The sequence below is a fragment of the Beta vulgaris genome, chromosome 4, assembly GCF_026745355.1.
Source record: "Beta vulgaris subsp. vulgaris cultivar EL10 chromosome 4, EL10.2, whole genome shotgun sequence".
NCBI lineage: Eukaryota > Viridiplantae > Streptophyta > Magnoliopsida > Caryophyllales > Amaranthaceae > Beta > Beta vulgaris.
Window position 1 is genome coordinate 5,313,393 of NC_079205.1, and position 72,089 is coordinate 5,385,481.

General features: G+C 34.6%; 5 protein-coding genes, 2 long non-coding RNA genes and 2 pseudogenes across 10 annotated transcripts in view; 3 read left to right on the forward strand and 6 right to left on the reverse strand.

Annotated features, from left to right (window-relative positions):
- The window catches only part of LOC104907049 (hypothetical protein), a 7,319-nt gene extending 1,446 nt beyond the window's left edge, over nt 1-5,873 (reverse strand). The window contains exons 1-3 of one of the 2 annotated variants that reach the window (XM_057393902.1): nt 5,717-5,873; nt 2,548-3,005; nt 873-1,065 (exon numbers count right to left, since the gene is read on the reverse strand). In XM_057393902.1, the coding sequence (XP_057249885.1) occupies nt 873-1,065; nt 2,548-2,977 (623 nt within the window). In that variant the 5' untranslated portion in view covers nt 2,978-3,005; nt 5,717-5,873. Of the gene's footprint in view, nt 1-872; nt 1,066-2,547; nt 3,263-5,716 lie in introns of both variants that reach the window. The other variant, XM_048642670.2, reaches the window with a different exon arrangement.
- A 16,789-nt stretch (nt 5,874-22,662) lies between these two features.
- Nucleotides 22,663-26,764, reverse strand: LOC130591032 (uncharacterized protein At4g26485-like). The gene is made up of 4 exons (XM_057393903.1): nt 26,538-26,764; nt 25,136-25,897; nt 24,824-25,016; nt 22,663-23,150 (listed from the first exon to the last, which is right to left on the reverse strand). The coding sequence occupies exons 2-4, from the start codon at nt 25,722-25,724 to the stop codon at nt 22,877-22,879; spliced, it is 1,056 nt and encodes a 351-aa protein (XP_057249886.1). The 5' UTR covers nt 25,725-25,897; nt 26,538-26,764; the 3' UTR covers nt 22,663-22,876.
- Nucleotides 26,765-36,379: 9,615 nt separating this feature from the next.
- LOC104885196 (uncharacterized protein At4g26485-like) lies at nt 36,380-40,926 on the reverse strand. The gene is made up of 3 exons (XM_048641882.1): nt 40,635-40,926; nt 39,346-39,538; nt 36,380-36,653 (listed from the first exon to the last, which is right to left on the reverse strand). Exons 1-3 carry the CDS (start codon nt 40,924-40,926, stop codon nt 36,380-36,382), a joined length of 759 nt encoding a protein of 252 aa, XP_048497839.1.
- Nucleotides 40,927-42,117: 1,191 nt separating this feature from the next.
- On the forward strand, nt 42,118-45,786 carry LOC130591033 (uncharacterized). The gene is made up of 2 exons (XR_008968916.1): nt 42,118-42,671; nt 45,501-45,786. It is a non-coding gene; the product is annotated as an uncharacterized LOC130591033 (long non-coding RNA).
- Nucleotides 45,787-46,489: 703 nt separating this feature from the next.
- Nucleotides 46,490-47,089, forward strand: LOC125496844 (uncharacterized). Its single transcript, XM_057393924.1, has one exon. It carries the CDS (start codon nt 46,490-46,492, stop codon nt 47,087-47,089), a length of 600 nt encoding a protein of 199 aa, XP_057249907.1.
- Nucleotides 47,090-48,034: 945 nt separating this feature from the next.
- On the reverse strand, nt 48,035-49,633 carry LOC125496843 (photosystem II CP43 reaction center protein-like; annotated as a pseudogene).
- On the reverse strand, nt 49,555-50,179 carry LOC130591038 (DNA-directed RNA polymerase subunit alpha-like; annotated as a pseudogene).
- An 815-nt stretch (nt 50,180-50,994) lies between these two features.
- Nucleotides 50,995-54,142, forward strand: LOC104885195 (uncharacterized). Of its 3 annotated transcripts, none has more exons than XR_007273171.2 (5): nt 50,995-51,150; nt 52,635-52,730; nt 52,906-52,998; nt 53,224-53,297; nt 53,861-54,142. It is a non-coding gene; the product is annotated as an uncharacterized LOC104885195 (long non-coding RNA). The 3 variants fall into 3 exon arrangements; XR_788843.4 differs by having other exon boundaries at nt 53,224-53,283; XR_007273170.2 differs by having other exon boundaries at nt 53,224-54,142.
- A 16,285-nt stretch (nt 54,143-70,427) lies between these two features.
- Nucleotides 70,428-72,089, reverse strand: part of LOC104885304 (uncharacterized) — a 3,006-nt gene continuing 1,344 nt past the window's right edge. The window contains exons 2-3 of the mRNA XM_057393904.1: nt 71,896-72,089; nt 70,428-71,564 (exon numbers count right to left, since the gene is read on the reverse strand). The exon at nt 71,896-72,089 is cut by the window's right edge and continues 552 nt beyond it. Coding sequence (XP_057249887.1) covers nt 71,368-71,564; nt 71,896-72,089 — 391 coding nt within the window. The 3' untranslated portion in view covers nt 70,428-71,367. The remainder of the gene's footprint in view (nt 71,565-71,895) is intronic.

Below are 72,089 nucleotides of genomic sequence, written 5' to 3' on the forward strand. Positions count from 1 at the left end.
ACTATATCATACAGAAACTCAGTATATCATTCAAAAATACACTATATCATACAGAAACTCACTATATCATTCAAACACACACTATATCAAGCAGAAACTCACTATATCATTTAGACACTCACTATATCATGGAGAAACTAAATCATTTCATATGTTAGAACACGTGTCATGATATATACTAAGCAACTTAGATATTTCTGTATGTTAAAATATTTTAATTAATTCCTCTATTATATTGCATATAATTTCACATTATGTTTTCCGTTAATGAAATATACTACTTCCTCCGTTCCATAATAAGTGAAACATTTCTCTAAAAAAGCTCACATAAAAGAGAGAAGTGTTTCACTTATTATAAAACGGAGGAAATATATTGTATATAAGTTCACTATATCTCTGTAGAATTCACTATATGAAGTTAATATCTTACCTGGTCCATTTGAGTTTTTTAGTTTTATATTACCATAATCTTATAAGTGGACAATCCTGTAAAAAAAAATCTTATAAGTGGACAATGCTTTCCACATTATTTTAGATATCACTTACCTTATTTTCAGGAAGTAGTTGCTAATTTAAGCCTATTAATAACTATATTTTATCATTTGCTGTTAACACAAATAGTGTGTTTTGTTAATCTTGTCTCTCTATTATCCATTTTGACCATTTCTTTCTCTTGTTTTCCCAACACGATCAACATTGATAATTAGTTGAGTCCAACTCCACAAAGGTAATCATTTTTAGTAGGTATGGCTAGTCTATTTAGTAGGTAAATCAGTTAATACCCGCCTCCAAATTGAGTGATTACAGATTTTACTGACTTTTGTACGTTATATGGAATTTAGCTGTTGAATACGAAACAAAAGTAGGCTTACCGCAGTTCAGTATCAGTTCTATCAAATTTGCCAGCATGTGGAAAATTGAAGACGATACGATCGAATACCATACTGCCAATAATAGGATGTTTCGCCATTTTCCTGGCGTTAACGCCGTGAAGGACCATGCTGCCTCGAGTCTCGAGCTCTGCTTTGTTGGTCAAGAATTTCTCGTAGTTTTTGATCAGAAAGTCTGCCAAAATTAATAGTGACAAACTATTAGAAAGATGCAAAACTATATATGTCCATGTCTATGTACTTCATGTAGGAATTAACATATGTAAATTTAGAGATCCGATAGTTAATGTATTGTTTAAGAATGGCTTAAAACTTAAAGTGAGTTCACGAAATAGAATGAATTTTTTTTGATAAAAATCACCTTTTACAAGGCAACTTAGCGAGGAAGAATCTTTTATAAGAAAAGTGCTAAATTGGGACTTTAAGCAAATTGTTTTTTGTTAACTGGGACTCTTGGCGAAAAATAGCGTCGACCATCATTTTCCAGCGTTGATTTGTCCACGTGTTTGTCACATGACTTAAAATTACGAAAGTTTAGAGCACGAGTTTCGAGACGATCATAAACGAACAATTTGACCTTAAAAACGATTTTTGAACAAAAAAGGACGCTACCAAGAGCCTTTTATGGGCACGAATGTCAATAAGCTGGTCAAAATGACTACCTATATGGTAATTTTTTGAGCACGAGTTTAGAGACGAGCTTAAACAAGCAATTTTGACCTCAAAACGATTCCTAAAAATACAGATGCCATCGAGTGCCCTTTATGGGCACAAATTTTGACAAGCCGGTCAACCTCACTATTTATACGGTAATTATTTGAACACAAGTTTTGAGCCGATTTTAAACGGACAATTTTGACCTTCAAAACGACTTTTTTTATTTTTTTTAGAAATGACGTCACTAAGCACTCTTTACTTGGCACGAATTTCGACAAACTGGTCAAAATGACTACCAATATGATAATTTTCTGAACATACATGCGACAAACACGTGGGCAGATCAATGTTGGAAAATGGTGGTCAACACTATTTTCCGACCAAAGGTCCCAGTCAACAAAAAAATAGTTTCGTAAGGTCCGAATTTACCACTTTTCTTATGAAAAGGTCTTTTCTCACAAAGTCGACCTTGTAAAAGGTCTTTTCTCACAAAGTCGACCTTGTAAAAGGTCATTTTTAACAAATTTTCCTAGAATGAACCGAAAACATTTTCAATGAAAATTGATTTTCCATAGAAAGAAATTAATCTAAGGGAAAATTAGTTGCTTATAAGAAAACATGGAGTCAAAAGAAAAAAAAGGAATAAATGTTAGATGACGATGGTAAGAAGAGAAATTTAACTCAAGCTTATCGAAAAAAAATCGAGGATTAAATTTTTCCTCCCAATCCTACTCTCCAAAAAAACAGTGAAAGTGGATAAAGCTTAAAACATAGTAGTATAAATAAGATCAATAAACATGTAGAGCTCAATGAGACAAAAGGAATAATATAGTACTTATATTTTTTTTTAATACAACATTTGATTAGTTTTATCTACTCACCCGAAAAGCAAATGTTGCATATTTAAAGAAACAAAGGAAGTATAATATGCTTAAAATCATGTTCCTATAATATGAAACAAATCATATTTAGAATAATGGTAACGTTAAGAGTAGTGTACCTTCGGAGTTGAGAGAAGTGGCGGTTATATTATGCGAAGTACCAAAAGCAACAGCCAAACAAGAGGAGAAAGAGAAGTCACCCTCACCAACGAGTAGTATTCTCTGTGCGCTAGTGTACAGTCCTATCTTCCTTACTATTTCTTTTGGAACACTAGGCAAACGACTAATAACAGTATTAGTAACATTTTTTTCCAAGACAATTTCTGGTATTACTTGCTTATCACCATGATCTATGACTAACTTCTTTCCATTCTTGTTCTTTTTCTTTCTATTCTTGCTCCTCTTCGTCGTCGTAGCATCTTCTTCATCACCATTCTTCAGATCAACCACAATGTGAGGAGTAATTAGAACATCCAAGTTGTTGTAATGACTTTCACTGGTTTCGACGGTGCTCGAACCCGATATTGGCTCACCTGAATAGATGATCATATATGTCGATGTAGTGGCTTTCTAATTGCTTCTCATGAGTATTTATAAAAGGAATTGGTTAAGTCATTGGCTTGATGATCATCTCTTGGTGTTATTGTTATTGTTTTTGCTTTAGGACACAGAAATTTCCTCAAGTAGGAACATATTATTTGACCCATTTTTATTATAGCAAAGCTAAGCACACATGCTATTTCTACTAACAGGGCTGATATGCGAGAATTACGGGATGAAAGTACGGATGATGAAGAAGATGAAGACTTTTGTGATTTTATTTCCTTCGGCTTCCTTCAAAAAAAAAAAAAATACTCTAAACTTTTATTTTGAATCTTACTAATCTAGCAATTATAAAGTAAACACATTATTATAGATTAATCCCAAAGACTTTTATTTCAATTCACAATCTCTAATTTGGAATTCAATTAATTTCCATACACAACATTTAATTTCAATTTTATAATTTCTAATTTCAATTCAACTAACCTCAATTTACAATATCTAATTTCACATTTACAGTTTCTTATTTCAAAATTTTTAATTCAGCCGATCTCAATTCATATCATAAAACGTAATTTCTTTTCGTCTAATTTTAATTTCACTAACTTCTAAACATATTCCATTCAACTCATGTAAATTGAAAAGACATTCTTCTAGGCAATATCTTTAAGAGCATCCTTATTCATGATTGATAATAAAGATCAAGTTGATGATCAGGAAAAAAGTGCTCTTAATCACAATTAAAAAAAAGATTGTGAGGTGAGTGAGAGTGATTGGGAAAAAAAAATGCAAGGGGTGAGTGAAATGATGAATAAGATTGTAGGATGTGAGATGCCAAGTGTCACATTTTGACTGGATTTAAAAATATAGTAATTATTACTTAACAATTCCTTTTAAAAAAAAATTAAAAAAATACCAATAGCTCTATTTTAATTAATTTGCAACGATTTTATTTTGCTTATTTTATATGAAATATTTGCAACGATTTTATTTTAGAAAATACAAAGTGAAAAAAAAATAAAAAAAATACCAATAGCTCTATTTTAATGAGCTCTATAAATAGAGACTCATTTTGCTATATTTTGGATTAAAAAAAATTCCAGCTATTTATTAATATCCTCTAATTTTGCTTATTTTATATGAAATATCTTTCATTTTTACATTTCAAAAAAATAAAAAGTAAAGAATAAGAGAGAGAAAAGTAGTTGGATGGGTCAAAAAGTAAGAGAAAGAGGAAAATTTAGTTGGGATGATTATTTTTTTTGTTCATGGTTAAGAGGATATGTGGGAAAAGATTTTGAGATGTTATTTTTTAGAGAGAGAGTGAGATGATCTTTATTTAAGATCATGAATAATGGTGAGCACCATTATTGATGATTGAGAAATAAGATTATTTCACCCTCTTTCTAATTTTCTCTCTCTAAAAAATTACATCCCACAATCTTTTCTGACTTTCTTCTTAACAATGAACCAAAAAAAAATCATCCCAACTACTTTTTTACCTCACCCAAGTATTTTTTTTCTCTCATCACCCCACCACCATTATACAGTATTTTTATTATTTAATATTTTAAGAATATGAATCTTCATTATTAATTGATAAAGTTAATTAAATAATAATTAGTGTGTTTAGCATTAACTAAATTATATGTACAAAAATAATGTTTATTTTTTTAGAGTGTAAAAGTGGAAGATATTTCATATAAAATAAGCAAAAATTATAGAAAATTAGTAAATAGCTAGAAAAAAATTTGTCCAAAATATTACAAAAAATGAGTCTCTATTTGTAGATCTCAGAAAAATAGAGTGGATTTTTTTATTTTATTTTTTTGATTTTGTATTTTATAAGATATTATATTGTTAATATTTGTAATTGTTTCTCTCTCCTGTCAGAATCTGTCAAATTCTGACGCACGCAACAAAAATCTGACACGCAAAGTCAGAAATCTGGCGTATTTTTTTTGCTTTTCTTGTAGTCATGCTGGAGCTTATCTCACAGCTCCAGCCAAAACGCCGCGTTTTGCCAGAAATAAAACCAAAAAAAAAAATTCGTCACATTAGGTGGTGGGTCCCGCTCCAACGATCATAGTTTCACTTGTTCCATACCATTTTTTTTTCTAATCACCACATGATCTTTGTTTCAACCATCATTAAGAGCATCCTTTTAAGATCAAGTATTTGATCTTATATTTGCAATCATCATTAAGGATGCTTTAACTTTCAGTAAGTAAATATTTTTCTGTTCTCTTCTCATAATAAAATATTTCTCTCTCCTGTCAGAATCTGTCAAATTCTGACGCGCGCATCAGAAAATCTGACACGCATGTAAGAAATCTGGCTTGTTATTTTTTTTTTTGCTTTTCTTGCAGCCATGCTGGAGCTTATCTCACAGCTCCAGCAAAAACAACGGGAATATAAGCAAAAAAATTAATTTTCGTCAAATGAGGCAGTGGGTCCCACTCCAATTATTATAATTTCACTCGTTTCATACCATTTTTTTTTTCTAATCACCACATGATCTTTGTTTCAATCATCATTAAGATCAAGTATTTGATCTTATTTTTTTAATCATCATTAAAGATGTTCTAACTTTCAGAAAGTAAAAACTATTTTAAAAAATGAAAGAGAAAGCAAATTTAATAAGACCTTATAGTCACAATACTATATTTTTATTATGTAGATTTTGCAAAATACTATTAAAATGAAAGTGAATAGTATAAAAGTCGAAATGATTTAAAAACTTACCTCCAATAACTATCCAGCAACTGAATCGCCGCTGCCGTGCGCAACTTCCTGGCGGCTAGCAACGTGAAGAAAAAGGAGTGAAGTACTGCTCCCCTGTGCTCGGCAGTCGGCACTGGGCAGTTAGACTTGTGACTGACGAGTTTATTTAAATAGAAAAAAGGGATGAAAGAGAAAAAGAGAGGAAAAAAACAAAGTACCTTACTTGGAATTGGGACTTTAATTCATAGGAGAGAGGAAAAGAAAAAGCACTTGTTGAGAGTGACAGAGGAACGAGAAAAGAAAGGAAAGCATGGTGCTTTACTTAGAGCTATGGCGCACTTACTATACGGTATAGTCTATACCCCTGGCTAAATCTTCCCATGATTAGTGATAATGAATTAAGAGCAGTGATAAAGCGCTAATCATGAACAGTTATCAAGGTCCACTTATAAAGGTAAATGTGTAATTTAACAATTATAAAAAAAGGTAATTGCATTTCTATTTGTAATTGGACAATTATTAAGTTAACTCTTTGGAAGGAATTTGTGCACATACTTGGAGATCAACAACTTAATATTGAAGCTATTTTTTGTTCAATTCTTTTTGTATGTGGTCTATATGTAAAGAGCTTTCGTGGTACAATATTGAACTACATGAATTATCAGCATTTTTATTTTATTTCATGTTTGAAATTGTCATATTAATATGTGATAGTGGTTTTCTGTGTATCTTGAAAACATAGGCCAGAAATATCTTACAGTAGGATTTACATAGGATAACAAAGTAGATGACTTAACTACTACTTTATCTACATGGTATACGCAAGATAATTATATTAATGTGTATATTAAATTACACTATTTTTATTGAATAATTTTATCTTCTGAATTTATAATAATAAATTCGGTAAATTAGCGATAAAAAGGTTGTCTGGTTCCGCTCAATTTCTTTCTCCTTACAGTCATCCATTGATATTTCGAATGCTACTCGGATCCGATTAGATACCTTTCATGCCGTGAGAAATGTAATTAAACATTTACTCTTTATTTTTTAAACTAAAATAAAGCTATACATGAATAAATAACTTTGAATCATCTTGGAGGTACAATATTGTCGAGTTATCGCCAATGCGTGTCATCTTAGCATGTTGACGATATCATATATATAAAGCATGTCATTGTTGTCCAAAAAAAGACGGTTATTTTCCAAGGGGTTTCTGAATGTGAGTCTTGCAATCTTATGAATGATGTAACCATTCCAAGGTATTATAAGTCTCGATCTCATATGATCTCTATATCATCAAATACTCCCTCCGTTTCCTAAAGATCTTCCCTCTTTCCGTTTAAGGGTGTTTCCAAAAGATCTTCCCACTTTTGCTTTATTCCTTATTTGGCAAAACAAATTTCCCTATTTACCCTCTCATGTCACTATCATATGGTCCACCATTACATTATTAATTCAATTTTACTCTCTTTCTCTCTCATACTTTAACCCTTTTTATTTGTTTATTTATCTTACCCCCTTTCTCTCTCCTATTTTACTCACATCATGCCCCACACAACTTGATTTTCTTTGGTATCTGTAGGAACAGTAAGTGGGAAGATCTTTAGGAAACGGAGGGAGTAATCAATATTTATTTAATAGGATAAACTTATATCTTATTTTATTAACAGATTGTTAATTCGACTTACAATATGTGATAGAAGTGGTTCTTTAAAAATCAAAATGTTTCATGATCTTGCACAACTAATTTTGGGATGCCCAGCTACGGATATAAAATTAATTAATACTTCAACAGGTTATCATCTATACAAATTAGCTCGCATTACTTTTGAATACACTGCATAATTTATTTGCCTATAATTTCCTCTAGAAAATAATTGTATAATTGTTAAGTGTTCAATCCACATCATTCTTATACGGTTAACTACGTATTGCAAGTCGATTGGGCTGAAGAGTGCATGTGGTTAACCAAGCACAATTAAGACAAATTACGTAGTTGATAAACTAGATATTTCATTTACTATCTTTGTTATTATATTGTTAAAGTATGAATATGTTTTCCCTTATATAAACTTTGTAAATAATTTTTCTATAAACTAATACTAAATGTAATTACGCAACTAATTAAATTCCAACAATGATTTCGTACGCATCGTGTGTGCAGGTTGGTATTCAAAATCATAACGCATACAAAATTCAGTGAGATAGTATGTGTATAACTGGATTTAAAATTGAGAAAAGCAAAGGCCACGAACGAACGACAATTAGCTAAATCTATTAATATTGATTAAGTCATCATACATATACTTCAGAAAAGGTTCAGAAACCAAATCGAAGGACATATAGATAATTGATTCTGAAAAAGCAAGAAGCAAAACTTCACTCACTCCATCGTCTCCATGCCAAATAAGTTGTTACATTAGTCTTTTTTGTTTTATTCTAAGATATCAGAATTTTCATTGAAGTGAAAGACCAAACTTATAGGTTTTGCTGGGATCACAATCGAAGTTATTGTCTCCTCCAAACCCATACTTGGTATTATAGCCAGGATAGTCGCTACGTACAAATTTTACTTCTTGGCGTAAATTTAATCCTTGATCACTTCCAATCTTTGGTATATTCCACTCAAGAAAAAATCCATTTGATTTCGAGGTGATGTGTATCTCACCATCTTCTCCGATCATCTTCTTTGCGTTCCTCAAGAAATATCTCACTAGCTTTCGATGTAAACTGCCAAAATTAACAATGATGTTATGATGCCCATCAGACTCCAACGGGAAAACTGCCGACCCATTGTTCAAAAAAATTTGCTCCAAAATTAGAGTTGATTAGTCCTAATATTTAGGAGTTAATGGCTAGTAGATAGTTTAGGTGGTTGTTTGGTATATATGAAACTTGAATTTTTTTTTCGAAACAGAAACTCGATTTTCTTCGGCATAAGAGTCAAAATTTGAACATTTTAGAAAAAAAAATTATATATCATTAAAAATTTCAGAAAATTTCATTGCGCGAACATAATAATATTCTGGAAATGTGCGAATATTGTTAATCTAATCATGACCTATTAAGTTATTAGCGTTTTAAATTTATTTTAGTTTTTTCCCTTTTTCGTTTGGAGCTTCTCTTCTAAGTTATAAAAAATTTATTAGATCGTAGTATTGTGTAGTTATAAGCCCATAATCGAATCCGCGCAATCTGTATGATAAATGGCACAAAATATTTTTTTCTTGACTATGGCTGTGGGAATTGGATATGGTAACCTGACTAACATCTTTTTGAGGGGAAAAAAAGGAGGAATTTGCCAAATATAGGCAGCTCTTAAATTTAGCAAATCAAAAATACAAACACTATTTTGTAATTTAAGAAGAGAAGGGGGGCAAAATTGGCATTTCAAAAGAGGACACCATTGCTCCCCCTTATTCCCTTATATGATAGAGATTATGTCGAGTAGACCTGGTTATTTGGCGGGTCGGGTCAAGATCATTGCGGGTCATAAGCGGGTCGGGTCATAGGAGGGTCGCCTCATAAAGGGTCGGTAGCGGGCCGGGTCAAATGGGTAGAGGGCTTATAGCGGGCCGGTAATGGGAGGGTCGGTAAACGAGCAAGAAAAACAAGGAACAAAAAGAGCCAAAAGTAAGTATAAATAAATGCGAATCTGAATATGTAATTATTTTTACAAAACTTATTTTATATTTTAAAATTATTGGGTTTCTTTGTTGACTCTATAATGGTCATATCCAATAATGACCCTGTCCAATAAAAGTCCTGTAAAATTGACCTAACCCTTTAACCATTGGGCTACCCTGTCCAATAACCACGTCTAATGTCAAGTAATAGATATCCTCATTATTTTCTGATTGAATAGTTATTTGGTGGACAGGAAGTGAGAAAAATAGAGGCAATAATGAAGAAATTGATTTACCTACCCTTCCCTTGGTTAATCACGATTCCTACATAAATTCATATGAATTACAACTTCCCTTATGACTATCAAACAATATAAACTAATTTCTAAGTATTTCATAAGGAATTAAATTGGCATAAATTGTAAATTCCTATGGGAAAATAATTCCCATAGCAACCAAACAAGCACTAAATCTGAGTCTGGATCATCTAGAGTTTTAATAAAACTCTACAAGCTAGGCAAAGTTGTATTTGAACTTTACATTTTAAAATCAAGGAATCATATTAGTTGGAAGGGAAAAATAAGGGGTGGATTTGGATGAGAATAAATAAGGGAAGTTTTTGGAAAGATAATATATATATATATATATATATATATATATATATATATATATATATATATATATATATATATATATTATATATATATATATATATATATATAATGCGTCATTGATTTTTTATTAAATGGTTGATATTGCTCAAACTCTACCTTGTATAGTTATTTAAGAACTCTAGTTGATCCAAACACGTTTGACTCTACCGACTACCGTGATCTTGTAAGTGCATAATGCCCCCCACATTTTAGACAACACTTACCTCAGTTTTAGGAACATAGGCTCCTAGTTAACTTAGGCTATGTTCAGTTCACCTTATTTTTGCTTATTTCAAATCTAATCATATCAGATTAGATCAGATCAGAAACAATAAGTTCAGATCAAATCAGATCATGCTTATATTTAAAAACTCATTATTATTATTATTAAATATCTTTCATTACATATTAGTAAACATTATAATAATTGAATATTAATAAAATACTCATTGAGACGAATCCAACAAAACCCCACATGACTATATTTTTTCTTATATATTGACAAAACCCCACATGACTATATCTTTCATTACATATTAGTAAAAATTATTTCTCATTGATAATTTTTTCATCTGAACTTATCTGATCTGATCTTATTTTTTCTGATCTGAACTTATTTTTTCTGATCTGATCTGATCTGAATTGATCTGATTTACAAGATCTTATCTTTTATAAAATATATTATTACTTTGTAAATCATTATTAAGTATTACTATTATTATCATTTTATTTCTATTACAACTTTTACACAACTTTTATTATTAATAAATAATTATTATTATTATCATTATTATAAGAACAACAATAATAATTATAATCATAATTATTATTATTACTAAAAATAATTATATAACTCAAGTCATTTTATAAGAGCACTTATACAATGTTTCACATTTCCCTTAAAAAAAAGTTTCACACTTGAGAAGTCGGCAAATCAACTCTTTTTTTCCATATAAAATAAAATAAGATATACAAACAACTATGACTTGAGCAAAAATAAAATAAATATCGTGCAACTTCAAATAGCTAGAGAGATTTGGAATTCGGTAGGAAGAGGTATACCGAATCTAAATTTATAATTTGTATCTCACACTTAGCTTATTTTGAAATGTAATCCGAACTTAGTAGTTTCGTTGTCATGAATTTGAGATATCATATTTTATATATTTCTTATTTTTGCGTCAATCTTATGTTCTTAACACGTGGCTTTTAATTTTCTATTATTTAATAACAACAAATAACTTAATATAATAATAACAATGACATTTATAATGGTAACAACAAGATTAATAATAATTACCAATATTAATAATTAATAAGTACAACAACAACAATAATAATTCTTTTGAACAAATGTACTAGTAAATAATAATACTCCTTTGTATTTTTTTATCTTTCTCACTTAGAATCTTGACACTATTCACAATTAGAGATAATTTTTAGATTTTTCTCAATATATAAGAAAAAATATAGTCATGTGGGGTCTTGTTTGATTCGTCTCAATGAGTACTTTATTAATATTCAATTATTATAATTTTTATTAATATGTAGTGAAAGATATTTAATAATATAATGAGTTTTTAAATATAAGTATGATATAATCTGAACTGATCTGATCTGATCTGAACTTATTTTTTCTGATCTGATCTGAACTTATATTTTCTGATCTGATCTGATCTGATTAGATCTGAAATAAGCAAAAATAAGGTGAAGTGAACATAGCCTGAATTAATGAAAATTCAGTTCAATTTAGACAAATCAGTTCAGTTGAGTTGCGTTCAAACAAGTTGTTTAGTTATTTTCTTCTTACAATTTCAATTTAGATTAGTTTGTACGAATTAAGTTTAATTCAGTCCAAAAGAACAAAGCCTTACTCCCTGTGTCAAATTTTCCATTCTAAAAGATTTTCCAATGTATAAAAAAGACATAGTCATGTGTGGTCTTCTTTATTTCATTTGAATTAGTACATTACAAAAATTAAACGTTTATAATTTTTAATATAGTATAATTAAAGAAAAAATGTAAAATATAGTTTGGAATTAATATTTTGTCACATGCACGTGTCATAGTCTAATGGTAAGATCACATATATTCTCCCCGATATCCAAATTGTTTGGGCAGACCTATTCAAGATTCAAACTCGTTCTCACAAAATCACCGATCATATTATCACATCGGAAGAGGAAAAAGAAAGGTCCTGACGAACGATGATAAGAAATTATTTCTTGATGCAACAGTCTTCCAATGGATTTATGCAACTGTCTATCTACGGTAACTTTCAGATTAGGTTAGGGTTGATGATATTAACCCAAAAATTAAAACAGACCAGGTTCATATAGGGGTTCTCAACCCGATTTTACTTGACCCGAACACGAACCGGACCTGATTGACAGGCCTACTCCTACTACATACTATTCTGGAACCTGATTCCACGACCATGGAGACGTGGAATTATTTGTGGTTCATTCCAAGACAGTAAAAACTCCAGGGTTATGACTCATGAGTAAGAGTTTTCAAACACCATTATCGAGGGTTTCTCGAATGTCTTCGTATATTGTCATCGACTCAAGGTTTTGGCAGATCAACTAAAGAATGTAGGAATGCTGGTTTCCAACAATTATCTTGTTCTTCAATTAGTTTGAGGTACATATATTCTAACAAGCTAGGGAGATACAAATCTAATATCTTTAAGCAAGAGTACATAAACTAGGATATGGAAGCAAAAAAATAATTAGCAAGTTTAATTTATCAAATACTATTTCGTTTAACCTAAAATTAGAAATATGGCTAAAATAAAATCGTAGAATTAAGATATTGCACTCAATCTTCATTGACTGTGCTAAAATTATAAGTTAAAAAACCTAAAACTTGGAAAAAATAGTTGTTCACCCACCATATTGGCAATAACTAACAATATCTATCTTTGCTTTGTCCGCATTATTTAGATTTGCGAGGTTTTCGCTAGTTAAAAGAAATGTACAGAATCGTGAATTGAATTGCCTACTATATATGAATCTTAAGATTTTAATATTTGAATCGCGTTTTTAATAACTTTGGTTCAACATAATTTCCTTCAAATGTGGATGACTAAGCTAACAGTCAGCTCAACCTGCCCCTCCCCCTTTTTGGATGTCTTTGCTTTCTTCATGAGGGTAGGATCATATATACATTATGTGAAAACTATGGAAGGAAGGAAAAGGAAGGAAAAGGAAGTGATAGAGCATAAAACTATTCCCCGAATTCCAACCATCAACTTAACCTTTTGGTTGAGTTGGTCCTTTGACTTTGCATCAGAGCCAGCTTGACATAAAGGTCGTGGGTTCAAATCTCAACCACTCCTATTACATAAGTGGAATATTTAGCGCCAAGTATAAGGAAAACCATGTGTTCCATCCACACTTCAACTCCAATGGGCTCTTGCTTAAGGGGTCGTGATAGAGCATAAAACTATTCTTGGGACTCCAACCGTCAGCTTAAACTTTTGGTTGAGTTGGTCCTTTGACATGGAGGTTGACCCTACGACCACACACGCTAGAAGAGAGAGACGCGGACAGTGATGTCGCAGGGGAAGCTAGGGAAATCTGGGGTTTTAGATAACTTTAATTTGTCCCTTAGTGATAACTTTTATCTATAAAGATGTGACTCATTTAAAGTTAGAAGTTTTGGCTTTTGTTAAAAATGACCAATTTTGATTCAAAAGTGACTCATCTTGGCAAAACAAGGTCAAACAAGAAGCCAATAATTGATGAACTCAGTGCATTGCTATAAGATAAGTAGGGGTGTAAGTGGACTACGAAAAGTCCAGAGTCCAATCCAGTCCAGTCAAAACTTGTCGGATTGGACTGGATTGAAAAATTTTCAGACTGGACTCGGACTCAAATTTTCGAGTCCAAATATTTTTGGACTAGATTTGGAGTCATCCTTTTGGAGTCCAATAAGTCCAGTCCAGTCCAAAAATATTTTTATATATAATATATATTTAATACATATATAATGTATATATTAAAAAAAATTATTGATACTATTTTTAAAATTTTGGAGTTTTCAACCTTCCCACTCTAAATATTTCAACTAGCGCCATACAATTTTACTTGGCACCAGACTATTGCACTTAGCTCCATTTGTTGAATAAGTAAATTATACTAGTAGTACTGCAGTAGCCAGTAGTAGCCGATTGGACTGGAAAAAAGATATAATAATTGAAGTTGTGGGTATTCATAAAATGTTATCACTAAGGGACAAATTAAATGAGTAGTAGCCACATTTAAAATTAAAGTTAGAAAGCTTTCAATCTAATTTGTGGGTATTCATAATTGAATAAGATGTCAAATGCTCAAGCATCTCAAAAAATGTTGTGAATCATTGAATCTAAATCGGGAAAAAAGATATAATAATCGGACTGGACTGGATTCGGACTCAAGAAAACATTATCGGACTGGATTGGACTGGACTCAAAAAATATTTGGATCGGACTTGGACTCAATTTCTCGAGTGCAAAAAACTTTGGACTGGATTGATGTATTTCCTTTGCACCAAGGATTTAGTTTCCTAAACTACTTATACTATATATATTGATCATCAAGGAATGAGAAAGACAAGAAAACTTTAAACTAACAACTTTAATTTTGACATGGTATCAGGCTAGTGTGCCGCATATCCTCACACGTATAATCATCATGGCTAGTGATGATGAAACTGCCGCAAAACAGCCACAATTGATGCCACCATTACCTATCCCTACTACCTCACCTTTTTTTCTTGGTCCTCAAGACAGACCGGGTGATTTTATCACCCTTACACGCCTCACGGCAGATAACTACGATCAATGGGCGTCTGATGTGCACATGGCGCTCGAGGCTCGCCGTAAATTTGTATTTCTTGATGGCATTATTTCTTCCCCCTCGCCACCGTGCACGTCGTCCAACTGGAGCACTATTCAGGCCATGCTCATCTCTTGGCTTATGAACACCATCTCTCCGGAGATCAAAGGTACGCTCTCAAAATACCGTGACGCCAAGTGTTTATGGGACTCTCTTCAATCTCATTTTGCTATGCTAATGGACTACGAATTCAACAACTCAGTTCATCCCTTGCTCATTGCCAACAATTAAAATCCATGAGTGTGGCATCTTATTATGGTAAACTCAATGTTTTATGGGAAGAATTGCATCAACATGAACCAATTATTGCTTGTACTTGTTGTTCTTCATGTTCGGCCGGTAGCTTGCATGAACATCGTCGTGCCACACGTAAATTGCATCAATTCTTAATGGGACTTGATGCTGATTTTTATGGTTCGGTTCGCACCAATATCCTCTCCCAAGATCCATTGCCTTCTCTTGATCGAACTTATCAATTAGTTGTTCAAGTGGAGCGTGTTCGATTGGCTCAAACCACGCCTGACACCTCCCCGGATGTCGTGAGCTTTGCTCTGCGTGTAGCCCCTCGTGGCAGCACTACTTCTTCTCACTCTCGGCCTAAGGCAAGGGAGGACAAATCTCATCTTCATTGCACTCATTGCAAGAAGATGGGGCATGAGATTGGCTCGTGTTTTGAGCTCGTGGGTTACCCTGCTTGGTGGGAAGAAAGGCAGTAAGCATCTGCTGGCCGTGGAGGCTCACGCTCCACCATACCTGTTGCCTCCTCTACCCCGCGTGGTCATGGGTCCCTTCGTGCTAATGCTGCCAGCACTGTAGCTTCCGTGAGCAATCCCGCGGTGGTCGGAGCTGCTGCTCTTCCCTCCACCTTATTTACAGCCGACCAATGGAAAGCTATTGCAGGTCTCTTGGGTAATTCCAAAATTTCTGATGATCGTCTCCATGGTATGTTTACTTCTACTAAATGGATTGTGGATATTGGTGCTTCTAATCATGTGACTGGTGATGTTTCTCAGTTATTTGATGTTGTGTGTATTGATGATTGTTCTGTGGGTCTTCCTAATGGTGTTGTTGTTATGGCCCAAAAAGAGGGTTCTGTTCGTCTTTCCGATCTTATTACTCTCACTCATGTTCTTTTTGTCCCGCATTTACATTGCAATTTGCTTTCTTTTTCACAATTAACTGCGACAAGGAATTGTGTTGTTCAATTCAATTCTAATGTTTGTGTTATACAGGACCCGTCGAGGAATCTGATTGGAGCGGCTGTTAGAAGGGATGGACTGTACTACTTTGGTGGTGGGACTTATATACATCATGTTTCTGTTGGCGAAGCTTCTCCTTCCTTGACTATGTGGCATCATCGCATGGGTCACCCTTCCAAGAAAATTTTAAAATTACTTCCTCCTGTTCTTCCTTTGCATGGTAGTTTGAATAAGGGTTGTGAGGTGTGTTTTCGTGTTAAACATCCTCGAACTAAATTTCTCATTAGTGATCATAAAGCAAGTCGTATGTTTGAAAAGATTCATTGTGATTTGTGGGGGTCCATATAGACATGTGTCATCCTGTGGTGCTTGTTATTTCCTAACTTTGGTTGATGATTATTCCCGCGCTGTTTGGGTTTATTTATTAGTTGACAAAACTGAGGTTTTTCTATGTTTATGGCCTTTATTACTATGATTGACCGTCAGTTTTCTCATTCTATTAAAATTGTGCAAAGTGATAATGGCACTGAATTCAATTGTCTCCATGATTATTTTACTGCTAATGGCATTCTCTTTCAAACTTCCTGTGTTGCTACTCCACAACAAAAGGGACGGGTAGAGCGTAAACATCAACATATTTTGAATGTGGGTCGGGCTCTACGTTTTCATGCCAACCTTCCCATTTATTTTTGGGGTGAGAGTATTCTCACTGCTGCTCATCTCATTAACCGTACCCCTACTCCATTACTCAACAACAAAACTCCCTATAAACTTTTGTTTGGTCATCCCCCATGCATCCTATGATGCTATCAAAGTCTTTGGCTCCTTATGTTTTGCTCACAATCATAAATCTAAAGGAGATAAATTTGCTAGTCGCAGTCGAAAATGCATGTTTGTGGGGTATCCTCTGGGTAAAAAAGGTTGGAAGCTCTTTGATCTTGACTCGAAGAAATCTTTTGTTTATAGAGATGTCAAATTTTTTGAGGAAACGTTCCCTTTTGTGATCTTGAAGATGCCAATATTGACCCCTCTACTCTTGTTCCTCATCATGACACTATTCATTTTGACTTTGCTGATTATGACCCTCCTCCATCATCTCCAAATGAGCCCACACCACCTTCACCTCCTCAAAATACCCCTTTTGACACTTCACCCCCCTCAAATTAGGCCCAAACACACCCGCGCCCTCCTTCTCCTTCTACGCCCATCTCTGGACCTCACGTCCATAATAAACCGGCCCAAACACCCACCTCTCCTGCATCCTCTTCTTCTCCCACTAAGGCCCATCCGGCTTCTCCTTCTTCGGCCCACACGGACCGCGCACCCCTTGGACCTCACGTCCACAGCAGCCCACATCCTTTCTCTCTCTCGTCTGAGCAGCCTGTTTCCTCTACCGGCCCACCTGACGTCCCTACTGACTTAGGGTGTGGCCAACGCACTAAAACTCCCTCTATTCTCTTACGTGATTATGTGACGAACACTATCCAAACTGACAGTCCTTCCTCTTCTCCACCTGCTCCTCGACATTCCTCAGGTAACTCCTATCCTATTGCACATTACATTAATTGTCAAAGTTTTTCCGTGCAATATAGAAATTTTATTGCTTCTCTCACATCTATCTCGGAGCCCAAATCCTTTAAGGAGGCTATGCAGGATGCAGACTGGAGGAAATTTATGCTTGATGAGATTCAGGCCTTAGAGGAGAATGGCACGTAGACTATGGAACCTTTGCCTCCTGGCAAGCGTGCTCTTGGTAGTTAATGGGTATACAGAAACAAATTTGATTCGGCTGGTAATCTTGATCGTCAGAAGTCTTGTTTGGTGGTCCTTGGCAACCACCAAAAGGAGTGTATCGATTACACTGAGACATTTGCTCCTGTTGCCAAAATGGTCACTATACGCGCTTTTCTAGCTATTGCCGCCGCTAAAAATTGGGAACTTCATCAAATGGATGTTCACAATGCTTTCCTTCATGGTGACTTAGATGAGGAGGTGTACATGAAACTTCCTCTTGGTTTTGAATCTTCTCATCCTAACATGGTTTGTCGTCTTCGCAAATCTCTTTATGGCCTCAAACAGACTCCTCGTTGTTGGTTCGCCAAACTTGTATATGCACTTCGTGGGTATGGCTTCCTTCAGTCTTACTCTGATTATTCTTTGTTTACTCTCACTCATGGCTCTATTCAAATTAATGTGTCGGTGTATGTGGACGATCTCATTGTTGTTGGGAATGATTCCGCTGCTTTGTTGGCTTTCAAGGCCTATCTCTCTGATTGTTTCAAAATGAAGGACTTGGGTCCTTTAAAGTATTTTCTTGGCATTGAGGTGGCTCGTAGTGCTTCTGGTATCTTTCTTTGTCAACGAAAGTACACCTTGGATATTATTTCTGAGGCTGGTCTATTGGGTTCTAAACCCGCTACTTTTCCTATCAAGCAAAATCATAAACTTGCTTTTGATCCTGGTTCGCTCCTTGATGATCCCGAGTCCTACAGGCGTCTGGTTGGCCGTCTCATATATCTTTCTGTAACTCGTCCGAATTTCGCATATTCAGTGCATATTTTATCACAGTTCATGCAGGCCCCCCATGTTGAGCATTGGGAGGCTGCCCTGCGAGTTGTTCGCTACTTAAAGGGTACCCCCGGACAGGGTATCCTTCTTCGTGCTGATTGTGATTTGACGTTAGCAGGTTGGTGTGATTCTGATTGGGCTGCTTGTCCTCTCACTCGTCGTTCTCTTAGTGGCTGGCTTGTCTTTCTTGGTGCTTCTCCCATTGCTTGGAAGACCAAAAAGCAAGCGACTGTATCTCGTTCTGCTGAGGCCGAATATCGCTCTATGGCAGCTGTTACATGTGAGCTGAAACGGTTGAAAGGTCTCGATCTTATTGAGTTTGGGTATTCATCATCCTACTGCTATTCGTCTCTTTTGTGATAGTCAATCCACCCTCCACATTGCTAAAAATCCGGTGTTTCATGAGCGCACTAAACATATTGAAGTCGACTATTATTTTGTTCGGGATGCTATTACCGATGGTCTTATCGCTCCCTCCTATGTGCATACTACGGAGCAGGTTGCGAATATCTTCACCAAAGCTCTCGGGAAGCTTTAGTTTGACACACTTCTTGGCAAGTTGGGCATCTATAATCCCCATGCTCCAACTTGTGGGGGGATATCGAGATATATAGTTTAGGAAATATATATGTGATTGATACTTGATTGATGTATTGCCTTTGCATCAAGGATTTAGTTTCCTAAACTACTTGTACTATATATATTGATCATCAAGGAATGAGAAAGACAAGAAAACTTTAACCTAACAACTCTTGACAAATCCACTTACATCCCTAAAGATAAGTGTCTGATGAAGGCTTTCTTCTGCCATATTTGTAACTTGAGCTTGAGGTCTTCTAGGTGGTAATTTTTTGACAAGTTTTGCTGCAGTAAATGTTTTTGGGAATAGTTATTGTATGGAACAAGTAATTTCAGATTGTAATAGTTTTAATATTATTAGTTAATAAATGATTTGCTATGTTTACCAAAAAAAAATGTTTTGTTTTTTGATGCAAAAAAAAAAAAAATGTTTTGTGAAGGTCTAGTGGATGTATTTTGGGTTGGGCCTTTTATGTCTTGAACTAGGTTGTGTATTCCTACCTTCGGGTACTTTTAATGTATGAACCCAAAATTATCTAAAAAAAGGTGATTAATTTTGGCTAAAGCCTAAAAGTGAACAGGGCCTGAAGCCTGATAACAAATCTCGACAAGTTGTACTGTGTTGGAATTGCATATATATAGAAGAGCAACTTTCAACCTTGAATATGTTTTATCCTAAAATGAAAATAACAAATTTACTTCATTTGAAGATTGGGGCTTTTGTTATTAATTGAGTGATTTTGAACCTTTTGAAGTTAATGTTACAGTTTTTTATCTCAACGGTTGGTTTTCTCCGACTACGGAGAGGCGTTGAAAACTCATGTTTTCGGCTGCGAATTTATTCCAGTAGAATTTATCTCTAATTTCTCGTTTCTTTTTTTCATTTTATTTTATTTTTTTTTCTCATTTTTCTTTTATGATATTATGGTCATAAGTTGAGTTTTTCAAACCTATTTATTCAATAGGTTAGTTTTAGGTTGAGGAATATTTTACCAATTCATTATTGATCCAAACAGGAGCCCGACCCAACAAGACGTGATTGTCATCTCCAAGATTTTCCATTCAAAATTGCATGTTCAAACGTGATATGATTGGCTCTCTTATGCTCAATTTTTCCACTTTTCTTAGAAAATTAATATAGTTAGACCCCTTATGGATCGTGTGAAGTGTCTGGTAACATATGCAAGACATTCCAATAGAATTTCATTCTAATATAGATGACTATGAATGAGCAATAAGCATCCACCTCCCGTAGAGCAGGACACCAAGAAGCTGAATTCATTATCCGCCCATTATTGTTATAGGGAAGTTAATCAGGCGGCATACTTGCTAGCGAATCGAGGCAAAAACCTTGAACAACGACAACTCTCTTCCTCGGCTCTATCCCCAGGTCTCCCTCTTATCACTCACAAAGATGAGTTAGGTTATTCTATTATTAGAGTGTAGCCTAGTTTTCTTTCCTTTTTTTTTAAAAAAAAAAACTAGTTTTTTTGCTCGGGTGATGCCTCGGGTCAATTACAATAAACAAATATGTTACTATTTTTTTATTTCATGATTTATTTTTCTACTTTTCGTATTTTTTGTCCATTAAGAAATTGAAAAATTCACGTCACGGCGTGATAAGTAAAGTTTTCAAAAAGCTTTGAGTTTGATAACAATACCTTCAAAGGAATTGTGGTAAGAGAATATGACATCATCAATATTCTCTTGTAAGTTACGTAATAAGAGTGATAAAGATGTACTCCGTCCTTTTTTTTTAATTGCTACATTTTCCTTAAATAGTTGCTTCTTTTTAATTACTGGGGTGTTTGGCAATTAGAGTTTTGGAGCAAAAAGAGAGGTTTGAACCACTTTTAGAGTTTTAACTAGTCAAAAACTCTAAAAGGGGTGTTTGATAAAAGAGAGTTTTAGAGAGATTTTTGGAAGGAAAACTCTCAAAATGAAAAAGTTCATATCTAGAGCTTTTTCTTTAGAGGATTAGGTAGAAATATGTTTAATGACTTTTTTGTCTCTAATAATAACACTACATATATGTATTGAAATGTCTCTAAGTGTCATTTTACACAAACAAATGGCAATAAGCTTTTAGTAATCAGTTAATTTTTACCAAACACATTTATAAAAAAAGTTGTCAAATCAGCAGTTAAAATCTGCTGAACAAAAAGTTAAAACTCAAAACTCTAACAGCTAAACTCTAAACTATATTTGCCAAACAGGGCCATATTTTCCTTATTTGGGGTACTTGGCCCACTATAAAGTAATACTTTTATATTTGTTCTTCACTTTTCCACCCAAAAATACTACTTTCTCACTTTTTTTTTTCATTATTTAACATTATGGATGAAAAAGTACACTCCAAAAAGCTTGAAAGTGACATTGTATAATTTGTTGTGCATACAACAATGTAGCAATAAAAAAACGGAGGGAGTATATACTTGTTAAGTCTTTTTAGTTAAGTACGATTATTACAAGACTTTATCATATTTTATTTGAAACATTAAACAACAAAGTCATACTGTATTGATGGTTAACCTCTTATTTTTCAATCCAAAGGTCACGTGTTCGATACCTTGCACTTACACATTTTTTTAAAAGTGAAAAGTAGACATGAACATTTACATTAGAAATTTGAGGAGAGTGTCACGTGGCACATAAACTTTTTTCGCACGCCTTTTAATATATTTGTATAGAAAATTTAAGCACCCACCTCCCCTCTTGTCTGTCTTTGCTTTCTTCACGAGGGTAGGGTCATATATATAGATTTTTTAGGTTTTTTGAAATAATAATGCATACAAAACTTTTATAAAGATTTTGTCTCAGTTCAATTATGTGCATATGCAAAATAGCATCACAAACAAAGTTTAGTGAGATAATGTGTATAATTGGATGTAAAAATATACTATTTCCGTTTCATATTAGTTGTTATATTTTTCAAAATACGAATTTATAGACAATTTTGAAGAGGGCGGAGATAGAGAGAAAAATGGGGACCCATGTGATTGGAGAGAGATAGAAAAGATCTATTTTCCAAAAAAAAAAAAAGTATAGCATCTAACATGAAACACCCAATTGTAGAAAGTGTAGCCGCTAGAAATATAAAATGTCATGAACTGCAATTGGCTAGCTAGATACACTTTGAACAATGTCATTATACTTTAAAAAAAAGGTTCAACAACCAAAGTAAAATACATATTACCCCTATTACATATAAGGGAGTGTTTGGCAATTAGAATTTTAGAGTAAAAAGAGAGTTTTGGACCACTTTTAGAGTTGATTAGTGAAAAACTCTAAAAAGGGTGTTAAAAGAGAGTTTTAGGGAGAGTTTTGGAATAAAAACTCTCAAGATGAAAAAGAGAATTAGGTAAAATTATATTCAATGACTTTCATGCCTCTAATAATAATACTATAGTACTACCATGTGTATTAAAATGTCTAAAAATGTCATTTCACACAAACAAATGACAATAAGCTTTTAGCAATTAGTTAATTATTACCAAACACAATGATAAAAAGTCAAAACTCTAACATCAAACTCGAAACTCTAATAGCTAAACTCTATTTGCCAAAAAGGACCTTAGTTGATGCTGAAAGAACAACAAAAACTTCACCCACTCCATACTCAATAAGTTGCTAGAGTACATTAGCCTTCTTTTCATATAAGATGCCAGAATTTTCATTTAAGTGAAAGACCAAACTTGTAGGTTTTGCTGTTACTACAATCGAAGTCCTTGTCCCCTCCAAACCCATACTTGGTATTATAGCCAGGATACTTGCTACGTTTAAACTTTACTTCTTGGAGTAAATTTAATCCGTGATCACTTCCAATTTTTGGGATATCCCACTCAAGAAAAAATCCATTCGATTTCGAGGTGATGTGTATCTCACCATCTTCTCCGATCATCTTCTTTGCGTTCTTCAAGAAACCCCTCACCAGCTTTTGATGTAAACTGCCAAAATTAACAATGATGTTATAATGTCACTTAGACTCCAACGGAAAAACCGCACAATCTATGTTCAACGTGCTGCAAAATTAGTGTATTTATCATTTGCACTCCATACAAAAGTGTGTATTTTCTGCCTTATTTCTGCATTCTACATTTACTTAATTGGCTTGTTTTCGAACACTTATTAATGAGTAATCTATCCACTAGAGATAAACATCATTAATTGGTAAAATCCAAATGAATAATGTTAATTACTTCATCCGTTTCTTTTTAAGTGACACATCTGCATAGTGTTTACTATTCACAGTTTAAAGTTTAATTAGCTTTGGTGATTTGCATAGTGTTTACTATTCATAATTTAAACTTTAATTAGCTTTGGTGACACATTTGCATACAGGTCTGGTCCTGAGGGGTGTTTGAAAGGGCAAAGGCCAAGGGCCCATGGTTAAAAGGGGCACAATCCTCTAGCTTTTAAAATAGAATTAAGAAAAAAAAAAGGCCTGCTCACAATCACACACGTCGTTCTTCTGTCTTCAATCAACTGAGAAAGAAAATCCCAATTCTCAAAATTTCGACTCCTCGTCTTTTACTCCTCTTTGTATGTTCTTCAAATCTTCATTCAATCACTCATTTTCTCTCACTTTCCAAGATCCACATTAAAATCTCTTTTAATATCTAAAAATTTCTCAAACCTCCATTAAACTCTTTGAGATTTTCCATATTTCCCAAAAAGTTAGCTGTTAAATTTCCTTTAAATATGACAACGGGATTTTTTTTCTACAATTTAAATAGGGAAGAATTTTATTTCTGTAATGCAATACTCTTTAGATTTAGTCTCAATCAAGTGAAACTATTTAGATATTATGAAATTAAGAATTTGAGTAAGGTTTTTGGGAATTTTTTGGTTTCTGATTTACCGAAATTTCGAGTGCTTTGTTGGGGTAACGTAATCGCCGGATTGCTCAGTCGTCGATGGTCGTCGCTGCGCCTGCCGGAGCCCATCGCTTCATCGCAATTCCTGCTGTCGTGCTGCTGCATTCGCGCTGCCGTGCCTGCCGCCTGCCACTGCCGCCGCCTGCCGTGCTGCCGAATTGTCTTAGCAATCCACTTGTTCAAGGTGTTGGTATTCCATCCTTATCCTCTATAATATGATTTGATTTGAGTATTCTCATTCTGAAATTCTGGTTTGATTCATTTTATTTGCAAATTATAATGTTGTCTAAAACATTTATCTGGAAGTGATGATCTGAGTTGCTTGAACAAAAGTCTTTTTTTAATTTATTCTATTATAATTTGTAGTTTTTAAAGGGGCCCCAATCTACTATTTTGCCTAGGGCCCTAAAAAGATCAGGACCGGGCCTGTTTGCATAGTGTTTACATTTGCATGTGGGATCTTGTTAGATTCGTCTGAATGTTAATTTTTTTAATATCAACATTATTTTTATAATTTTTACTTATTAATAATTAAAGATATTAATAGTTAAAATAATGCATTGGCAAACGTGAAAACAAGAAATGTGTCACTTAAAAAGAAAGGGAGGAAGAATTTTTTAATTGTTTATTTCTAGTGAATAATTTACCTAGTAGGTTGATGTATCAATCTCAGACTCCACGTACAATGAGTCACTACTACTCTATGGACTGGACTAGCGGTTGGAACGAAAAATGACTCTTACCGCAGTTCAGTATCAGTTTTACCAAATTTTCCAGCATGTGGAAAATTGAAGATGATACGATCAAATACCATGCTGCCAATAATTGGATGTTTCAGCATAATCCTGGAATCAACGTCGTGAAGGACCATGCTCCCTCGAGTCACAAGCTGTGCTTTGTTGGTCAAGAATTTTGCGTAGTTATTGATCAGAAAGTCTGCCAAATTCAACAGCAACAAACTATTAGAAAGATGCAAAACTTTGTCAATAATTTCCATGTACTTATGTAAGGAATTAGGAAATAGGATAACATTCTACTATGTTACAGTAATTTACCTTCGGAGTTTAGAGAAGTGGCAGTTATATTATGCGAAGTACCAAAAGCAACAGCCAAACAAGAGGAGAACGAGAAGTCACCCTCACCAACGAGTAGTATTCTCTGTGCGCTAGTGTACGATCCTATTCTCCTTACTATTTCTTTCGGAACACTAGACAAACGATTAATAACAGTATTAGTAACATTTTTTTCCAAGACAATTTCTGGTATTACTTGCTTATCACCATGATCTATGACTAATTTCTTTCCATTCCTGTTCTTTTTCTTTATATTCTTGCTCTTCTTCGTCGTCGTCGTAGCATCTTCTTCATCACCACTCTTCAGATCAACCACAATGTGAGGAGTAATTAGAACATCCAAGTTGTTGTAATGACTTTCAATGGTTTCGACGGTGCTCGAACCCGATATTGGCTCACCATGAATATGATGATCATATATGTCGATGTAGTGGCTTTCTAGTTGCTTCTCATGAGTATTTATAAAAGGAATTGTTAAGTCATTGGCTTGATGATCATCTCTTGGTGTTATTGTTATTGTTTTTGCTTTAGGACACAGAAATTTCCTCAAGTAGGAACATATTTGACCCATTTTTATTATAGCAAAGCTATGCACACATGCTATTTCTACTAACAGGGCTGATATGCGAATTACGGGATGAAAGTACGGATGTCGGAGAAGATGAAGTTGAAGTCTTTTGTGATTTCCCTCCGGCTTTCTTCCAAAGAAAGAAATTATAAACTTTTGTTTATGATCTTCCAAATCTAGCATTTATAAAGTAAACACATAATTAGAGATTAATTCCAAAGTCCCCTATCTCAATTCACAACCTCCAGTTTCGAGTACAACTAATTTCGATTCACAACATTTAATTGATTTCAATACAATTTTTAATTTCAATTCAACTAATCTCAATTCACAATATCTAATTTTACATTCACAATTTCTTATTTGAAAATTTAATTGACATAATCCCAAATCATATCATAAAACTAATTTCAATTTCACAACTTCTAAACAAGTAATAAACATGTTTCACTCCATGTCTCAAGAAAACTGAAAAGGCGATGGATTAAAAAATGGTTCATGTGTTTCATAAGTATTATTTACATCCATGCACACTTATTAATACGTAACATTAATTATTTTATGTCTAAATTTGAGTAAGTAAAAATTAAAAAAATATAATATTTTGAAACTAAAAGACGAGGTGAATTTAATATGACTCTACATTTATATATTTTTCATTATTATATACTACCTCTGTTTTTTTTAACGATTATACATTTTCCCTATCTACTTATAGTTAAATCGTTGCAACTAAAAAAACAGAGGTAGTATTTTGTAAAATACGATCAATGTGAGGGTGAATGGTGTAAAAGCCAAAATGGGTTAAAAACTTACCTCCCACAATTGTCCGGCATCCGTCTCGCGGTTGCCGCGCGCGACTTCCTGGCGGCTAGCAATGTGAAGACAAAGGACTGCTCCTCTGTGCTCGGCAGTCGGCAGTGAGACTTGTGACAGGGAGTTTATTTAAATTTAGAAACATAAAAAAAAAAACTATGAAAGAGGAAAGAGAGAGGAGAAAGTAAAAGAGATAAGGAGAAAACAAGGAACGTTACTTGGACTTGTAACTTTGATACGTAGGAGAGAGGAAAAGAAAAGAGAGAAAGAGAGTGACTGACGAGATAGGACGATAGGAAGAGAGGAAAGAGAAAAGAAAGAAAAGCAATCATGGTGCTTTACTTAGCTATGGTGTACTCCGTACTCACTAGTCACTATACTCCTAATTGGCTAAATCCTCCCCTGATTAATTCGTGATATTGAATTAGAGAGGTATTGCTAGATAAGAGTAAACTAGTTAGAGCATCCTCACAATAAAAAAATGTTTATTCTCCTATTTTGACAACTTTCTCTCTCATTCTAAAAAAAATCATGGCTCATTACCAAATTTACAAAATCTTTCCACCCATGACATAATTAAAAGGTTCATCGATTTCCTGTTATTTTTTTTGGGGGGAAATCCAAAGAAGGCTTGATGTATTATATCAAAATGAGCAATGTTAACGCTATTCGGGATATCATCCTCCCACTTACGCTAACCAATCTCCACATGTTGGAAATGAGCTAGAAAGTGAACAACTTTATCGTAGGAGCGCTTTACAAAAGACCATACAATAGAATTAAAACGAGATGACAAAGCTAGAATATCATCTATAACAAGAGAAAATTCACTAGAACTGTAACGACCACGTCTCAATACTTAGATAACCATCAAACAATCGCTCTCCACAATCAACTTTGAAGCACCGAGCTCAATACCCCACTGCAGCACCGCCAATACTGCATTGGCTTTCGCAATCTGCGCTTCCCAATTCACTCCTTGCTGGACCACGACAAAACCCAACACTTCCCCATTTTCGTCCCTGCACACGAGATCCAGATCCGCACCCCCACTCCCCAAGACGCCTCGCATCAACGTTCACCTTCCACCAACCTGCAATAGGTCTCGCCCAACCTTATGTGAACATTGGCTGAGGCTAGACCTCGCTCCTTTCTCTCGTCGGCACACAAGTGATTGTGTTGGTTCACATTATTTAACATGGAAAGTTAAAAATCCTAGTAATTGGAATTTTTTGTTGTTTGGTTGACAAATTCATGGGAAGTAGAAATTTTTATCCATCTCGGTCGAGCACTTTTCCCAAGCTTCCCTAGATTGGTGATGCAAGATTTCCGCCCTTTTGATATCATGCACGGCTTTGTCTCCGGTCGTTGTAGCTTGACGGACGAGCTACTTGTTTTCCTTTCTGAGCAGTTTAGCCTAGTATTCCGTTATGATACTGCGAGCAAAGAGCAGAAAAGAAGGAGATAAGGCATATAAGTCATACGATCATATAAAAAACATGCTATTATACAAGTACAAAAGAACGACAGGGAAAGGATTTCTATACCTCAACAACAATCTGGGACATGTAACATACATGCCCAGAAGAAGCACCCTCAAGCTTAGATATAGCGATTTTTTCACCAAGTATCCCGAGTTTTCAAAAAAATCACCTGGTACCCTCTATGTTTTGAAAATTCACTGGTAGCCTAGTTTCAAAATAATACACAGGGTACTTCATTCAATAATGACTAGACGTGTTCAGATGAGTGTAGCTCATTAACCAACCGTTTTAAATCCTTTTTAAAAACCAACCTGTTGCAGTAATTGATTGAAAAATTATCATGATTCTACCTAATTTATGCATTTTACCATTATGACTTACTTCATAACAATCTCATGTTCATATCGTAGTCGTATAGTCTTCAATTAATTGCATCATTACGATAATGATTTATTGTGAAACCTAACATATTGTAATGTGTTGTGAATGTACAAATAGAGATGTTAGTCATTTTCAAATTATATGTAATTAAATTTTTATCTCTAACATATTTTTTCAGGATGGACTTTCAGTATCCACCCTTTATGCGTTTATATCTTTGCGGGGTATGACGATATAATGTCAGGGCTTGGTTGGTTAATAACTACAACGTATTCAATTACGATAACAGCGGAACAGCTGACCAGATATGAAAAATGTTTTTTGTTGATGTCGAGGTAAAATAAAATTTCAGATAATGTTTTGTAATTATTTCACAATGGTACAATACACTCTTATCAATTTTCATTTTGGTTCTAATGATAAGGTGAGTGCATACAATGCACTATATTCTCACCCCATGTTGAAAACTTCATAGGAAAGTTTCACGAGTGATTTGTTTATGTACTCCGTGGGGTGCAACTTGCAAGTAGTCACTAGTGGAAAAAACTTTATATGTCACTTTGTAACAAATGCGGTTTTTGTAAAATCGCATCCGAAAATCAACATAAAAAATGGGAGGGAAAGCTGGGAGGAAAATCCGATGCGGTCTTCTTGTGGACCACATCAGATTACAAAAACTGATGCGGTTTTATTAAATCTAATGCGGTTTCGTGGACTGCATTAGATTTTCGTACTTTTTTAAAGCTTAACTTTTTGTGTGGCCCATGTTCGTGCGTGGCCCATGTTCCGGCCCATGTTAACAAATTAAACCCGTTGCTCCCTCATTTTCGTCCCAGCCTCTTAGCTTCCCCATCATAACCCTCTCTCCTCATATTCCTCTTCCCTCTCTCCTCTCACAAACCTTACATCTCTTCTCCTCAACTCCCTCTCCTCTTCCCACTCTCACCAACTCCCTCTCAACGTTATTTTCATCATCAACAACGCTCCTCCGTCATCAATGGTCGCGAACCGTCTTCGATCTCAACGCTCCTCTGTCGCTCGTCGCTGTCAGTGGTTTCTCTCCGTTGCTCATCATTGTTAACAACCACCGCCATGAACCGTCGCTAGATCTAGGGTTGGGTTTATTGTTTTTGTTTTTAATTTTCATTTTCGTCCGACTTTCTTATTTTCGTTTCTAATTAGGTTAATTATAAGTTTATAATTTTATTTCTGAATTTTTGGGTTTTCTATCTAGATTGTAATTTTGTACCTTTTTAGATCTTAGGGTTTCAATTTCATATTTTGGTTTTCATTTTCGTTTTATTTTTCGTTTTAAAATTTTGTGTATAAGTTTCATTTAGTATTTTTTAAATTTTATGTATATGTTTTTTGTTTTTATTTTTTTCTGTACAATATTTCATTTTTCAGTTTTAATTATTAGTTTTTTTTTGTTGTAATCTACATATGTAAAATTGTTGAAAATATTATATATGAATTTTTTTTGTATAAAATTGTGTGTTTTAATGCTCTGTATATAAGACTGAAATGTTGACACTGACTAGGGATGGCAGTGGGGCGGGTCAAGTAGGAGACCCGCCTTATCCCCGCCCAATTGGAGCGGGGATGGGTCTAGGTTTGGCGGGGATGGGGTGGGGATAGGGATTAAAATTGTACCCGCAATGGGTGGTGGAGCGGGTGTGGATTTTATGTTATCCCGCCCATCCCCGCCCGCCCACCCCGCCCCGCATATTTATTATTAAAATTCTATTTATATACATATATTACTAATGTATTTGAAGATACTTTTGAAATGTAATAAAATATTTACCATTGTTAATTTATTTTAATTTTTCTTTTACTATATTATATTGTGCTTTTGGGAAGTAGACAACTATAATGGGCTTATGGCAGATTTTTTGGTGGATTTTTTTGGGGGATGAAGTGGGTATGATGCGGGTACGACGTGGGTGCGGGGGTGGGGCGGGGGTGGGTATAGAATTTCCCCCCGCAATGGGTGGTGGGGCGCGGCGGGGATAGGGATGAAATCTTCCCCCGTAATGGGTGGTGGGGCGAGGATGGGGATGATAATTTAATGCGGGTGCGGATGTGGGGGTACCATCCTCCGCACCCGCCCCGCCCAAATGCCATCCCGAACACTGACTGGTGTGAGTGACGCTGTCTTGCTGTACATATTTTTTAAAGACCCTTCCCTACTTTCTGATGCGGTCTTGTTCAAAACCGCATCTGTATCTAACGAATCTGATGTGGTTTTAAACCAGATCAATATATTTCTCAATACTGCTGCGAGCCCATTTGATGCGGACCAAAACTGCATCAGTAAGCCTGATTTTTGACCGCATCAGATGGACTTTTTTCCACCAGTGAGTGCACGCCGATAAGAGCAATGAACTTGTCCCAAACTAGAAGCAAATGACGATAGCAGTAGAAACAATTGTAATACGCGAAGAGCATGATGATAGTGCATTTTCTACATTCTTCTATAATTTAGTTGCTTTCAACTAATCCATGTTCATGCCAATCGTACTGATATGGTGCTCGTTACTTTTACTAATCATTTATCTAGATTAAATTATTGGCTTGAATGAAGGTAACTTTAGTTATACAATTTTGATTTTGTTAAGATGTAATGGATTAGTTCTATATGCTTCACCAATTAAGTTAGCTGGAGGAAACTCGGTTAAAAGAGATTTGGCAATAATAGATAAAACGTAAGTATATTCTAATAAATTAATTCTTATTTGTATACCATCTCTATATTCATTTAACACAAAATGTTCCTAATACTAATCCCATTTCTACTTGCAATTGGACAATTATTAAGTTAACCCTTTGGAATGAATTTGTGCACATATTTAAAGATCAGCATGCATCTTAACACTGAAGCTATTTTTCGTCCAATTCTTTTTGCATGTGGTCTATATGGAAAGAGCTTTATTGAACTACATGAATTATTCTCATTTCCATTTTATTTCATTTTTAAAATTGTCATATTAATATGTGATAGTGGTTTCCTGTGTTTGTTAAAAACATAGGCCGAAAATATCTTACAATAGGATTTACACAGGATTTATGTTAGCAAAGTAGATGACTTAACTTCTTCTTTATCTACATGGTATGAGAATGATAATTATATTAATGTGTATCTTAAATTACTATTTTATTGAATAATTTTATCTTCTAAGTTTATAGTTATCAATCCGATAAATTAGCAAAAAAGAGTTGCCTGGTTCCGCTCAACTTCTTTCTCCTTACAGTCATTCATTAAAATTTCGAATGCTACTCGGATCTGATTAGATACTTTTCATGTCGTAAGAAATGTAATTAAACCTTTACTATTTATTTTTTAAACTGAAATAAACCTATACATGAATAAATAACTTTGAATCATCTTGGAGGTACAATATTGTCGAGTTATCGTCAATGCGTGTCATCTTGAGATGTTGGCAATATCATATATGAAGCATGCCATTGTTGTCTAAGGAGTTTATGAATGTGACTCTTGCAATCTTACAAATGATGTGACCGTTCCAATGTATAAGTATCGATCTCATATGACCTCTATATCATCAAATAACCAATATTTTTTTAATAGGAGGATAAACTTATATCTTATTTTATTAACAAATTGTTAGATCGACTTACAATATGTGATATAAGTGGTTCTTTAAAAGTCAAAATGGTTCATGATCTTGCACAATTCATTTTGGGATGCCTAGCTACAAACATAAAATTAATACTTCAACAGATTATCATCTAACCAACTAGCTCACATTGCTTTTAAATACACTGCATAATTTCTATATTTTGCCTATATTTTCCTCTAGAAAATAATTGTACAATTGTTTACGTTAATACAACCAAATGAACGTACCCGAGTCATCGAAATTATATTTTCAAAACTTGGAAACAAAGCTTTCTCTTGGATTATACCTCCACCGATGGAAGTATTCAATCCACATCATTCTTATACGGTTAACTACGTATTGCAGCAGGTCGACTAAGCTGAAGAGTGCATGTGGTTAACCAAGCACCATCAAGACAAATTACCACTAGTGGAAAAATAAGGAAGGGCTGCGCTTTTTGACAGCAGCCCTTTCAATAGCAGCCCTTCACTTTTTAAGTAGGGCTGCGCTTTACAAGCGCAGCCCTTCACAACGAAGGGCTGCGCTTTTACCTAAAAAGCGCAGCCCTTTTAAGCATGAAGGGCTGCGTTTTTTTGTTAAAAGCGCAGCTCTTTTGACCCAAAAAAAAAAAAAAAAAAATTTTTTTTTTGGCATTTTTTTATGTCAAATTTGACACAAAATCAATTCCAAACTGATAAAATTATATATATTGCGAAGAATATGATATCCAACATATTTCATCTTCCATCTCAAACTTATAGAAATAGAGATTCACATCTAATTAGTAATGAGAATTGAGATGATTCTGGAAGTTGATAACATTATTCCATTCCACCAAAAAAAAAAAGAAAAGTTGCATTGAATCACATGAAACCTGGATAAATTACAACTCTGCAAAGTTCAAACTCAGGCCCGGCCCAATACCGGTACAACCGGTTCTGTGGAACAGGGCCTCACAAATTTTGGGGCCCAATTTCAGTTGACAGATGGAAGGGGAAAAAAAAAAGAAAAGAAAGTATAACTGCTGCATCACACTATTACCCGCAAGTTTCAAGAATCTCCCCATCTTCTTCTCCACATTTCTCTCTCCTCTTCAATCTTCATAAATCAAAATCTCCAAATCTCGTGAAATCATTCAACTTCCCTCAAAAAATTATCTCATTTCCATAATTTTAGCTAAAAAAATCTGAATTTCATTACTCTTTCCCTCAAGAACACTACCAAAAATGGAATTTTTAACGGGAAGAATTCTTTTGTGCTATTTATTTGCGAATTGCAATTCATATTCAAATCCACTCTACTCATATCCAAGAATTCAATTTCTTTTATCCTCCAATTCTCCAAAAAAAAAAAAAAAAATCGAACTTTGATTTACAAAATTTGTGGGCTAATTTATTGTGGAAGTCGAAGAACAAAGTTGGGAACTTGATTGTGGGAGTCCAAAGGTGAAACATCAGGAATCTGTATCAAAGTCTTCGGTTTTAAGGTAAATTCACTTTTTTTATGCCATTTTTTGATTTTTTTAGTAGAGATTTATAGCAATTCTGACACTTTATAATTTACTTCTTATAATTTTAATTTTTTGCAATTCTGCCTATTTGATGGAATGACAGTACCTATTTGCGATTTTCGATTTCATGTTTGCTTTGTTTGCAATTCTGGGTATTCGAGTTTTCTGTAATTTTTTTGTAATTTTTGCAACTGTTCTTATCTTATATAGATTAGAGAATGAACAAAGGCAACTAATTGTGTAGACTAAATATCTAAGCATTTCGCCAATTATTCAATTAAAGCACCACATATATACGATATACGATCAAATTATAGAGGGAGAATAATTTCAACCACAATAATTATATTTACTTAGTAATTAGTATTATCAATTTGACAATTTACAGTAATGCTGTCACATTATACCACTGTCTCTACTAATTAATTGATTATTGTTGTTTTTATCATTAAAAGTAGAAGTTCTCAAGTTCATCATTGTTGTTTAAAGCAATATAATCACAAAACAGATTAATGAACTAATAGAATGACCTTTAAAGTCAACGTAGACTAATTAATCATATATAAAAAAAGAAGAGCTTAGTTAGAGACTTAGAGTCAAAAGTGCTTAAAATATCTATTGAAACAGAGCCAACTATAACTTGCGATGTCATCCTCATATTGTGAGTTTGTGACTAATTGTTTATTGTATTGACTAATAGGTGGCCGAGAAACACAACAATGTTCAGTTACAAGAATTTGTCGAAAGCTAATTTTTGAATGAGCAGGTAAATTAGACTTCTATTAGATTTAAAGAGCGAGCAGATTTTATTTTATTCTCTAGAACAGAAGGCTATTTCATTTGTAAGACTTTAATAATTGCAATATAATCTGAAATTAGTTTGCTTGGTTTTTCTTGCGAAGATGCAGTACAAGTGTACAACCTCCTACCAAATGTTTTTCTTTTTCCAAAGAATGAGATTGCAAAAAAGAAATTGAAAAGATTGGAATACACGTTGTTTCTGTCTTTCTTGTTGTTTTTATATCAGTATATTTTCGTTGCTTCTATTATACATTGCATATCTTTTTATTTAATTATTTCTATCATGCCTCCCAAAATTAGGAAGTATGATTGTGGCTATGAAAAACGTAAAAAGAAAAAGAGAATTGAAGAGCTCACTCAATCACAAAGAGGAGCTCTTGATAAGTTTGTTGTTAAAGAATCACATGTTGGTACTCAAAGTAATAAGAATGTGGTTGTGAATGATGAAGTAGCCTTGGATGATAATTGTGTTAATCCTAATGATAATGTGCCTTTAGATAGAGATAATATATCACTTGGTCATCACATAAGTATTAACCATTTATATGAATCTCAAAGTTGCATCAAATTACATGAAAACTCGATAAATTACAATTCAAAACTCCGCAAACTGTACAAAATTGGCGAAAAAAAAAAGAGAAAGATCGTCCGTAAATGAAAACAGAGGGTACCTGGTGGGCAAGCAAACCCGAACCCGCTTACCCACATTGAATCGACGTGTCGCCGCCCGTGCTAAACGCGTACCTGGTGAAGCGAGTTGACGAGAAGCTTGACTCGGGTATGTTGGATGATATGAACACCAGATCTAAGAAAAATTATAAATTAAATTATAATACATAATATTCAAACAAAAATGAGAATTAAACTAAAACATTACACACACACAAATTCAGAATAACAGAAAATGAAAAAAAAAAGAACAAAAACGAAAATAAAAATTAAACAAAACTCAAATCTAGATCTGAAAAAAAAACTCAAGAGACAAATCTTCGCCGTTAAATCTCAAGAGACTAAAAAAAGAACAAAACTCAAACAAAAAAAACTCGCCGTTAAATCCGAAATCTTCGCCATTAAATCCATCGACAAATCCTCAATTTCAGACGACAATTCGCTGCATGTGGGGGTTGTGTTGTTGGTGGTGCCTGAAAACAGTGACGACGGAAGAAAATGAGAGGAGAGAGATCAGAGGAGAGAGAGAGGAGAAAGGAGAGAGAGGAATGAAGAGGCGTGAAATGAGGAATGAAGAGGCGTATGAAGCGTGAAATGAAGAATGAGGAGAGAGGAGATGACTGACCTATAACCTTCCAATTTCTTTTAAATTAATTTTTTTTTTAAAAAAGCCCAAGTAGGGCTGCGTTTTTTTTGGAAAAGCGCAGCCCTTCATAAGGAAGGGCTGTGCTTGTCTAAAAAACGCAGCCCTTCTCTTTACAGTAGGGCTGCGTTTTTTAGACAAGCGCAACCCTTCCTTGTGAAGGGCTGCGCTTTTTTATAAAAACGCAGCCCTACTATAAAGAAGGGCTGCGTTTTATTTAAAAGCGCAGCCCTACTGTCTAGAAGGGCTGCGTAATGAAGAAAGCGCAGCCCTTCCAGCGCAGCCCTTCTTTTTTTTCCCCTAGTGTACGTAGTTGATAAACAATGCAAGCTAAGAGATTTCATTTGCTATCTTTGTAATTATATTGTTATATTATGAATATGTTTTCCCTTAACTAAACTTTGTAAATAATTTTTCTAAAAGCTAATACTAAATGTAATTACGCAACTAATTAAATTCCAACAATAATTTCACACGTATCGTGTGCATGTTGTATGTGTATAACTAGATTTAAAATTGAGAAAAGCAAAGGCCATGAACGAAGGACAATTAGCTAGATCTATTTATTTTGATTAAGTCATCATACATATACTTCAGAAAAAGTCCAGAAACCAAATCGAAGGACATAGATAATTGATTTTGAAAAAACAAGAAGCAAAAACTTCACTCCCTCCATGCCAAATAAGTTGTTACATTAGTCTTTTTTGTTTTATTCTGAGATATCAATATTTTCATTGAAGTGAAAGACCAAACTTATAGGTTTTGCTGGGATTACAATCGAAGTTCTTGTCTCCTCCAAACCCATACTTGGTATTATAGCCAGGATAGTCGCTACGTACAAAGTTTACTTCTTGGAGTAAATTTAATCCTTGATCATTTCCAATCTTTGGTATATTCCACTCAAGAAAAAATCCATTCGATTTCGAGGTGATGTGTATCTCACCATCTTCTCCGATCATCTTCTTTGCGTTCCTCAAGAAATCCCTCACTAGCTTTTTATGTAAACTGCCAAAATTAAAAATGATGTCATGATGTCCATCAGACTTCAACGGGAAAACTGCCGACCCATTGTTCAAAAAAAGTGCTCCAAAATTAGAGTTGATTAGTCCTAATATTTAGGAGTTAATGGCTAGTAGATAGTTTAAGTGGTTGTTTGGCATATATGAAACTAGAATTTTTTGCACGCGATGCGTGCTTGAATTTTTTTTCGAAACATAAACTCGATTTTCTTCGACATAAGAGTCAAAATTCGAACATTAGATATACGAAGTATAATTGTTTTTAGTTGCAAAATTTGATTGGTTTAGTTTCTGTCACTTAAGTTTCTCACCATTCTTTTTTTTTTTTTTACTTTAAAGTTAAATTCTATGAACAAAATAGAAATTTTATTGAATTTATATATGATTTCTAATATTATAATTTTTTAGTTGATTATTGAATTAAGTACAGTACTTCATAAATTGTAAAGAAAGTAGACACTTTGATTTCAAGTCAATTTTTTCATAGGTCGTAGTTTGTAAGTGAATTTTTAAGTTTTTGTAAAGTTTCCTCATTTTAGTGATTTGCATAACGTAATTATGCAATTTTATGATTTTAGTTGACTTGTGAGTGATTGTTATAATTATATTTTTGATATTTTTGTTTGAAACCCCTTTGATTTGTAAGTGAATTTGTAATTTAGAATGGGAAGGGGTAACATAGTCTCTTCATTCGGGGACACCATAGCTTCCCCCTTCCCTTATATAATAGAGATATGTTGTACTTTAATTCTTGAATGATATTTTACATAAATTTTTTTACCTTGATAATTAATCGCTATCATATAATAGAAAAAAATAGGTCCAAATATATGTGAAAGTTTCATTATATATAGGAAACACTATAAAAAAGTAAATAATTTTTTTCCTTGTCTAACTTCTAAATTCTAATTTCACTGCAGATACACCTCTATTTTTTATCATGACCCACCATTAATTGTGAACGGTTCTTGAGAATAGTGATTTGTAAGTAAATTTTTGTAAATGTTTTTATATGTATTGACGTTCTAGGTTATTAGCTAGTTTTAGTTTGTATGTTAATTTTAAGTTTTAATAAAGTTTCCTGATTATTTGAGTGATTTGCATGATTTTTATAACGTGATTTGACATTCCTTTTGTAATTTAGAAAGGGAAGGGGGGCAAAATAGGCGTTTCAAAAGAGGACACCGTTGCTCCCCCCTTCCCTTATATAATAGAGATTATGTCGAGAAATAAAATTCCTCATGATTTTCTGATTGAATAATTGTTTGGTTGACAGGAAGTGAGAAAAATAGAGGCAATAATGAAGAAATTGATTTACCTACCTTTCCCTTGGTTAATTACGATTCCTACACAAATTTATATGAAGTACAACTTCCCTTATGACTATCAAATAATTTAAACTAATTTCTAGGAATTTCATAAGGGAATTAACTTGGCATAAATTGTAAATTCCTATGGGAAAATAATTCCCATAGCAACCAACCAGACACTAAATCTGAGTCTGGATCATCTAGAGTTTTAGTAAAACTCTACAAGGCAAATTTGTATTTGAACTTTACATTTTAAAATCAAGGAGTCATATTAGTGGGAAGGGAAAAATAAGGGGTGTATTTGGATGAGAATAAATAAAGGAAGTTTTTAGAAAGATTATATATATATATATATATATATATATATATATATATATATATAAAATGCGACATTGATTTTTAAATGGTTGATATTGCTCAAACTCTACCTTGTAAAATTATTTAAGAACTCTAGATGATCCAAATATGTTTGACTCTACCGACTACCGTTATCTTGTAAGTGCACAATGCCCCCCACATTTTAGACAACACTTACCTCAGTTTTAGGAACACAGGCTCCTAGTTAACTTAGGCTATTTTCAGTTCACCTTATTTTTGCTTATTTCAGATCTAATCAGATCAGATCAGATCAGAAAAAATAAGTTCAGATCAGATCAATTCAGATCATGCTTATATTTAGAAATCATTATATCTTTCATTACATATTAGTAAAAATTATAATAATTGAATATTAATAAAGTACTCATTGAGACGAATCAAACAAGACCCCACATGACTATATTTTTTCGTATATATTGAGAAAAATCTAAAAGATAAGATCTTGTAATCATAAAAAATAAGTTCAGATCAGATCAGAAAAAATAAGTTCAGATCAGATCAGAAAAAATAAGTTCAGATCAGATCAGAAAAAATAAGTTCAGATCAGAAAATTTCAGGTGAAATAAACATAGCCTTAGCCTTTGTTCTCAACTTATTAAAATAAGTTTCACAAAAAATAATTCAAAAAAAAAGTGAAATGTAAAATTCACATAAAACAAGTTAAGTTTACCAAAAATGAGTTCTGACAAAGATAATTTAAATTCAGCAAAAATTAGCTAAGGACAATAAAGCCTTAGCTCTCTATTCTCCATTACTTTACTTGTTTTCCCAACGGTCAACGCTTAATGAATAATCTATCCACTAGAGATAAAAGTCATAAGCTCGACAAAGTTAATTAGATTTCAATTATTATATTCTATTGGGTTATCCGCGTAACGGGAGACAATATCAATTTCAGACTCCAAAACCAGTTACTACACTTCTAGTCATTATACTCACTACTGTTGTACTATGGATTCTAGCTGTTTAAAACGAGAAAATAACGCTTACCGCCGTTCAGCGTCAGTCATACCAAATTGACCAGCATGTGGAAAATTGTAGATGATACGATCGAATACCATGCTGCCAATAATGGGATGTTTCACCATAATCCTGGCGTCAACTTCATGAAGGACCATGCTGCCTCGAGTCTCAAGCATTGCTTTGTTGGTCAAGAATTCTGCGTAGTTATTGATCAAAAAGTCTGCTAAAATTAACAATAACAAAGTATTAGAAAGATGCAAAAATTTGTCAATGTCCATGTACTTATGTAGGAATTAAGATATTTGCACATTTTAGAGAAATGATAGATAATTTATTGTTTAAGAAATAAATTAATGGCTTAAAACTTAATGTGAATTCACGAAATAATAGAAAATACTAGTGTAGCATTAGGCTTTGTTTAGTCAAACTGAAAACATACGCTTTTAAAGTAAATTGATTTTTCATAAATAAAAATTATTCTAAGGGAAAAAATATTTACACTTTTAGTTTTAAATTTTTTGTTTCTTTACAAGAAAATTGGAGACGAAAGAAAATGAAATGAATGGTAGATGATGTTAGTAAGGTCGAGGAGAGAAATAAAGTCAAACTTAACAAAGGAACGAAAAAGAAGTGCCATTTCTCTTTTCAAAGAGGAATCCTTTATTAGGTTTTGTTTAATAGGGTGTTAAAAGTTTTCCATAAATACTTTATCTAGAAAATACACACTTTTCGTATTAACTTTATCCAAGGTAAGCCCTATGTGTATTTTCGTTTTCCTCTTATTTTTTGTTGTTTGGTTTGGTAAAGAATGAAAACAAGGTTTTCGTCAAGGGGAGGAGCTCTTCTACAGGTGAAATCATATTCCTTTATAAATTATAATAAATGGAAAAACAAATTTTCCTCCTTTCTTAGCAACCTTTCACTCTCCTCTTATCAATCCTCTACCTTACCTTTCCATATTTCTTTTTTTCCATAGCCTTTTTTACATTACATCAAACAAAGAAAAATTAGCTTTATAATTGAATTTTGCATTATAAGATGTTTTACATGAAAAATCAGTATACATTGAAAATATTTTACATCCTATCAAACCAAGGCTAACCTTGGATACATTTTTTTCCCTGCTAACCCAATAATGCTAAAACAAAAACAGTGAAGGTGGGTAAAACATAAAAGAACCAGTTAGATTAGAGCTCAATAAGAAGAAAGATTAGTGATTATAATCAATATATATAATAATATAATAAGCTAAGCAAAATGTTCCTAAACATTAAAAAAAATGACATTTAAAAATTGGTAATGTTAGAGTAGTGTACCTTCGGAGTTGAGAGAAGTGGCAATTATATTATGCGAAGTACCAAAAGCAACAGCCAAACAAGAAGAGAAAGAGAAGTCACCCTCACCAACGAGTAGTATTCTCTGAGCGCTTGTATACGGTCCTATTTTCCTCACTATTTCTTTTGGAACACTAGGCAAACGATTAACAACCGGAGTAGTAACATTTTTTTCCAAGACAATTTCTGGTATTACTTGCTCATCACCATCATCTATGACTAATTCCTTTCCTTTCTTGTTCGTCTCCGTTAAGTTGGACAATATTTGACCCATTTTGTAGACTATAACAAAGCTAAGAGAACATCCTAGTTTCTACTTTCTACTAAGGATAAATGTTATCTGTTTCTAATATGTTGTTCTTGGTTGCCTTCTTATGGAAAAAGAGTACTTAGCATGCGCATTTAAGGCTAACTACTAGGTTGCCCTCCAAATTAAGGGAATGGATAATGTTTCAAGTGGCTTTTGGTAATCGAAAGGATTTTTATTTTATTTTTCGGGTTTAAGTTGCCGAAGAGACACAATTGAAAGGAGCTCGAGGATCGGAGGGTGCACTACACCCTCGTTTTCATGGGGAAAATAAGAGTAAGAGAATTACCAGAAAATGTGAATTTAATTAGTTGCATGTAAAGTTTGTCTCTAACTAACCTTTTATATTCCATAGGTCAAATGATGTTTACTTATCTATATCTATATATAAATCTATCTATTTATAAAAATATATTAAAAGGCATGCGTAACAACGGCACGCACCACGTGGCACGCACCCTCCTCATGCCACTAGAATTTCGCCACGTGTCTGTTAACCAACAAAGTCAAGTGGTCATTATTTAAAAAATAAATATGCTGAAGCCTAGGCTCATAAACCCCTGACCTTATGTAAGGGTTTTCAAAGAATCACCATCTCATCAAACATCTCTTAGTGATCCATGTTTTCACAAAAATACAAATATGTGTTGTAATTAGTTAATGTTATTAAACATATCCCTTGCATCCTTAAAAATAAATAAATTTGCATGTTCATTAAAATTAATTATATAGGCATGATACCATTTGAATAGCAGTGTTCTATGTACAATAAAAAATTTAGAAAATGCGTAGTATAGGGTTTGATCCCGAGAAGCTGCGAAGACATTGTTGGATGATATGGTGCCAACAATTACTCGAATGACTGGAGTGTGTCTCGTGGAACCCTAAAAAGGGAGGTAAGTATGAGGTTGATGCTATTGCTACTGTAATAGCCCTGTTTTTAAGAATGTTTATTTAAAAGCTAATTACAATTATTAAATTAATTATGTTTCGAAAATCTTATTTTATCTAAGTTATGGAGTATGAATTTTATTTGTCGATCATGTATATATATTTGTTATATTAATTTTATGGAGTTATTATTATATTATTTTATACATCGTGTTTAATGAGCAATTTCTTGATATCTATTTACCCGAATAGGAAACCAAAGTCGGGTTCCCTTCCATTATGTTGTCGGTTAATGAAGTAAAACCCCCCCAGATCTTTTGGTCGGCATTCTCGCCTAAACCAAAACCCCAACTCTTTCTCCCTCTTATCATTTTCCACGCTCGAGAAAAAACCCCAAAGAAAACCCCCCAAACCCATTCTCTCTCCTCCCCGTCAGACTTTCTGTTTCTCTCTCGCTCACCTGCGTCGCGTCTCGCCGGCGATTTGCCGAGCTTGTCGGAGAATCTGCGTTACTCTCTCCTTTCTCGTCCCTCTTCGCTGCTGTGCGTGCGGTGCTGCTCGCGAGCCACCGCGGTGTTGTTGTCCCTCTATTTCTCTTTCCTCCCGCAAGATATAGCTACCGGAGTTGCGCCGCTTTGCTCGCCGGTGATGTGCTGTCGCTGCCGCAGCTTTTCCCTTCCCCCTGCTTGCATCTCTCTCCCCTCTTGCTGTTAGTTGTTGCGCGGGTATGGTGGCGGTGCCACCGCTTCGCCGCCGCCACGGTGCTTCTTTGTTTTTTTCTCTCTTCACTTTGCTGCCACCGTTTGTGGTAGTGTTATAAGGTACTAAACTCAAACTTGTTTTCCATCTTTATTTGATACTTAAATTGGGTTGAATATGTTATGGATATTTTTTCTATTTTCTGTTTTAAATGTGCTCAAATTCGATATTGTTTGTAATGAATTGTGTTCATGATTTGGATTCTGAAATTGATTGCAAGCTTGCTGATGTTAAAGATTGGAACTTTGTTCTTGGGCTAATGTTTGGAGTTTCAAAATATTGGTTTAGATTATATGTTCCTCTAAGCTTGTATAAAATCAGATTTTATTGGATTCTATTATTGATACAACCTGCCTGTATCTTTATACTTGTAAATCAGTTGTACTTCGTGAGATGGGATAAATTAGGGTGCTTTCTCTTATGAGAGTTATTGTTATTGTTGAGTTAATGAAGTTAACTATGATAGAGTAAGGTTGATTGTGTTCTGGATGATTAATGTTAGTCAGTTGGTGAATATAAAAAGGAATACAGAATTGTGCTAATAACATAGAGTTAGTTTGGAGTAGTTTGATAGCTCATAAGTCTAGTAGTGATTTGAACATTCCTTTTGGTTGATGTGTTGAAATTTGATATTGAACCTATTTGTTTAATTCAGATTTAATTGATAGTATCAAGATAGCGTAATTCTGGTTATACATGGGTATACTTGATGATGTTGTTAATATTGTTATGGATATGTATTGGATTGACTTATAACATAATTGTTTAGTTAATAATTTGTAATTAAGTACTTTGATTACAGGATTGAGATTATATTCGTTATTAAACGAGAGTACCTACTAAGATGTATTAATGGATTAAAGAGTTAATATCTAAAAGAGCATAATATATGATTGAGGTTGTTCAATGAGTTGAGTATCATATGAATTAGACTTTAAGTGTGGATTTAACTTAATTAGTAGTCTCACATGAAGGCGAAGAGAGGATTAACTAATTACGACTAATAATATGAAGAGTATGAAAGTTAGATTACTTAATTATGGATTAGATTAGTGAAGATGTGTTTGATAAAATATTTTAGTTGGATAACTATAAAGAGAATAATATAATAAAGCGATGTTGATTGATTAGAATTGAGTTTGTAAGATTACTTAAGTGCAAGTTTGTGGATTACTTTAAAGTACTTTGAGTTATACAATTAAATGACTTCTAATTAGAAGGGAGGTTGACTCGCTGTACTAAGTAAGAATATGATCCATTAATGGTTGGTATTTATAATAGTATTAGAATCGAACTTACGAGATAACATGGACCATAATTGATTAGGTCTAATCAACCTTTGTTTCATGAATCTCGACTTGTGGAATCTACGCTAACTCTCCTTAGTTAATTCTAAGAGAGAGACTTATTGTAATTGTTGATGGTGTTTGATAACGGTTATTTTCATTATTGAGATGAGTCTACATAGATATCGGTGAAGTGAAAAAGAATATAAACTATCTATATGCAAAAGTATGTGATGTGTGAAATCGGGTTAGTAACTCTCGCTAGTTAATTCTAGCTGAGAGACCTATTGTCACTATGGTGGGGTATTTTACAGAATATGATTGCTTACTTGTGTGGTAAGTATGTTTTGTAATTGTAATTGAGTTGAATCGAAATGCATAACTATATTGGCCTCGAAATACTTAAGCGATTATAACTCTCTAAGAAGAAGCCTTGCTTGTTGTTCAATGATTGTCAAGGATTACTATAACTATGGAATAGTTCTAAGAATGGCGATTAAATTATGAACAATAATCGAAAGGAAGCTGAAAGGGGAAAGTAGCCTCGTCTGAGTCGACGGATGAGGTGACATGAACAATGCCCCATGGACTGTGAACCTTGGGGGCCCCACAGAGAAACCTGCCCATTGCTCTGTGGGGCGATAATCGGGCGTTATATCAGGTAATGTGAAACCTGTGGATAGGTGATGAAATCAGTGGAAAAATGTACTCCGGACTAGTCGCGGTTATTGGCCAAAAGTAAAACGAATGGTTGGGTGACGACCCTTACTGTCGGAGTGTAAGCTTTGTCTCCTCTGCCGCGTTCTCTTTTCCCCTGGTTAAAAGGAATGTTATCTCAGAGTATGAAAGTTATATCGATAATGGATTCCCGATAAGGAATCGTATCGTGGTAAGTTGTTTCGATATTGGATTCCCGATAAGGAATCATAATAGGTAAGTAGTGAATGTTTATTCAGTATATGAATATGAATATCGATATTGGTTTCCTGATAAGGAGGCATATCATGGTAAGTGATACTAACATTAGATTTCCGATAAGGAATCGTATCTTGTTGTGTGGATTCCCGATGAGGAATCGTATCTCGTTATTGGATTCCCGATAAGGAATCGTTATGATGAAAGTTGTTGTGTTATTTATTGCCTTTGTGTAGGACGGTATAGGAGAATGATTGATAGAGTATGAAAACATAAGTTTGGATTTCTTATAAGAAATCAATTAAAGGAAGTAAAGTGTATTATTTATATCAAAGTTGGTAAACCCATATTCCTTATAAGGGATTGTGATATGTTGAAAGGTTAACTAATCGGTTTCTATATAAGATATATCAGTTACAAGATTGTTTGGAGTTACGTTGTTGGGTTTACTTTTATGTGAATGACGATGTAGTAGAAAAGGAACAATTAGATAAAGATGTATAAGTATGTTGTCAACATGAGTTGATGTGATGCATGTTATGACAATGTGATTATGTTGACTGCTGAGTCGTTTTCAAGTAAAAGCCACCAAAGCATGTGTTACTCTTGTTTAGGGGTTTAGTACTCAGCTTTGCTGATGCGTGTACGTTGTTTTGTCATTTCTGTGGCCTGTCACTTGGTGGGTGGCAGTATCTTATATGTTTCAGGTTGAAGCGTGAGTTATTCTTTTGCAAGCTGAAGCGGATACGAGATGGTGCAGTATTATATTTGTTATTGAAGTGAGGACGCTCCACTTGTAATAGTTAATCGTTTATTTATTTTTAATAATCTATTTCTTTATTTAAGAATCGTTAGCTAGTGCTCCTGATTCTCTGTTGGTTGTTGCTCCGCGAAAGCGTTGAGGTTGTTCAGCTTTGGGATTTGGAAATATTTTATAAATTGAAATTGTAACAGGTTCATATTATTTTTCGCTTTAGCGTTGTCCTATTTTCAAAGGAAATTCTGCCGAATTTTCTGTAGAAATTTATGGGAATAGAGTCTGAGAATCAGAGCGTAGTTGCAATAGTTAATTAATTTGAATAGAGTTGGGAATTGAGTTCCACACTCTCCGATGTAGTTTGGTGAATGTGATGGTAATAGTTCGGGTTGTCTCGACTAGAGTCTCTTTCGCTGTGCTTAATCCTCTGTAAGCTGGTCGGGAGAATCCGGGCTGTTACGGCTACTTTAACTAACACTGTGCAAGTTTTGGCAGCTAAAGTTGATCGGTTGAGTACTGGATCAATAGCACCTGTTTGTGAGATTTGTGAAGTGCAAGGTCACTCATTTGATAAGTGTCAATACAATACCATGGGAGCGGTAACTGAGCAAGTTAATGCCCTCCTAAACACAAACACAAGACCATAAAATAACCCATATTCAAACACATATAACCCAGGTTGGAAGAATCATCCAAACTTCTCTTACAAAAATAACCAACCTCAACCTTCACACACAAATTAAACTTCTCCCAACCACCCGATTTCCAACAAAGGCCACCATTCAACTCCTCATCCTCAACATCCAACCTTGAAACCATCATAGAGAATTTAGCTTCTTCTCAAGCAAGGCAAATTGAATATCAAGCGAAGCAGAATGACTTTTTCAGCAACTCCCTTCAACAAATTCATGCTCATAATAAAATGATGGAAAATCAGATGACCCAACTTGCTCAACAAATCAATCATCTCTCAAAACCTTCAGGCCAACTTCCAGGGCAAACCGAACCAAACCCAAAAGGGTATATCCATGCTATCTCATTGAGAAGTGGTAGAGAATTGCAAGATCCCTATAGGAAGATGAATGACCAAAGGAAGAGTGTAAAAGAGTCCAAAAAGCCGAGTGAAGAAGATCAAGGCGAAAAAGTGTTGGAAGAGGAAGCTAAGGAGACTGAGAAAAAGGAACTTGTTGTCATACCTATTGCACCATACAAGCCACCTATTCCATTCCCTCAAAGATTGGCACAAGCAAAGCTAGAGAAGAAGTATGAGAAGTTCCTTGATATTTTGAAGAAGTTGCACATTAACATCCCTTTCTTGGATGTTATCTCAGATATGCCTTTTTATGCTAAGTTTTTGAAAGGCATGCTTTCCAACAAGAGAAATATTAAAGAGAATGTCATTGTTTCACTAACAGTTGAGTGTAGCGCTATTTTGCTAAACAAGTTTCCAAAAAAGCTAGGAGATCCAGGCAGTTATTCTATTCCTGTTAAGCTTGGTGATATTGAGATCAAGAATGCCTAATGTGATCTTGGGGCAAGTGTCAGACTCATGCCCTTGTCAATCTGCAAGAAGCTCAATATGGGTGAATTGAAATCCACACGCGATAGCAAGTTGATCGATTAATTAAATAAGAAATAGGAGTTAGCAATCCATTTTGTTGGTACCATCCAAAGGAATCCAATTCAATTGTTTACTTTTTTGAATTATTCTATTTCTATTCAATATGATTCAACCAGAGGTCGTATAATTTATAGACTCCGCAACAAGGATTCGAACGATTAGGCAGTTTTTCAACTTCAACACTCCTTTCTCCATGAATACAATTTGAGATTCAAAATATCAAGAAACTTATTTTCTTCCAATAAATAAATTAAAAATTAAAACAAGGAATAACAAATATGAAAATAAGGGCTTCCGTTCGTAAAATTTGTGAAAAATGTCGACTGATCCGTAGACGGGAACGAATTATAGTAATTTGTTCGAACCCAAAACATAAACAACGACAAGGATAATCATCCTACTATACGAAAAACTAAAAGGAATTTTCTATAAGAAAAGAAGTGCTAAAAGATTGAATTGATGTAAAAAAACGGAAGGCTTTGTTTTGACATGAAATGGATATATCCATAGATCTTTGACTCATATTTATGAGATAATAAAATATGGCAAAAACCTATACCAAAAATTGGTTCACGTAGAAATGGACGTATTAGTTCGCGTAAAAGTGCACGTAAAATACCAAAGGGTGTTATTCATGTCCAAGCAAGTTTCAATAATACCATTGTGACTGTTACAAATGTAAGAGGTCGCGTGGTTTCTTGGGCTTCTGTCGGTACTTGTGGATTCAGGGGTACAAAAAGAAGGACACCATTTGCGGCTCAAACCGCCGCGGAAAATGCTATTCGTACAGTGGTGGAGCAAGGTATGCAACGAGCAGAATTCATGATAAAAGGTCCTGGTCTCGGAAGGGATGCAACATTACGGGCTATTCGTAGAAGTGGTATACTATTAAGTTTCGTACGAGACGTAACCCCTATGCCACATAATGGCTGCAGACCTCCTAAAAAAAGACGCGTGTAGAAATAAGAATTGAAGAGATTTCAAGAGAAATAAATGATTCAAAGATATGATCAATTTTGTAAAATATTACTATGGTTCGAGAGAAAATAAGAGTATCTACTCGGACACTTCAGTGGAAGTGTGTTGAATCAAGAACAGATAGTAAATGCCTTTATTATGGGTCATCGAAAGAACAGGTTCAAAATCACGATCAATTCCTTTTTCAAATCCTGCTGCAGCTGCACGAGCCCTTCCCGCATGCCACAAATGACCTACGAATAGGAAGAATCCTAGAACAAAATGAGAAGTAGCTAACCAACTTCTAGGAGAGACATAATTGACTGCATTGATCTCGGTAGCTACCCCGCCCACAGAATTTAAAGAACCTAAAGGAGCATGAGTCATATATTCTGCTGAACGTCGTTCTTGCCAAGGTTGTATGTCTTTTTTCAACCGACTCAAGTCCAAACCATTTGGACCCCTTAGGGGTTCTAACCAGGGAGCGCGCAAATCCCAAAAACGCATAGTTTCTCCCCCAAAAATCACTTCTCCAGTCGGAGAACGCATTAGGTACTTACCTAAACCGGTAGGTCCTTGAGCGGATCCCACGTTAGCCCCAAGACGTTGGTCTCTAACTAAAAAGTAAATGATTGAGCTTGAGAAGCTTCTGGTCCAGTGAGCCCGTAAAACTCACTAGGATAAGCAGTATTATTGAACCAGACAAAGCAACAAGCAATGAAACCAAAGACAGATAAAGCAGCCAAACTATAAGACAAATAAGCCTCTCCTGATGACCAGACAAGCGCGCGGCGAGCCCATGCAAAAGGTTTAGTTAAGATATGCCATATTCCACCAAGTATACAAATGGAACCTATCCATACATGCCGTCCGATTATATCTTCCAAATCATCCACACTAACAATCCACCCTTCTCCTCCAAAAGGTGATTTTAGTAAATAACCAAATATAATACTTGGACTAAGGGTAACGTTGGTAATTTTTCTTACATCTCCGCCTCCTGGAGCCCAGGTATCATATATGCCCCCAAAATAAAGAGCCTTAAATACTAGAAGAAAAGCGCCTATACCTAACAAGATTAAGTGAATGCCAAAATTGTGGTCATTTTATTTCTACCTTTCCACACATAACCGAAGAATGGAAAAGATTCTTCAAGAGTCTCAGGGCCCAGAAGTGCATGATAAATACCACCAAAGCCCAATACGGCCGATGAAATTAAGTGAAGTACTCCAGATACAAAGTATGGAAAAGTATCTATAACTTCCCACCGGGGCCTACCCCCCAACCTAAACTAGCTAGGTGGGGAAGTAAAATTAATCCTTGTTCATACATCGGCTTCTCTGGTACGAAATGAGCCACTTCAAATAGGTTCATTGCTCCAGCCCAGAATACGATTAATCCAGCATGGGCTACATGAGCTCCAAGTAGTTTACCGGATAAATTGATAAGTCGAGCATTCCCGGCCCACCAAGCGAAACCGGTGGTTCGTAAGGTGCTTCTTTCGGAGTTAAACTGCCATTTGTCCATATTTCGAGAAAAAGTATCTCTTGTTTTTCATTCCCATTTCCATAAGAATGAATACTATGATTCACGTTTCGAACAGGCATGAATAAAGCATCTATAGGATAACTTCCGTCTTGGAAAGTTATTTGGCGCTTTTATATGATATCCGCGATTTCTCTCGAGTTGTAATCCAATACACAAATCAATTGGTTCCGTCAAGCTAGCTATATGCTGTGTATTGTCAACTATTTCTACATAAGGTGGTAAGATGATATCTTGAGCAGTTACACACTCGGGGCCCCTAACGAAAATAGACGCCTCACAAGTTCCATATAGATTACTTCTCAATACTATTTCTTTCAATCTCATTAAAATTTCGTGTACTGATTCTTGAATACCTAATATGGTCGAGTATTCATGTGGTATTTTCTCAGATTTTGCACGTGTGATACATGTTCCTTCTATTTCTCCAAGCAACGCTCTTAGCACCGCAATGCTTATTGTATCACCTTGACCTTTCATAAGTGGAGAGAGAATTTATTTTTAAGAGCGGAATTCCTTTCCATGGATAATTACGACTTCGGAAAGGAAGATTTAAGAAATGAGTTCTCATGATTTTTGCTCGAGCCGGATGATGAAAAATTATCATGTCCGGTTTCTTTGGGTATTGAATCGAATCTATAAAAATTCACCTATCCTAATAACAAAAAAAAAACCTGACTTGAATGATCCTGTAATAATTAGAAGTGTTACTGATAATAATGATCCGCATAAAAGAGCTGCATAACTCAATACCATCATACTTACATGCATCATTAACCACTGGGATTGGAAAGCATGTACTAATATTGCGGATTGATGCATTTCAGTTAACAGACCTGACGTAGCAAATCCTTGGGTAAAAATAGCACTTGGTGCAGTTATTGCACTTAAAGAATTTTTCTCTTTTTTTTAAAAAATATGGAATCATATGAATAAGGTAGAAACTCCAGGAAAGGAAGATTAATGATTCATATAAATCACTTAATGGGAAATGCTTCCAATAAACCCAACGAGTCACTCCTTACAACTAGCAGATAGAACAGTTAAGTTCCCCCTTGGCATCCTTGAAGATAATGTTCCTCTTAGAGTCGAAAATTTTTTCATTCCACAACAAGAATCCGCCTCTTTAGCGTCAGAATTTAGCGTCCGACGATATAAGCGGACGGTAAATTCAAAATTAGCGTCCGACTAAAGACAGATGCAAATTAGCGTCCGCTTTCTGAAATTTAGCGTCCGTTCTTGTAAACTGACGCTAATTAGCATCCGTTTAGATAAAATACCGTCCGTCGGACGGACGCTAAATAAGAGGTATAAAAAAATAAAAAAAAACCTCCAGTCGACCAAATTATCAACCCTTACCCACGCTTCTCTATTCCTCACTCTCATCTCACGTTTCTCTCTCTTCCTCACTCTCACCTCACATTTTGGTGCTCTCTCTCTTGTAGATCTCACGAAATCAGGTATTTATACTCAGATTTAACTAATAAATTTGTTTTTTTAGTTTTGATTGTTGATTATGTAGTTTATTTTCTCGATTTTCTTTGTTTTTTTAATTTCGTTTTGCATTTTCTTGTTCTTGGTTTTTCGGTTTTTCCTAGATCTGAATTCCCTAATATTTTTTAATTTTTGTTGTTTTTCGATTTTTCTGTATTTTTTTGAGTTTTCGGTTTTATGAGATTCTGATTTTGTGTGTTTATATTTTCGATTTGGTTATTCAATTTTTCAATTTCGCGATTTGGGTTTTTTTGTCTTTGGTTTTTCGGTTTTCATCTTTTGGTTTTTCTGATATTTTGAGTTGTTTCTTGTTTTATGAATGTTTTTCCAGATCTGGTTTTTGGGCATCATTTTTCGTTTTTTGCTGGTTTCCTATACACTCTCATGGTTTGACTATGATGCATATATGAAGGGAGCAAGAAACTATAGGAATAAGCATCAGTGGACTAGCGCATTAGATGCTTAGTGAGGAGAAAAGTAACCATGACTATCCCATTGAAACATATAAAAAGCTAAAAGTTCTGCATATTGAATCATAGAAGGTATATGGTGATATTTAGGTTTCAGTTTACAACTTCTGTAATAATATATACTTAAAAAAATGATTTTATAAAATTTGGCAGCCCTAGTAAGTTATTGGAGTACTCTGTATTTCAAAAACTTGAAAATTTTCATTCTCCTATTTAAAACTTTAAGTAATAAAATTCTAAGCTGCTGTCAATATGACTAGATCTTGATTTCGGAATTGGAGTTGCTTTTATACAAAGGCAATATCTTATGGGCGCAATAATGGAGTTTGATCGATAATTGTTTGAAATGTTTAAGTATAATGTTGTTGGATACATATGGGTGTTAAATTTAGTGGTTTTGCTTTGAATTGCCTTGTTTCAGTTATCTAGGCACTATATTAACAATAGTTATGCTTTAGGTGGAACTTTCATCTTCCTACTGCTGCATGTGCCTATAATTTGCTTGCATAACTTTTACCCTTGTGTTTTCATTTTGGAGTTTACTTTTTGTCTTTACTTTTTGGATGTGAGATAAGAAACCCTATTTCGTTCCAAGTGCAAAATGAAGTTGGTTTAAGGCTCATTTAAATGCCAATTTTCAGCTATTTTGGTTTACGATTATAAGTCATTTGATATAGCTTGTATAGTTAACTTAAAGTTAGTCATAATTACATTAATCATGTTTAACTTTAATAGTTGGTAACATAAAAACTGAGCTAAAGGAAAGAACTTTTTGATTTTGTGGGTTTTTGGCTAACTGTATTGGTTCCACAAGAGGCAATGTTGTGAGGTTTCTATTAATCATAGTGATTGGAGGGAGTAGCATACTCAAACCATTGTCCTTCTCTACGTTATGGGATAGGGGGATGTGATTCTACCATGTTTAATCTTCTTAATCTTGCTGCTTCTGCCATATGGATTAATTTTCTCTTATCTTCCAGGTCAGACGTGTCTTGTGTTCTGCAAGACCTGTAGCAATTCAAACATCTGTTAATCCCACTACATCAGATCAGGATCCGCTTTGTATTGGCTGACATGTAACAGTCCTTTACAACTTTGAAAATATTGGCTTGGCAAGCTGAATGTCTGATACATATCTGCTGATGTTTAATTTTATGGCTTCTGCTCTGCTCATTACCTTGTTACCTAAATTGAAAATATGGTTACTGTCTGGTCAAACAAGATTAATTTTATTTTATATCTCTGTAAAAGGCTCAGCTATGGCAGCTTGCTCATAGGACAACTGCTCTTCCACTTGGGCGTGGAGCATTTACTCTGGCAACCTCGTGCACCCTTTTAACAGAGGTACTTTCGATTCCTCAAATTTTGTTGTCTTGCTGTTATTTGTGATATTCATATCTATTTATCTATGGTGAAGATACACTAAGCTTGTAATTCCATCATGTGCTTTTGAAAGTGGTTTCTGTTTGTTCTTTCTTCTTTTTTTGGTGGGGAGGGGGGGTGGTGGTGGTGGTGCCTCCCCCTTTTTAAGTAGATAGTTCTTGTTTATGACACTGAATTCTTTCGCAGGCACTCATCGTACCAAAGCTTGTTTTGGCTGGAAGGTTGCCTGCTCAGCAGAATGCCACTGTACGCTGTGACATGTATTTAATTTTATATTTTTTTATCGCCAAACTCAAGCTTTGTTTCTATTAATATTTTTGAAGAACATGGGGATAGTATGCTAAATAGTACATCACCTTTTAGATGTTTATGCTGTATGAATTTTCCTAAGAAAATGTTGATTAGCTGTTATCTTTGCTTGTTGAGTGTCAACAGATGTGTCATTGTCTCATTTATGCTATCTTGAAGTTACTTTTCATGTCTCTTTTGGGCTGTTCTTTGAGCTTATGGAAACGATCTCTTTTGAAGCACATGATAAGTAAGAGCTGAAGTTTTCTTTGATATGTCTGTGGTGATGAAATGTCTTAACATTTCTCATCTAGGAAGACCTAGTGAATAGCTGCATATTGATTAATTTCATAGCTACTCTACTCTCCAGCAGATAGCAAAGTACATTATTGCTATACGAGGGACACTAATGTTTGCTTTAGTCTATGATGTGTCACATTTCAGTTTCTCTTAGTTTTGTAGTTTTTGTCTTGTTGCTCTCTATTTTGTACGGAGAGCGCATCTGTTCTCATTGATGTACAAATTTTATGTTCAGGCGTGCTGGTGTCATATGGCTCATTCATCTGAGGCTGTACTGTGTATACTACAAGTTGATGCCTTGACAGAAGATGACAAAAAGTTTATGAGATTTGTATTAGATTTTGTGGCTCAAAATATTTAGTTTTGTTCCAGATTTTTGTTGTGGAGTTTAAATTAGTGTACATGTAATTATATGAGATTTGTATTAGATTTTGTTATAAGTATACTAGATTTTAGTTCTATAATTATTTTTTCACTTGTATCTACATTTATTATCAATAATAATTGAATTGATTAATTTGTTTGCCTTAATAAAAGATGGTATTTGCATTATTTCATTTCTTATTACATTTAATATCAATTAAGTAAAAGAAAAAGCTCCCCTCAAAAAAAAAAAAAAAAAAAAAAAAAGCTTTCTGTGGAAACAGTCGCTAATTAGCGACTGCCAAAGCCATTAGCGACCGCCTATGTGGTCGCTAATTAGCGACTGTTTATCACAGTCGCTAATTAGCGACTGCCTAGGCAGTCGCTAATTAGCGTCTGCCTCTGGCGGTCGCTAACTAGCGACTCCCAGGTATGCGGTCGCGAAATCCGAAATATCGGACGCTAAATATTTAGCGTCTGCTCATCGGACGCTATTTGGAGAATTAGCGACCAAGGGTTTTGCATCCGCCGTTTAGCGTCCGCCGACGGACGCTAATATATTTAGCGTCCGATTTTTGCGGACGCTAAAGGTTGACATTCTTGTTGTGTTCCATGTGATTTTGTTGTTATGGAAATGGAAGAAGATGCAAACGTTCCGAAGCCATAATTTATATGAAAAAGGGAAAAATCACCTTTGAAATAGGTAATGAGAAGATGGAGTACACATTCACAAACTCCAGGGCTTCCCCATCTATTGGAGAAATTGTTGATAGAGTGGATGTTTTCAATGAGGATGTTGACCCTTGAGTTTTGAAGATGACCTAACCACAAAAGACATAGTATATTTTATTTATGTTATTGCAAGGTAATTCATGCTCGAGCTAAGAGAATACTTGATTGAAGATTAAAGCGGAGAATTAATCAAGATCGAAGTAAAGATGTTCGAGAAATGAAGAATCAAGCATGGAATGAAGATTAGAATACATTAGGGTATTTATTAATCTTCTTGTTAAGGTTGAGTAATAGCTTTATTAAGTTCGTGGTGAATTCTCAAAGGAACTTGGTTCTGTTCCCATGAAAGGAACAGACCTGGCACTATAGGAACAAGGCTTAGGAACAAGACTTAATAATTAGGGAACAAGACTTTAAAACTAATTTAGGAACTCTAAGTGACTAATATTGTGCGCCTAAGTAATTGTGTGCCCAATATAGTTGTTAGAGTTTTTAGGGATAATTTGACTAAGATCCATATTTTAGGAAGTTAGTTTATGTTTGTTAGGAAAAGATTTTATGATTTTAAAATAACTGATTTTCAAATCTTATCTTTTTAAAATATATATTTTATCTTTTATATTTTATTTAAAAGATTTAGTTTTCGAAAAATATTATTTCCGGTTTTTAAAATGTTTCGGATTTTTGAAATAAAAACTGTTTTCCGGTTTTTAAAAAGATTTGAAAAAGATTTTTCCTAAAAACTAGCTAAAGATTTTTATTTATTTATTTCCTAAATTCTAGTTACACGCCTAAAGATTTACTGCTCAAGTTTATGAGTTAGTGGATTTAGTGGCTTAAGTTAATTATCCTCCAAGTATTTAATTAAATTAAATAAGATTAATTATTCTCCAAGTTTGCAAAACCACGTTTTGTTACTGCTTCTATGAAGTGAAGTATGGGATTAGTGGATGTGTACATGACTAGAATAAATTAATTTAATTTAATTAATTAATTAAATCATGGAGAACATGTGATAATGGTCTAAGTTAGTGGAAATCATGTCTTGTCTTAAAGTCTATAAATAGGCGCCTAATTCATTTGAGAAAATTGTGTCTGACTTAGTTAATTTGTCTTAAGTTATCTAAAGTGTCAGTGCCTTTCCTTAAGAGAATTCATACTTACATTAATCGAGTTTTATTACTCTTCCATTGTTTACAAAGTGTATTTTTGGAAAAAGGGTTTGAGTGAACTCTTGTAAGTGTGAGAAAGCTTTGAGTGAAGAAAGAGAAAGAGAAAGAGAAAGAGAAAGAGAAAGGAACTTCGAGTGAAGTTTGAGAGAAAACGTCAGTTGTTGGGAACTGTCGTTGGGAACTTGAGTTGAGTGACTTAAGTTGAGAATCGAGAGAAAAGTAATAGGTTGTAATCAGAGTTGTTTTGGCCTATTATAGTGGAAAGTTGTTTAAAATCCCTTGTGGTCGAGGTTGTTTCTTCCTACTAGGCCTAGGAAGTTTTTCCTCGTAAAATCTCTCGTGTTCCCATTGTTTGTTCCCAAGTTTACTTTTAATTCCGCAAAAAGTAGTGCTTATTCTCTCACTATAATTCACCCCCCCTCTTATAGTGCTCATATTATACAACAATTGGTATCAGAGCGGGAACTCTAATATTCAGGAAACCCTGTTGAGTTCAAGATCTTGAAAAATATGAATACTAGAGAGAAACTGGAAGAAGGGTACTCTACGCAGAGGCCACCAATGTTCAATGGTAAGTTTTACACTTACTGGAAGAACAGAATGGAGATCTTTATCAAAGCCGACAATTACCAGGTATGGAGAGTCATAGAGGTAGGTGATTTTGAAGTCACTACCACTAATGACAAGAATGAGGTAATTCCTAAATCTATATCTGATTTTGATAAAGCTGATTTCGAAAAGATGGAAATTAATGCTCTTGCTATAAAATTGCTTCATTGTGGTCTTGGTCCTCATGAACACAATCGTGTCATGGGATGTAAAACCGCAAAACAAATTTGGGATCTTCTTGAAGTCACTCATGAAGGTACGAGTGAAGTTAAGAGATCAAAAATAGATCTTTTGATGAACCAATATGAACTTTTTCAAATGAAATCAAAAGAGTCTATCCAAGACATGTTTACACGCTTTACTAATATAATTAATGAGCTAACATCTCTTGGTAAAGTGATTACATCTGAGGAACAGGTACGAAAGGTCCTAAGGAGCCTTCCTAGGGATCGTTGGATGGCTAAGGTAACTGCCTTCAGGAAACTAAGGACTTTACTAAGTTCAATTTGGAACAACTTGCTGGTTCCCTCATGACTCATGAGTTGCAATTGGACAATGAGAATGGAGACATGTCCAAGCAAAAGTCGATTGCCTTAAAAGCTGATGAAAGTGAAGGCTCAGAAACAGATGAAGAAGAATCTGCTCTCATGGTCCGAAAATTCAAAAGAATGTTTAGGAACATGAAGAAAGTGATTACAAAGGTAAGAATAAGAAATATTCTAACAAACTTGTTTGTCATAAGTGTGGCAGTTCTGAGCACTTCATCAAGGATTGTCCCCAATGGGAACAAGAAAAAGGCAAAGGAAGGGAACAGAGCAGAGATAGGAACAAAGAATACAAAAACTCCTATACTCGATCTGACATGAAGAAAGCTATGGTTGCTGCATGGGGAGACTCTGACTCTGAGGAAGAAGATGATCCTCAACCAAATGAGGAGACTGCAAACTTCTGTCTTATGGCTCTTGACAATTCCGAATCTGATGAAGAGATTGAATCTCTTGAGGCAAGTCTAGACACCATCAAAACTCGTCTTAATTCTTTAAGTAAAGAAAAATTATTTGAGTTTATTGTTGACGCTGTAAATGATTGCAAAGATGAAACCATTAAACTAAAACAATGTCAAATGCTTTAAGTGTAGCAAAGGAACATACCTCTTGGCTTAAAGTGTTCGAGTTGATATTGAGAAAAGATTTTTCGAATTGTTTGACAAAAATCTTAAATTAAAAGAGGATTTCGAAAATCTTAAAAATGAGAACTACTTGTTGAGCTTGAGTTGTCACAACTAAAAGAGTTTGTTCCTGAAGTAAGTTCATTTGACATTAAGTCAGTTCCCTTGCAAAGTTTCAAATCTGAAATAAACGAATTGAAAAATCATGTTTCATTTTTGGAAATTGAAAATAAGGAACTTGAGGGGAACTGACCAAATGAGAAATGAAAAGAAAATGCTACCTATTCCAAACTGGATTAAGAACCCTCAAACAAAACGAACTGAAGGTCTTGGTTTTAATCACAAAAAGAAATTTGAAAAACCTAAAAAGAGAGTTGATTTACCAAGTGATAAAGTTTGTATGTTTTGTGGGAACACTGGTCATTTTAGGAACTCTTGTCCTAAAAGACTTGGTCGCATCAATGAGAACTTGGAAACAAGTAAAGTAATTTGGAAAAAGAAATCTATTGTTCCTGAAGGAAAGGAACCCAAGAAAGATTGGGTTCCTAACTCTAACAATTAGTTTTCTTGCAGGTTGGAGTGAGGGGGAACAACACATGGTACCTAGACAGTGGTTGTTCTAAGCATATGACTGGAGATAAATCAAGATTTCTCTCACTCTCAGCCTACAATGGTGGAAGTGTGACTTTTGGTGACAACAAGAAAGGTAACATAGTTGCCATGGGCAAAGTTGGTAAGTCATCGTCACATTCCATAGAAAATGTGTTTCTAGTTGATGGATTAAAGCATAACTTGTTAAGTATTCCCAATTCTGTGATAGAGGGAACTGTGTGAAGTTTAATAGTGAAAAATGTTTGATAGTCAACAATAGCACAAAGGATATCATTTTGGAAGGAACAAGGAAAGGGAACACATATGTTGTGGATCTCAACCTTGTTCCCAAAAACAAATTCACATGCCTTAGTGTTATTGATGATGATTCATTCTTATGGCACAAGCGTCTAGGTCATGCTAGCTTTTCCTTGCTTGACAAACTGCGTTCTAAAGAACTAGTTTTAGGTTTACCCTCTACTAAGTTTCATTTAGATCATGTTGTGATGCATGCGCAAAAGGCAAGCATGTTAGGTCCTCTTTCAAGTCCAAAATGTGGAGTACCACAAGACCTTTAGAGTTAATACATATGGATTTATGTGGACCTATGAGGATACAAAGTAGGAGTGGAAAGAAATATGTGTAGTAATTGTAGATGACTTCTCTAGATTTACTTGGGTTATTTTTCTTTCTAGCAAGGACGAGACTTATGATGAGTTCCTTGTCTTTGCAAAGAAAGTACAAAATTTGAGTGGTCATAAGTTACTTCACCTTAGATCCGACCATGGTAAAGAGTTTGAAAATTATAAGTTCGATGACTTTAGCAGAGACAATGGATTAGATCACAATTTCTCAGCCCCTAGAACACCTCAACAAAATGGGTTGTTGAAAGGAAGAATAGAACACTAGAAGAGATGGCTAGGACTATGTTGATAGCTAGTGGACTTCCTAAAAACTTTTGGGCAGAAGCTGTGAATACTGCTTGTCACATTATAAATCGAGCCATGGTAAGACCTTTATTAAATAAAACGCCCTATGAGTGTATTTTGGTAAAAAGCCCAATATTACATATTTCAGAACATTTGGATGTAAATGTTTTGTTCATAATAATGGGAAACAAAATATTGGAAAATTTGATGCTAGAAGTGAAGAAGTATTCTTAGGATATTCTTCTAGTAGCAAGGCTTATAGAGTGTATAATAAAAGGTCTATGTGTGTAGAAGAAAGTGTGCATGTTATTTTTGATGAAACAGATAAATTTGATGCAAGCACACAGGTTGAAGATGACTTCGAAATAGGATTAAAAAAGACCTAAGTTTATTGATGAGACTTTGGAAGACGAAGTCATGGGAACAAAGCCAAGGGAACAACATCCTGTTCCTGTTCCCAATGAGGAAGAAGAGGAACTAAGTGATGATGCACTAGTGAATGAATCCACTATTGTTGAACCTGGTTCCCAAGTACAGGAAATGAAGATGATCAAGGAAACCAAGTTTCCATCCAGGATTTCCAACCAAAGCCTTGGAAAACTCATCGTTCCCATCCTGTGGAACTAATAATCAGTGACATAAATAAGGGAACTCAAACGAGATCTCAATTGAAAAACTTTTGTGCTTTTCATGCTTTTCTTTCTATGTTGGAACCTAGGAATCATGAAGAAGCTCTCACTGATGCTGATTGGATCGTAGCAATGCAGGATGAACTTCATCAATTTGAAAGAAACAAAGTTTGGCACCTTGAACCTAAGCCTAAACATAACAAGGTTATTGGTTTAAAGTGGGTGTTTCGAAACAAATTAGATGAGCATAAGAAACAAGGCCAGGTTAGTTGTGAAAGGATACAATCAACAGGAAGGCATTGATTATGAAGAAACTTTTGCTCCAGTTGCAAGATTGGAAGCAATTAGAATCTTCATAGCTTTTGCTGCCTTCATGGGTTTCAAATTGTATCAAATGGATGTAAAATGTGCTTTTCTAAATGGTTATCTTAATGAGGAGGTATTTGTAGAACAACCTCCAGGTTTTGAAAATAAAGAATTTCCTAATCATGTCTTTAAGCTTGACAAAGCTCTTTATGGGTTAAAGCAAGCTCCAAGAGCATGGTATGAAAGACTTTCTAAGTTCCTTCTTGAAAATGAGTTTAAAAGAGGAAAATTGGATCGAACCTTGTTTTTAAAATCAAAAGGAAAACATTTATTAGTTGTTCAAATATATGTTGATGATATTATATTTGGTGCTACTAATGAATCTTTGTGCAAGGACTTTGCTAATCTCATGAGTAAAGAATTTGAAATGAGTATGATGGGTGAGCTCAACTTCTTCTTGGGGTTGCAAATCAAGCAAACAGAAGAAGGAATCTACATCCATCAACAAAAGTACATAAAGGAACTATTGAAAAAGTATGGTTTGGAAGCATCCAAAGTTAATCATACACCTATGGGAATCTCAACCAGATTGGATGAAGATTCTATAGGAACAAGTGTGGATCAAACCAAATATCGAGGTATGATTGGCTCATTACTATATCTAACTGCAAGTCGTCCTGATATTGCTTTCAGTGTAGGATTATGTGCAAGGTTTCAAGCCAATCCAAAGGAATCTCATCTCACAGCTGTGAAGAGAATCCTAAGATACCTCAAGGGAACAGATGATTTAAGCCTATTCTATTCGAGGAGTGATACCTTTGAATTGAAAGGATTTGCGGATGCTGACTATGCAGGAGATCTGGTCAATAGAAAGAGTACATCAGGTATGGTTCAGTTCCTTAGTCATAGTTTAGTTTCTTGGAGCACCAAGAAGCAAAACACAGTTGCTTTATCTACAGCAGAGGCTGAATATGTTGCAGCAGCAGCATGTTGTTCCCAAATGCTATGGATAAAACAACAACTACGTGACTATGGAATCTACTTTGAATGTGTTCCCATCTATTGTGATAATACTAGTGCTATTAGTATTTCTAAAGATCCCGTACACATTCAAGAGTCAAACACATCCATATTAGGCATCACTTTCTGAAAGATAATGTTGAAAAGGGTCTTATTAAAATGGAATTCTGTGAGACTGAACGTCAAATTGCAGATATCTTGACAAAACCCTTAAATAGAGATAGGTTTGAGAAATTGAGACTTGAACTTGGCTTAATTAAATTGAAATGATTGCTACATTATTCCCCTTTGTGTTAATTCTTTGGCATTATGTCTTGATGTGCATTTTTGATGTTTTTATTTGCTAAATACATCACAATTCTTATATGATTATTTCATATGTATAAGTAAAAATGTCTGAAAACTGCTCACCAATGTCCAATAATATTCCCCTTATTGTTCATAGGACAATTCTATGCCTTAAGTGATACCAAAGGATTAAAAGAATTAATGGAGTTCCAAAGTAGCAAAATTTCATTGTTCCATTCACTGTTCCCAAACGCTGTTCCAATTCCCAGCGTATTAGAGTTAGATTTTTTCTTTTCAAAATTCGAAAAACCAAAAATATTTGTTCAGATTTTATTTCCTAAAAATCTGATTTTTCCTTATATCTCTCAAGTTAGTTGAAGATATTTCTTTTAAGATTTTTTTAAGCACGTGTAAATACACGATTTTTTTTCTTTCCTTAAATCAAAACAAATTTTTTTCCTTCCTTCTCATAAAACCGAAAATTACTCCACAAAATATGACTACCAAAAACACTCATCACTCTCTCTCCTCCCACAAAGCCGAAAAACCCTCTCCTTCATCCTCTAAAATTGAATCACCAACACCCATGGATATTTCTCCAAATTCTTCATCAAGAATTCTAAAGAAAAAGAAGAAACTAAAAAGAAAGGGAAGAAGGTGGTTGATGAGGTGGTGAAACCGGTTATGAAGAGCACTAGAGCTAGTCAAAGGGTTCAAAATATGAAAGTGCTTAATTTTCCTATACTTGATGCCGAAGAAAGTTGTGAGGAAGATGAAGTAAAGGTGATTGATAGGGAAGATTATGAATCTAACCTACCTCCTTCTAGGGAACCGACTCCTGTTCCCATGGAAACCAATCCTCCTTTTCCTCCATCTCCACAAAAATCTGCCTCACCCTCTACCCTAGCACCACAAGATGATACTATCCCTCCCTCTACCTCTAAACCCTCATGTTCTGTTCCTAAAGCTAAGGAAACAGTTGGTGTTCCCATTCTAGAGGAACAACCTGCTGTTCCCAAATCTAAGGAACAAACCGCAAACCCCAAGCCTTCTCAAGCTCCCTCGACTTCTCAAAATCCTACCATTGGTTCTACATATACTCTAGCTCATGCTAGAAGGTTGGATTCTTTGTTTTCCTTGGTCATGGGTCATTCGGAAGCAATGATGGAGTTTGCTACGGAAGCTAAGGATTTAAATGGGTTGGTAAAAGGGGTTATGAGCAAAGTTAACAAAGCCTTGGATGGACAACAAGAAATAATGGCTCGGCTTGGTGAACTTTCTTCCTCGATTCATGCTATGAACTCAAGGCTGTTGAAGTTGGAAGAAATTGTGCTCAAGGGAAATGATACAATGGCCGAAAATCATCAAGAAGTGATGGCAAAGCTTCATGATGTGGTGGAAGAAGTAGAACAACCTCCCTCTCCTAAACCATAAACTTTTCTCATTTAGCTTGTTTTATTTTGTGTGGGAACATAAACTTTGTTTAATGTTTGTCTTTTCTATCCTTCTCCTTTAAACATGCTACGATGGAACTTCTTGGTTTGCTTAATTCTAAGATTGATCTTTTTGCATGTGTGCGTCTAAATGAATGGCTAATATTCTTGGATTGCGGTTTTTGAGAGTTGAATGCTTTATTTGCTTATACTAACCAACTTATTTCTTACAAGTTTGGTGCTGTGATGTGTTTAGTGAATATAATTCATCTTTTGAAATCGTGGACTATGTTTTTGAAGATGCCAAAGGGGGAAGATAAGGCAAATCAGAGTAAATTTTTTTTTGTCATGAATTATGTTCTCATATTTCGACTTTACAAAATAAAATAACGAGTCTATAATAGTTAATTTAACTTGGTTACATACTTTGTTAAAATTATTTTTATATGACTTATATTATTTTTAGTATATGCCTTTTGTTGCCATCTTCAAAAAGGGGGAAATTGTTGACCCTTGAGTTTTAAAGATGACCTAACCACAAAAGACATAGTATATTTTATTTATGTTATTGCAAGGTAATTCATGCTCGAGCTAAGAGAATACTTGATTGAAGATTAAAGCGGAGAATTAATCAAGATCGAAGTAAAGATGTTCGAGAAATGAAGAATCAAGCATGGAATGAAGATTAGAATACATTAGGGTATTTATTAATCTTCTTGTTAAGGTTGAGTAATAGCTTTATTAAGTTCGTGGTGAATTCTCAAAGGAACTTGGTTCTGTTCCCATGAAAGGAACAGACCTGGCACTATAGGAACAAGGCTTAGGAACAAGACTTAATAATTAGGGAACAAGACTTTAAAACTAATTTAGGAATACTAAGTGACTAATATTGTGCGCCTAAGGTATTTGTGTGCCCAATATAGTTGTTAGATTTTTAGGGATAATTTGACTAAGATCCATAATTTTAGGAAGTTAGTTTAAGTTTGTTAGGAAAAGATTTTAAATAGATTTTCTGATTTTAAAATATCTGATTTTCAAATCTTATCTTTTTAAAATATATATTTTATCTTTTATATTTTATTTAAAAGATTTAGTTTTCGAAAAATATATTATTTCCGGTTTTTAAGAGCTTCGGATTTTTCGAAATAAAAATCTGTTTTCCGGTTTTTGTAAAAAGATTTCGAAAAAGATTTTTTCCTAAAAATTAGCTAAAGGATTTTTATTTATTTATTTCCTAAATTCTAGCTTACACGCCTAAGTGATTTACTGCTTCAAGTTTATGGAGTTAGTGGATTTAGTGGCATAAGTTAATTATCCTCCAAGTATTTTAATTAAATTAAATAAGATTAATTATCTCCAAGTTTAAAACCACGTTATTTGTTACTGCTTCTATAAGTGTGTAATGGGTTAGTGGATGATGTACATGACTTAGAATAAATAATTTAATTTAATTAAATTAATTAGAAATCATGGAGAACATGTGATAATGGTCTAAGTTAGTGGAAATCATGTCTTGTCTTAAAGGTCTATAAATAGACGCCTAATTCACTTGAGAAAAATTGTGTCTGACTTAGTTAATTTGTCTTAAGTTATCTAAAGTGTCAGTGCCTTTCCTTAAGAGAATTCATACTTACATTAATCGAGTTTTTATTACTCTTCCATTGTTTTACAAAGTGTATTTTTGGGGAAAAGGGTTTGAGTGAACTCTTGTAAGTGTGAGAAAGCTTTGAGTGAAGCAAGAGAAAGAGAAAGAAGAGAGAAAGAGAAAAGAGAAAGGAACTTTGAGTGAAGTTTTGAGAGAAAACGTCAGTTGTTGGGAACTGTCGTTGGGAACTTGAGTTGAGTGACTTAAGTTGAGAATCGAGAGAAAAGTAATAGGTTGTAATCAGAGTTGTTTTGGCCTATTATAGTGGAAAGTTGTTTAAAATCCCTTGTGGTCGAGGTTGTTTCTTCCTACTAGGCCTAGGAAGTTTTTCCTCGTAAAATCTCTCGTGTTCCCATTGTTTGTTCCCAAGTTTACTTTTAATTCCGCAAAAAGTAGTGCTTATTCTCTCACTATAATTCACCCCCCCTCTTATAGTGCTCATATTATACAACAGAGGATACCCCGGTTATATCTAGCACTCCTTCTTCTATGTCGATTGAGATATCACTTGCAAAAATCCAACATTCAGTTGTTGAGATTAAGGGAGAATAGTCCATTATTAAGAAGAACTTGTCATCCATATTCACAATCTTGGAAAACCTCAATACTTGGATGCAGTCACCAGGGTTTTCGATCCCTTCGCTCTCCCCTCCTTAGTGAGTATTTGTGAGTACCCTGCCCCTTTCTTTGTGTCTACTCTTTACCTTTGTCACATTGCGGACATTGTGACATGCTTGCTTGGGGAAGGGATTTACCACATCATCTGTACATATCCATTATTTAGGCATTTTTACTTTCCGATTTTGCATATACTTTCATCATTAAGTTGCATTTTAGGTTGCACTTAGGATCGATCACTGCTGATAGTACACACTAAGCTTGGTTTTATGCTCATCTCTATGTGAAGTCTAAGCATGATTTGAATAACTCTGAACTATTTTTGGTCTCTCCTTGCTCGTTGTGATTTGAATGGTTTGTGGTAAGACCGTTTGATCCTCCCAAGCGAGACTTGACTATGCTTGTTAGCCAAAAATCTACCTATTGAGGTTATTTGAGCCTAATAATGGACTAACATTTTTTTAGTCTTTCTTGTGATGTGTGATGGTCTTCCTTGATTATTATCCTCTAGAACTTGCATTGATACTTCTTCAGACCGCATTGACTTATTTTGCATTGAATATGATTGAGGCATCTGTTATTTCTGAGCTACATAACCAAATGCCACCTACATTGATTACTCTCTTTTTGTCACCCCTCTGAGCCTAGCTAGCCTATTTTTCTTGATTAACTGCATCTTTAGCCCTTTATCTTGTCCTACCTAGGGAATTGTGAAGCTATGTTGATGAGGTTAAACGTGACATTAGAGATATTTTGTGGTGTTTGATTGTATTGAGTTCACCTCCTCATAGTTGCTTTCTTTGAAACTCCTATCGATTTCCTCTTGTAGAGAATTTGTTAAATCCTTTATTGAAAAAAAATAGAAAAAAAAATTGTGATTTATGTCTTTAGTGCATAGCAAAAGGAAATTGGAGTTTATAGTTGAGGAGTTATGAAGTAGCCAATGAAAAAGAGAAAATGAAGTGAAATTAAAATGTGTATGCGAGGTTTGATAGTTGTTGTCAAGGGTGTATGAAAAAAAAGAGCTTCACTTTCCCCTTTGAGCACCACTTTTCTAGAACTTTCCACACCCATACCTTAAGCCTTCATTACAACCTATATAAAGCCCTCATGATTCTTTGCATATAACATAGTCCCGAAGCGGTGGAGAGTGAGAAGATGTGCAAGCTTATGGTAGGATTGATAGGCTAAAGTCATATCACCTAATCAAAAATAACCTAAGGTCTACTAACTAGTAGTCAGGGAAGTCAGGATCGAATCCACAGGGAGAAGTTATAATATCGTATCTGAACTCTAATATTACACTAACGAAATCAGATGAATGGTTGTGTTACTAAACTAAGCAGATAGCAGAATTAAATATGAAGGTGTAAATATATTAATAAAGTACTAGAATCATGGATCACTATGCATACAATTCGGGAAATTACGGATAAATAATAACCACCTAGTAAGTCAACTGTCTAGGGCACATGTAATTTGTCTCGAACATTACCTCCCTCAAAGATCACCTAGCCGCTCTCGCATAGTCAAGGGTCACTTTGCCTAATAATTGAAAGCTTATACGGTATCTCTCCTCTCGAAGTAAATTCAGTATTGCAACAATAGAAATATAAATCAGGCCTAACTTATAATCCTAGCATGAAGAATCAATCAAAGGAAACAGTTGAAATACAAGATAATCAAACTAATCTATCAATCCCTCATTGCATACATAGATCTCCACAATTCTAGATATAGAACTACTCACTCATAATCATGAAAACAATAACAAGAATCATATAAAAACTCATACTTTGAAACATGGCAAATAACTAAGAAAATAATCTAATTAACAATGGAAGAAATAACGAAGAAATAATGAAGAAAGATTACCGAATTATATTGAACTATGAATAACCAAAAGGTTTGATCTTGAATTGAAATCACAAAGCACTAAAATTAAGGTTCTTGAAACACTCTCTAGAGAAAACTAATAATAAAAACTAGATGAAGACTAATAATTCTGATTTTTCCTATTTATACAAGCCCTAAAACAATAGCCAAAAAGTCTCGAAAAAAGGGCCCGCATTCATTAAAAACCGCGTCTCGTCAGTCGCCCGATCGGGCCAAATATGCCCGATGGAATCGGGCTCCAAAGCGGAGGAAAAAGGCCAAATTCGCTAGACGCCCGATGAGATCGGGCTGACCCGCCCGATGACATCGGGCGGTCTGATAACAATGTAGGTGCAGCAGCTGGCATGGGCGCCCGACGTCGGGCAAGGTCGCCCGATCGGGCGGAGGACCAAATTACGACTGGGCGTCCGACGCCCGATCGGGCCCGCAGCAGAAACATGGAATCTGCATTTCGCACGATCGGGCTGGGCCGCCCGATCCTGTCGGGCCGATCAGCTTATTAAGCTTCGTATCTTGTTCTTTCTTTGCTCAAAGTCCCGGAAAGCATCCTCGGGATCTAGAAATTCAGCGTCCAACCTCTCTAATCCAGTGTGCAATCATATAAGGTAGGTAATAGCTACCTAAAACCTACAATCCAATACAAAACAGCAAACCACAACTAGATGGAGAGAGTTAGTACCAAATGGCTCCTAAGAGCACCATAACCATAACTTTTAGCACATGAATAGGGGAGAAAACTCTATATAAAATCATAATATCAAGGATATAGTCAATGGCCGGAATGGAGCTTTGAGCGACTATTTGACCTTTTTATACACATGAGTGTTGTGTGCACGACTAGAGTGAGGGTTTATCATGTATGGTCAAGGCAAGCTTTGGGGGAGCAAAGTGGTAGTATTGGTTGTCAAGTCACAACTATGAGATCTAGGATTTAGATTGAATAGTTTTGTGTTTATTCCCTTCATGGTCTTATTTTCACATTGAAGATTGATTTGAAAACCGTGTTGTGTGTGTGCTTGAAGAGTTTTTATCTTACTTTCCCCTATGTTTCATGTTGGAATGTTTGTGGACAAGCATTAGTTTAGCTTGGGGGAGTTTGATATGTCTATTTTATATAGATATATTTTACCTCCGTCTCTCATTCATTATTGGTCTTAATTGCGCTCTTCGGAGCCATTTTTACTACTAATGTGCTCCTTGTAGTGTGTTTGTATTTTCAGATTGATCATTGTAGGAATTTACACGTTTTAGTGCATTTCCTACTCATTTATATTACTACAAGAGATGATGTACTTTCGAGAGCAAGAGCATTGAGTTGGAAGAGTTTTGAAGCAAAGCGAATAATATATAAAAGAAGTAGAAAAATGACTACAGTCCACTCTTTTGATTATATCTCAAGTTATACAAATCTAAATAGAGTGATTTCAATTGTGTTAGATTCTACATTTCAAGAGCTTTCCAACGAGTGGTCATTTGATAATTCCGACGAATAACGAAGAAGTTATGGCATTTTGAAGATTGAGATTTTGTGTAGTCTAACGACCGCCCGGCCGGGCGGAATCCGCGCCGGTTACCCGGGCGCCCTTACTTAGCCAAATTTCATCGTTTGGAGAAGATTTTGGTGAAAAGAAAATATTTTGTTTCGGGCCCGACCGAGAGGAATCTCGCCCGACCGGGCGGGGAGCTATTTCCTATTCTACGGTTTATGACCTGACAACCGCCCGACCGGGCAGATTCCGCCCGGGTTGGTCGGGTGGGGCGCTTTTAAGGTTTTTGAGCGCGTGTTGCGCCAGTTTTGATGGACATATAAATACTTATCTTTTCATAATTAAAAAGACTACGTTTTATCATTAGAGAATAGGCTACTATTTTTTAGAAAGTTTTTGAGAGGCGTTCCATTATTGAACCTTGAATTTTACAAGTTTGATTCATTCAAGTAAGACTAAGTTTTTCTAATCTCTTCTTTTCCTTTATTATTATTATTATGTCTTCCAATTTATTTATTAATTGCTTTGTTATTTCAATTATGAGTGAATAGTTTTATAATCTAGGGTTAAGTTGAACCCTAGCAATGATTAATACATGAATTCCTCCATTAATCCCAAGTTGATGTGATTAATTGTTCTTGCTTGATTGAATTGTTCTTATTTTCATTATCATACTAGGGATAGATGATTTTGAATTGATTCCTTATGTCTTATTTTCAATGGGAATTGAATTTAGATGGACTTGTTGATTCGATCAAGAGTATGAATATCTCTATGGGAATAAGTAGATAGGATTACTAGGAAGTTATTTGTGATGCCATATTTAATGTCTCTTTCTTGCATGATTCTATGGGAATAGTTTTGATTGCTTGTTTAGAGTAGCCATTGATACTTGGGAGAGATCTTTGGTAGTTATAGAGCGCATTACTCCTTTTGAATAATTGATTATGTTTATTGGGATGGAAATAATTCATGTATTGTTCATGCTAGTGGGGATGCTTAATTCTAGATGTCTTTATTGATTGATTATACCTTGTGTGTTCCTAGTAGTTGTCATAGCTTAGCATTAGAATTAGTTCAACACCTTTTTCATCATTGTTGTCACTTGTTTAGTTAAATTGAGTCTAGATTTCTAATGTTTGATATTGTTTGTCTCTGTGGATTCGACCTTGACTTGCCATGCTACATAGTTAGGAGGTTAGTTAGGAAATTACTTTTGTTAGGTGCGCGACACGTCTATCATATGTGTTGTAATTAGTTAATGTTGATAAACATATCCCTTGCATCCTTAAAAATAAATAAATTTGCATGTTCATTAAAATTAATTATGTATGCATGATACCATTTGAAGAGCAGTGTTTTATGTATAATAAAAAAATTTAGAAATTACATAGTATAGGGTTTGATCCCGAGACCTCCAGTACATATACTAAAGTCTTAACCACTAGGCTAAGTTGTATTTATTGTTATTATCATAATGTATTATATTAATAAATGAAATTTTTTTCTTACCCGGGAATTTGCCCAGGCCTAATATCTAGTATACATATAAAAAGGCGTTCATAAACAAGGAATGGTGCCATGTGGCACTCTTCTTAGGGGCGTTTTACTTTATGTAATCCATGCATGTACAATAAAAATATTAGAAATTGCATAATGTAGGATTTGATCCCGTGACCTCAAGTTCACATATACTAAATTTTCAACCACTAAACCAAATTGTATTTAGTGTTAACATTTTAAAGTACAATATCAATAAATAAATTTTTTTCTTACCAGGGGCTTAATCCTGGACTTATAACTAGTTTCATGTAAATTGGTGCATTGTATTGGCTTTGTAATCGATATCCATGAGCTTGTCTCTGTTTTTTTTGGACTAAATTAATGGAAATTCAGTTCAATTTAGACATTATTAGTTCAATCTAATTCAAACAAGTTCAGTTTAATTATTTTCCTCTTACACAATTTCAATTTAGATCAGTTTGGACGAATTAAGTTTAGTTCAGTCCAAAAGAACAAAGTCTTACTCCCTCTGAAAAACCAAATCGAAGGACATATAGATAATTGATTCTGAAAAACCAAGAAAAAGCTTTACTTAGATCATGCCAAATAAGTTGTTGCATTAGTCTTTTTTGTTTTATTTTGAGATATCAGAATTTTCATGAAAGTGAAAGACCAAACTTATAGGTTTTGCTGGGATTACAATTGAAGTTCTTGTCTCCTCCAAACCCATACTTGGTGCTATAGCCAGGATAGTCGCTACGTTTAAAGTTCACTTCGAGGATAAGTTTTAATCCTTCATCTCTTCCAATCTTTGGTATATCCCACCGAAGAAAAAATCCATTCGATTTCGAGGTGATGTGTATTTGACCATATTCTCCGATCATCTTCTTTGCGTTCTTCAAAAAACCCCTCACCAAATTTTGATTTGAACCGTCAAAAATTAACAATGATGTTATGGTGTCCATTGGACTCAACCCGGAAAACTGCCGACCCATTGTTCAAAAAAAATGCTCCAAAATTAGAGTTGATTAGTCCTAAAGTACTTTGAGTGAACAAACTGCAATTTTTAAAGTTTAGGTGAGTAAACTGCAAATACATCTCAAGTTCAATACCCAAAAGTATACTTAATTCTTTCCCAACGCACAATGAATAATCTATCCACTAGAGATAAAACTGATAAACATTAATAACGCGTGAAGTTAGTTCAGCTCGGCAAAGTTAATTAGGTTTTAATTATTTTATTCTATTGGGTTATCCGCGTAACGGGAGATATATCAATTTCGGACTCGAAAACCAGTCACTATACTCACTACTGTTCTAGATTCTAGCTGTTTAAAACCAAAAAAATATCGCTTACCGCCGTTCAGCGTCAGTCATACCAAATTGGCCAGTATGTGGAAAATTGTAGATGATACGATCGAATACCATGCTGCCAATAATGGGATGTTTCACCATAATCGTGGCGTCAACTTCATGAAGGACCATGCTGCCTCGAGTCTCAAGCTTTGCTTTGTTGGTCAAGAATTTTGCGTAGTTACTGATCAGAAAGTCTGATAAAATTAACACTAACAAAGTATTAATGCAAAAATTTGTCATCGTCCATGTACTTATGTAGGAATTAAGATATTTGCACATTTTAGAGAAATGATAGTTATTCTATTGTTTAAGAAATAAATTAATGGCTTAAAACTTAGAGTGAATTCACGAAATAATAGAAAATACTAGTGTAACATTAGCTTTGTTTAGTCGAACTGAAAACGTACGCTTTTTTCTTTAAGGGAAACGTACGTTTTTAAGTTATTTGTTTCTTCACAAGAAAATTGGAGACGAAAGAAAAATGAAATAAATGGTAGATGATGTTAGTGAGGTCGAGTAGTGTACCTTCAGAGTTGAGAGAAGTGGCAGTTATATTATGCGAAGTACCAAAAGCAACAGCCAAACAAGAGGAGAAAGAGAAGTCACCCTCACCAACGAGTAGTATTCTCTGTGCGCTAGTGTACGGTCCTATTTTCCTTAATATTTCTTTTGGAACACTAGGCAAACGATTAACAACGGTAGTAGTAACATTTTTTTCC

Coding starts and splice junctions, on each gene's coding strand:
- LOC130591032 (XM_057393903.1), bottom strand. CDS start 25,724: ATGGGTCAAATATGTTCCTACTTGAGGAAATTTCTGTGTCCTAAAGCA. Junction 25,017..25,135: donor CACTTCTCTAAACTCCGAAG/GTAAATTACTGT, acceptor TGAATTTGGCAG/ACTTTCTGATCAATAACTAC. Junction 23,151..24,823: donor AAAACTGATACTGAACTGCG/GTAAGAGTCATT, acceptor TAATTTTGGCAG/TTTACATCAAAAGCTGGTGA.
- LOC125496844 (XM_057393924.1), top strand. CDS start 46,490: ATGATGGAAAATCAGATGACCCAACTTGCTCAACAAATCAATCATCTC.
- LOC104885196 (XM_048641882.1), bottom strand. CDS start 40,926: ATGGGTCAAATATTGTCCAACTTAACGGAGACGAACAAGAAAGGAAAG. Junction 39,539..40,634: donor CACTTCTCTCAACTCCGAAG/GTACACTACTCT, acceptor TAATTTTAGCAG/ACTTTTTGATCAATAACTAC. Junction 36,654..39,345: donor ATGACTGACGCTGAACGGCG/GTAAGCGTTATT, acceptor TAATTTTGGCAG/TTTACATAAAAAGCTAGTGA.